Raw genomic sequence first — 72,089 nt, 5'->3', positions numbered from 1 at the left:
AAACATCATTGTGAAATTACAAGTGAATAATCCAAGTTCGTCCATTCTGTCACACCAGTTTAGTTTACTTTGTAGGACTGCTTTTTGGAGAAAAGTTTAGACTCGTGTATGCAGCGTACACCATCTTGAACTTCTGGAAGAAGCTTTTTTATATTCCTTTATTGTAGATAGATCTAGTAGATTTACATCAATCTATAATAAAAGGAAAGAAAAGCCTTTTATATCATGATACCTTGAATATTTTGATGCACTGTATGTTTTATATTTCTTCATGTACTAATATTAGATAGAACTGAGGCCAGCTGAATTAAGGTAGTCCTCAACTTAAAATGATTTGTTAGTGATCGTTTGAAATTATAATGGCACTGAAGAAAGCGACTTTTGACTGATTTTCCCACTTATGACCATTGCAACATCCCCATGATTATGTGAACAAAAGTCAGATATTTAGCAACTGGCTTGTATGTATGATGGTTGCAGCATCCAGGGGTCACCTTTTGCAACCTTCTGAGAAGCAAAGTCAGTGGGGAAGTCAGATTCTCTTAACAACCATATTACTCACTTAACAACTATGGCAAGAAAGGTAGTAAAACTCACTTAACAATTGTCTCGCTTAGTCACAGAAATTTTGGGGTCAATTGTGTTCTTAAGTCGAGGAATACCTGTATATCAAAAATGTGTGCCTTATCCAGTCCAGTGGCTGTGTAGATCTCAGTCAAGTATCAGGAATAATTTATTTTATTTTATTTTTTTTAATGCTGCCCATCTTCCCTGTAAGATGACTCTGGGCAGGGAATAGAATGCTAGTGCATTATATATATATATATATATATATATATATATATATATATATATATATATATATATATATATATATATATTTGTAACTGAACTGTATCCAGATGCATTGAACTTCATTTTCTATTTGAATTCAGATTCAAAAATAAGAAAAAGTCCAGACACCTTTTGAAATTTTAAACTACAGTATGTCTGAGAGCCAGTATGTTTTTGTGGTTAGGGCACTGGACTATGCCTAGGAGATTAACCAGGGAAAAATCACTGAATGATTTTGGTCCAGGTAATAAATCTACCTGCCCCACATCATTCTCATTGAGAATAAAATTGGAGCAGAATATAAATTTAACAACCTCTGCCATCTTGAAGACTTAATATGGATCGTTCATTTTCATCAAATTATCAAGTCCTTCTTAAGTGATTCATTGTCGGTTCCAGTTCAGGTTTGGGAAGCAGAGAGGGAGAATGTACTATTTTTGCATTAAAAACTGAAAAAATACTGTATCCAGGCATCACAAATCAGAAGATTTCTATTTTGTTATAACACCTGGGATCTAAGTAGGTGACAAAGCATGAGGTATTTTTTTTCTTTTGCTAGCTTCTAATCATATGGTAAAATTTATAATTCTTATCCAGGCAGAAAAACTCAACCTGCTGTGCTTCTTTTATGCTTCATCACTCTTTAAGTTTTAGCTTTAAATGACATAGTCTATTTTATTCTGTTCTCTACACTTGCTATAAACAGAATAAGAACTGATGATGACGACAATAGGTAAAGATGACAGTCAGAGGAAATAAGAAATAGCTTTTTTTAAAAAACCAAATAAATAAAAAAAAAGTCACACTTACAGGAAACTAGACAGACGTGTTAATGAGCTATTTCCAAGGATCATCAATGGCATCAAGGAAGGAATAATTTTATCCAGGCACAATCATACTAAGATTTAAAACCAATTGGAACCTCTTGCTTAAAACAGTAAGGCAACTCTTTCATACTGAGTAAGTAATAAAAGCCATTTTGAAAATCCTTTGCTTACTCTTTATTTCTTGCCATGTATTATAATGAAGCATTTCTAACTTTACTCAATGGAGTTCAAGAGTTTTGTCTGAGGTAAATCATGGATAAGTAGCAAATTCATACTTTGAGGGCTTCTTGTACAAGACTGTGCTGGAAAGTGGAACAGGAAGGAGCAACCAGAGTTTGTAGAAGTATTAAGAAGGTTAGAAGGTAACCGCTAAATGAAATCTCAAGGACTATTGAGGACTAATATAGTAAGTTTATGAAAAACATAGGAATGCATTTAGTGGTGGGATTCAGCCAGTTTGCATCAGTTCAGCAGAACCGGTAGCTAATTTTTTGTTGCCCAGGCCCAGAATGGACTTCTGGAACTGGCATCCACACAGAGAACTGGTTGTTCACATATTTGAATTCCACCACTGAATGCATTTCTAGAAAACTGGGTGGTGGAAAAACTAATGGGAGACAAGTCCCTTACACTACAACACTTCCTTATGGGTCCTGTGTTTAATTCCTTTGCAGCACATCAACTCTGAAGGAATATGGAGCACAGATCTCTTTGGGATGAATTTTCCTTCTGAGATTTATGAAACCAAAGTCTTGTGAAAATGACACTGAAGCTGTATTGAAACTTGGTAGAGTTTTAGAATGCACGTTTTATTGCAACCTGTCTTAAGTTCTTTTGATGGGAAAGGCAGGGTACCAGTCCAATGTGTTTGTTTGCTTGTTTGTTTGTCTTACAAAGTTGCCATTGTGGTAATCACAATTCTACTTGGCACGCAAAACAATAAAAGCAATTATAACAAAAACTCATAATGTCCCTCAACAACACTCTCCCAAACATCAAGATATCATCTTGTTGGGTTCCAGTTTCTTCTTATCTCAACACCTGTGGAAAGAGTCATATCTTTAAAGCTTTCCAGAGGTGAGGAGGGTGGGGGCCTGGCAGATTTTTGGAAGAAGGGTGTTCCACAGGGCAGGGGCAGCTACATAGAAGAATGTTTCATATGTCCCTCTAGATGACAATATATTAATTATTAATTACTAATAATTATAATTATTAGTTGTTTGAACTTACCTTTATTTTCTGTTGTCATAGAGCAAATGCTTTTATATGCTGCTTCCTACTTCACTTCTTCTCCTCCCAATTTTAGGTATGACAAGAGGTTTTCAAAGTCTTTTGTCCATTTATGTGCACAGACATACACTTATATACAATTACCTTGCCCCTTCTGAGATTCTCAGATAATTTTCTTGCATGAAGAATTAAACTGGGAGATGCTAAGTGGTGTTTTGAGAGTCTGCAGTAGTCCAAGTGTTGTCCACTTTAATGTATCCTCTAAGTATGCCGCTGATGTTGCTATTTGAGATCAGTCAAGAACTTCCCATCGTTCGGTGAATCCTGTGTACTGGTGAATTAAGGCTGAACTATCAGTAGATCAATAAATTAAAAATGCAAAAGTGGTGTAAAATAGATAAAAGCTTAGCCACATATTTAAACAAAATATTTAACAATATGTATGCATTCAAAAACTCAAATAGTTTGAGAAGGAAGGACTCACTGAAGAAGAGCCTAGTGCTGGGAAAGATTGAGACAATAGAAGAAGGGGACGACAGAGAATGAGGTGGCTAGATGGAGTCACTGAAGCAATAGGTGTGAGCTTAAAGAGACTCCAGAAGATAGCAGAGGACAGGAAGGCCTGGAGGAATGTTGTCCATGGGGTCACGATGGATCGGATATGACTTCGCAATTAACAAGAACAACAACAACATGCATTCAAAGTTATATGTACTTTCAAAAGATTTAAATATTAATATTCTATACTAGAATACCTATACTGTAAGCATATACTTTGTTTCAGGAAGTTGGTGAAGGAAGAAATCTGTTGAAAAGTAAATAAAGGAGTCAATAAAGGAGTAAACTTCATAGGTCTGCTATTCAGTCTGCATATTTATTTATTTAGTTATTTATTGCTTGCTTGCTTGCTTTTATATTCCAGCCTGCATGTTAGTTACCCTGTTTTTCTAATCTAAATTTATAAGCTTTCTAGACTTTCCAATGAAGAAGATGTTTCACTCCCTCGATTGGTCACTGGGACCAGAGGTTTAGTTTTCCAAGCTTTTGGATTCGTGCTGGAGCCCATCCTCGGGGAACTTCTCTCTCACTAGAATGTGAGATTAGGGTGAGAGAGAAGTTGTGGTGAGAGACGTTCTGATGAGAGACAAGTTCCCTGAGCATGGGCTCCAGCACAAATCTGAAAGCTTGGAAGATTAAACTTCTGGTTCGGATGACTGACTCAGATTGGATCCTGCAACATTATCCTGCAAACACATATATTTGCCTTCATTAATTCAGCTACATACTGTGATACCAACTGTTTTTTCAGGTTAGTTAACAGACTGGTGAGAATCTATTCATGCATATGTGAAGTTAGGATGTCTTACTCTAATGTATATGACTTTACACTTATTTAAACCTAAGCTCATTTACCATTTGGTTGACCATTCACCTGGGTGTTTTAAAAAAAATCCTTCTGGATCTACTCAAAATCCCACTTTGTTTTTTACCACCTTGAATATTATTGTATCATCCACAAACTCAATCAGCTCACTGCTTACCCTGTGTCAAGATCATTTATGAACTAGTTAAAAAGTACTACAACCAACATAAATCCTTGAGGGATTTTTTTTTTCATACTTCCATTCACTGAGGAAATTATCCATTCATTCCTTCTCTTTGCTTTCTGTTTTTAACGAGTTAGCAATCTATAAAAGGACAGATCCTCTTATCCCATGATTGCTAAGTTTACTAAAAAGCCTTTGATCCTATGTAAGTACATCATTGTCACAATTTTTTTTTAAAAAAAAATTCTCATCTCCACCTCAACAACAAAAAAATCCTTTTAGCAAGCTTTGCTTGTAATAATTACAATGAAACCATATGGATGGAATAAACAAGGTTTTTTTTACTGAGTTCCCCAGTGGGCTATTCACATCAGTTCTGTTTCTAAATGGAACAAAATAAAATTCAGATGCTTGGAACATATAGGGAAAGGAAGACAAATAAGGAAAGAGGCACTTGTAAAGTACACATAAATGAAAATGCATATAACTTGATATGCTGTCCATTGTTCATACTTTATTACAACTCTGTGGGAAATAGTAACTTGAATTTGCTTATTAGGCTAATAACATTAAAATAATTTAATGTCCATGTATAAATCTAAAAAAAAATAAAAATAAAATAGTTATCCTGTAAGAGGGCAGAATTTAACTAGCATGCATAGATTGTTCTACCTGCCTGGCTGCCTATCTATCTATCTATCTATCTATCTATCTATCTATCTATCTATCTATCTATCTATCTATCTATCTATCTATCTATCCTTATTCAATGTAAAATGTGATTCTATGCAAGAAGTTATGAAAAACTTAGCATTTGCTTTTAAGTCTATAAATAATTTATTATCATTTCTCAGTATAAAATATCTCCTCTAAAACAGCTATCAATAGTTCAGAATAGTTCAGAAATTGAAGTTACAATGATTAAACCTAGTTTCTTGCACCTCCACATAAAGTTTATACATATTTTTTTCTTGCGTAGAGCCAGCCACAATCATCCTGTACAAGGTATCAAAACTTTCAGAGATATGTCTGAAGACTTCACATAGCTGAATCTTCTTAATTTTAGTTGCATCTCAATCCATACCCAAAAAAAAAAAAATCATTACTGTACAAAATTAAATCCAATGGCCTGGATCCACCACAATATAAGATATTAGATTGAAACGTGAATAATTCATATTACTCTTTGGAATATAATACACATTGCATTTACCTAATCTGGATCTATCTCAATGGCAGGTTTCATATACCCTACTAAATATTTATGTGGTTTGCCTAGTTTTGCTTTAAGAATTGTATAAATCCAGCTAATTATAGTTTATTAAATAAATTATGACATAATTAGGTATTATAGGATCGTAAAAAGGAAAGTGTGAGTTTCAACCCAATTGATTTCATATTTTGAACAGATGGAAGTAATGCCAAGAACTAAAGTTTTTTGTTGTTCAGTCACTAAGTCATGTCTGACTCTTTGCAATCCCTTTACTATAGCATGCCAAGCTTTCCTGTCCTCCACTGTTTGCCCAAATTATGTTCATTGCATTGGAATAAAGTTATATCTAAACAAGAATTTTATTCCTTATCCAATGATGCACAAGCAGATATAATTTAAATAGTATTTGAGAAGTTGGGAAGAATCTATAAGTAATAAACAGCAATTTATTTACATTTTTATGGCATCTCTAATGCTAATTCCTATTCTGCTAATAAAACATCAAAGGAAAAAATAACAAATGAAAGAAAAATATACATGTGGAGGCAGTGCAAAGGTCATTATTAAATAGCTTATGACCTTTTGTATTGCCTTTCTGACTTCTTGAACTCTGATGAGGTACTTGGACTTCCTTTATTTAAAAACATTTTTATTGATAAAACAATAGAATACTAAAAAAATAAAATAAATAAATCTCCTGACTGAAGATAGGATTTAGTTTGCCGATAAGGAGCAGTTAAGAATCTTTTAACCTATGTTAAGTTAATTAACATGAAAAGCACACAGACACAACACATTACAAATATTGTTAAGATTAGTCAGAATGTAGTAGTCAGCCTTTATTAGATTCCATAGCATAATTAAGTCATAGTTTTGGGGTTTAAATAGTACTAAACTTTGTTACAATATTCAAGAACTTATTATCTCATAGACCTTGTCTTTAAATATAAGACTCAAACATATGATTACTTCCCATTTAACAATGTATAGATATTATGCTGCAGCAGTTAATATCTTACTAATAATAGGGAATAATGTATTAATAACCAAAAGAGTTTAACATTTATGTATTGCCATGATTGCACTATGATTGATAGATGCCAACAGCTTAATCAAATATTGACACAGCTGCTCTTTGCCATTTTTCTTTCTCCCTAGCAGTTTTGTGAGATGGCTGTTTCTAATCTATCCATGTAGTTGCCGACATTTGGCTAAGCTATGACCTGCTTTGACCTCAGTGGCCATTATTTTTTCTTTTTATGGGATTCAAAAATATATTAGAAATCACTGTTTAAAGCAAGAGAGCAAGGAATGAGTCACATAGGTAAGGCTGAAATATTATGTTAAACCTAGCAAGAAGTAAAAGTAAGAATTAATTATTTGAGAAAAGAACTATGACTGTGAATTTTGTATAATCTCTGATCAAGTTTGTAAAATGTATGGGTGGGGAGAGATTAAAAAAAAAATTATAGATCACTTAAAACAAATATGCATTGTAATTATATATGGCATTTGGCTGGGGATAACGGCTTTTCCCCATTAACAAATTAAAGTGCTTTTTACCTATTCTCAAGAGATCAAAAACCAGATTGGCAAAATAGTTGCTTAATCCTATCAGTGAATCCCTACTGTGATTGGCTTTCTGTTTTGAGATAAACCAAGAAATTTAAGAAAGAAACATTGGTGGGAAAACTAAAGGACTTTGGTATGCTAACAGGTTTTAAGGTTAATAATCAGAAGACAGTGTTAATAAAATAGAAGATCAAATAGAATTGATGGAGAAAACTGGTTTTAAGACAGAGAAAAAAGTAAAATACTTGGGTATTATTATGGCAATTATGAATTATATATTATTTCAACATAATTGTATTAAGACCTGGAACAAAAATAAGATGGACATCTTAAGATGGAAGAAATTAAAATTAACTACTTTTGGGGAGAATCTCTGTGATAAAAATGAATGTTTTGCCAAGAATGATGTTTTTGTTGCAGACAGTACCAGTTTTGGCAACTCAAGTCCCATCCAAGCAATGGCAAAAAGATATACCTAATTTTGTATAGCAAGAAAAATAACCTATAAAATAGGTTATATAGTGTTAAAGTGTTACACGATGCAAAGGAAAAAGGGAGGATTGGGTTTACCAGAATTGAAACTGTATTTTGTGGCTTGTTGTTTGTTTTGAATGAAAAAGTGGATATTGCTAAGCAACAAAAGAGTGTGGGTATAGGTGTGTATTTAGATCTATATTGTACAGTTTCTGTCTTGAAGTACAAACTCTTACTATATGAATATCATCTTTAACAGTACCAAAAAGATTTTGTGACAGTATTCACACTGTCTTGAAAATAAATATTTGAACTATCTGATTTACATATACTATACATAAAACCCAAGTGGGAAATAGTTCTTATCCACTTATAAAAATGTAATTCATTGGCATTCAGGCCAAGATATCCTGTTGGATCTCATTCTTTTTATGCATATGTGTGTGTGTGTGTGTGTGTGTGTGTGTGTGTGTGTGTGTGTGTGTGTATGTATATCTTCAGTCTATTCATTCAATGTAATTAGCACAATTTAAGCTTTTGTTGCCACACAAATTCTGATTGTAGCAATCTGCTTCAGTACAATAAGAAAACACAGTGTGAACTGATTTAATGCAAGATATACTTTTTTAGTACTAAAACAGTAGGACAGTTTAATTTTTTTTTTTTCTCATTTAGCTGCAGACAATGTTTGCACAGGAGCTAGTTTATCTATGTTGATAAAACTGGTAATTGGTACTGGATTTGGGACAGATTATTGTCTTATCACTGCTGGTCTAATATTAGCAGAAGAATAGATATATTCATCACCCAATGAGTGATAAATAAAATTCTTCATTCTTCTTGGGGTAGAGGCATCAGTTAAAGAACAAAAATTTCCCTTCAAACTTCCAGCTGAGACTTACATCATAAAATAATGTGATGACAACGATCTCTTATTTCACTCATCTTTCTTATATGAGTATGGAGATCAATTCTCATTAAACATAGCACTAGGAGCAACATTTTCAAATATTCTACAGTGTTGGACATCTCATTAAAGCAGCCCAGTGCCATTAGTTTCCTATGCACAGCATATATGCAAAAAGAGCAAAACTTCTTGCAGGAAAAAAAAAACTCCCAAGTTTCTAAAAACAAAGAGCATTATGGTTTCGCATTCCCCCACACAGCTTCCTATGCTGTAGATTATTAAATAGCACCAGAATCATCTGAACAAGGTGTTCGTTCTTAATGACAATAATGCCAATACATCAGTGCATGAGTCACAAAATTGCACACAAAAATGTAAGCGTTGGAGTTTGTGTCGTGACACACAACTCATCAGTTATCACCACTCATTCAGATGAGACTATTTATCTAAAATTCTAAAGATCAAAATACTGAGTTCCCTTCTTTTTCTCTTCTATCCTAAAAGTGAGCAGAAATGTTGTTTAATTTCAGTTTTTTAATCAGATCTTAAAAAGTAAAAAACTTTTTTTTAAAAAAATGATCTCACCATTTTTGTATTAATGATGATCGCAATTACATTGGTTCTCCATCTGAGCCTGAAGCACTTAGAAGAAAGAAATACTCATGTGCGTTTGCTGTTTATCAACTTCAGTTCGGCGGTTAACACAATCATTCCCCAGCATCTAGTAGACAAACTGGGCCTTTTAGGCTTAAACACTCCTTTGTGCAACTGGATTCTTGATTTTCTTACCAACAGGCCCCAATATGTGTGAGTTGGAACAAATACTTCTAATACCATTTTCTTGAGCACAGGTTCTCCTCAGGGCTGCGTCTTAAGTCCGTTGTTGTTCACCCTGTTGACCCATGACTGTTGTGCTAGGTTTGCCACCAACCATATTGTGAAGTTTGCAGATGATACAACAGTAGTGGGCCTTATTCAGGATGACAAGGTGGAAGCTTACCGCAAGGAGATTGAGGGGTTGGTGAACTGGTGTAAGGAAAACAGCCTAGTTTTAAATGCCGGAAAAACCAAAGAGATCATTGTTGATTTCAGAAAAGGCAGCCACAGCCACACTTCTCTGTGCATAAATGATTCACCTGTGGAAATGGTTACCAGCATCAAATTCTTGGGTGTGCAGCTAACAGGTAGGCTGACTTGGTTGCTCAACAGTGAAAAACTGGTGAAGTGGGCACAGCAGCGCCTGCATTTTCTGTGTCGCATGAGAAAAGCACATCTTCCTTCCCCTGTCCTGACCACTTTCTACAGGGGGTCAGTCGAGAGCATCTTGTCATACAGCATCACAGTCTGGTTTGGAGGCATCACTGCTTCGGACAGGAAGGTGGTGCAGAGAGTGGTGAGAATGGCTGAAAAGATCATTGGCAGTTCCCTCCCTCCCATCCAGGACATAGCACAGAAGCGTTGTTTGAGCAGGGTCCATAAGATTATCTGGGACACTACATAATCTTCTTCACGACCTGTTTTCCTTGTTACCTTCTGGGAGGAGGCTTCATGGTATCCATAGCAGAACATCCAGATTCAGCCATAGTTTCATTCCATACAGCATTAACTTTGTGAATTCTCAAGCTTCCTCTTTCCGTTATATATTCAAGATGGACAGTATTTAATATTTATTTGCTACGTATATGTAGGGATGTGGGTCTATACATATGTTGTTCATAGTATGTTTAGGTGTGTGTCATGTATATGTTTCACTTTGAGAGCAGGCAACTAAATTTCATTTTTGATGTGTGGTTTTGTGCCCACAGTAAAAAAATGACAATAAAGGTTATCTTATCTTACAGTTCCATGTACATATTGTTATTATTATTGCTAATCCCATCAAACTAAAGTGGATCTTTGGTAGTACTAGAAGTAAGTGCAAGTATGTATAGTATAAATGTGCCAATATGTCTACTCTATATAGCAGTACATATAGAAATTCCTAATGGAAATCAACCCTGGCTGTTCTTTGGAAAGACAGATATTGAAAATCAAATGTTTTGGCCACCTAATGAGAACAGATGACTCATTGGGAAAGACCCTGATGTTGGGAAAGATTGAAGGCAAAAGGAGAAGGAGATGGCTGAGGATGAGTTGGTTAGATAGTGTCATTGATGCAATGAACACGAATCTGTCCAAATTCTGGGAGACAGTGGAAGACAGGGGAGCTTGGCATGCTATGGTCTATGGGATTGTGGAGTATTATACATGACTTAGTAACTGAAAAACAACAACAAAATATAGTGATAGGGAATGCTCTATTTCAGGGAATATTAGTGACATTTCTAAGCATCCAAACATACTTTTACAAAAAGCAGAATCCAGTGATCCTTTGACCTACAGCCTTGGATTCAGAGCAGGAAAATCAAATGTAGCCTGAATCACATGTACACTTAATTTTGGAACTCAAGGCTCAGGATGCAGATCTGTGTTTAAAATATGATAAGGAACTGGAGGGGGGGCTGTTATTTATTCCATGGCTGTCGTGTCAGCTTAAATTTACCCTTACAATGTGCTATTGAGACCACCCTTTTTTCAACCTTCTATATGCCATCTCTTAGTAAGCAGATTCTAAAACTGAAGCAATTGAAGGAAGCTGAGTCACATGGCTACTTTCTTAACATCAAGCAGAATGTCAAGTGTGTCTCAGTCAGAATCACAACAAAGTTTGAAAAGTTAAAACTGTCAAATCACCGGCCTCTTTGCTTGAAGCCTGGGAAAAGTAAAGGAGCATTTTGTCCAGAAAGATCATTTGATCCTAGAATTTGACAGCAAGCAGTGGATTTAGAGATAAACTGAAAAGCACATATACAAAGTTATGAATATTTGCAGAGAAAAGATAGAATATATTGATTTTTTTAGGATGCTTAGTATTTCTGTGACAGATTATTGAAGGTTTTCTGTACAATTACTTTTTCATACTTATCCTGAATGACAGAAAAAGAAGCTATATACTGTCACAGACACTAATTCATGAAAGCTTTTCCTCTTTCTTTAGAAATTTACTACCATACAGTCTCCCATTCTCCTTTCTTTTCCAGTTGCACTAAAAACAGATTCAGGCAAAATATGAATTTCAAAACCCCACAAATATAGGCAGAAGCTAAGAAGGAATTAATGAATAAATGTGTTTAAAGCAGCAAGTTATACTAAATAACAAGAAAAAAATGGACCCATACAGCATTCTTATGAAGAGGGCTAGTACCAAAGTAGGGGAAACATAGGAATCTACCCTGGGAATTAGCCATGTTTAAGAAGAAGAAAAAGGTGAGATGACACATTATGTAGATTGGTAATGTTTTTTCTTCACTGGAGTGGGTTAGAGATAGATTATGATCCCAATTATTATATGTTTAACACTACTCAACAGATAAGACAGTCAACGTGCTGAGAAGCAAAGGCAAGTTAAAGTGGAAAAAACAATCAAGAAAGATTACACTTTCAAAATCCAAGAAGGAATTATATATCTTGTTTAATGTGAGTGGGAAAAAAATATGAGGAAAGAAGAAAAAGACCTGAAGCAGGAGTAATGCAGACTAGAAGCCAACTGGCATTCTGGTTAGAGAAAAAGGTTAGGAGATGCGGAGGAGATCAAACGCTGGAGGAAGGAAGAACTGGATAATGAGGGAGGAGTAACTTCTGACATGAAGTTTAAATTCTTGTTCAATTATTCAAGCCTAACTCGCATGGAAACCTCAGAAAATACATCAGAAGATTTCTCTCTTGCCATCTTCCAAGTTGAATGAACAGATGTTACAGTGAAGTCAGTATGAAGAAGGTTAACAGTGATGTTTCCTCCTCAAGGCTGCCATTTTTATAGCTTCTGAATAGGGATCCAGTTCTGTATTAATAACAATGGTAGACAAATGCACATTAGATATGCAGCTGGAAAAGGCCCTCATCATTTCTCAAGTTATGTTCAGTTGCACATATTTTTTCTTAACATAACAAGCTTTAAAATGCCTCTTAAAGCAAAAGTTTATTTGGGACTGAGGTGGGGAAAGGAGGGAAAGTGTGAAATCCAAATTCTTACAAATAAGATCTTGAATCACATTTGTGTTTCATTATTTGCAATGAGTGTAGGGTATTAAAACCTACTGTCAGGATAAAACTTCTTTTGTAAGTCTAATAAAAAAAATCTTTAACCAGGTCAGTTCTTTTCTTTGATTTATAGCGCATAATTTTCATTTATTTTCCTATACTTACAAATTTTTTATGTTCTGATGTTTCTGTATCAGGAAAAACTTGTTCCACCTCTTGTAAATTTTCCAAAATGTTCTTTCACATCAGTAATTTCTTCTTTAATGTTTTAAAGGATGCATCATTGATGAGACTGAAACTGTTATTTTTGTCCCATTTTTCAAAAATCTCCTGAAGTAGAATATTCAGATGTCAAAATGTTTTCTGTCATTTTGCAGGTTCCAATGCTGACTAACAAGATAATTTTTTTCCCATTTTACTTTTCTGCTTTGAGTCCATAGTCCCCACTAGTGTTCAGTTTAGTCTAAAACAATTAGGTTCTCATGAACGAGCTGTTCATTTATATAATTATTTTCAAAATATTGCAGCAAAACCCATACTGTTGCACTGTTCTAACTTTGTCTGGTCTTTAATTCATTTGTAACTTTCTTAAATCAGATACTTAGTTTTTTGCAATTTATTTCTAATTTTTAAATTTCTAAGCTTGTAGTGTCTTTTACTCAAGAATGAAAATAAATTTACCAGATAGATTTTTCAACCTTGTCATTTTGAGGTTTTCTAATGCCCTTAAGGTAGTTGAATAGCAATTTCCAAAAGAGATTAGGGAATGAGTTAGCAACACAATTTTATTTTTTATTCATTTATATGTATCCTGCCTTTATTATTTTTACAAATAACTCAAGGCTGTGAACATATCCAGCAAACTTTCCTCCTTCTATTTTCCTGAAAACAACAACCTAACAACAAGAAACTTGTCTGAGAGAGAGTGACTGGCCCAAAGTCACTCAGCTGGCTTTCATGGCTAAGGTTGGACTTGAACTCACAGTCTCCTGCTTTCTAGCCTGGTGTCTTAACCACTAAACCAACAAAAGCTCCTCCATAGCTGACAGCATCATGGTTCCCTTTGTCTCCTGGTATTTAAATCTGTGGCAAACTGTGGGACTTGTAATTTCCATTTGAAGTAGCCACCTGGAGCGTAAATTGCAGATCTCCTCTCCTTATCTGGACAGGTTTTGTGGGACCAGTCTACTCACCAATGCTTTGGCTTTAACCACAGTGATCATCTCTGTCTTGGCTCACTATTTGCCACCAGCAAACTTATAAAGGAAGGCATTTTAAGTGTTCTTAAGAATAATTGTTTTTACACTATTTCAGAATTTACATATCAGTTTTATCACAGATTTGCAATTAAAAAAGAAAACTCCAATAGCTAGTTCATCTACCATCAGCCCTCCCAGGTAAATCAGACAGGAAATACAAGAAAATGAACCAATTCTATATTTTTTTAATAATAATAATAATAATAAGGCTACATTAAGGGAATCTTGCAAGTCTGAAGGCACAAACTTTCTACTTCCACTTTTAACCACTTGATTCATTAAGGTGCTTCTTTCCTAAGTCTTTTTTTTTTTCTCTGACAATTAAGGACCTAGGAGTTCCCGCTTCTCTCATCTGATTGTTTCCTAGGTAGCATCTCTTTTTCTCTTCCCCCAAGGTCATTCATATATTTCATTACATCTGCTAATGCATTCACAGTGACTATTGGTACTTAATAACATCAAGTTTCTAACTATTGGCAAAACTCCCTTATTTTAAAATGAAGAAAACTACTATTTTTTTCTACCCTGTGTGAACATGTCTTCAGAGTGGAAAGAAATACCTCACAGTTGAGCAGCTTCTTTTCTTATTTTATAAATGAAAACTATTCATAATTCTATATTTCTAGGAACACACACACAAAAAAAACCATGGATACAAATTTACTAATGGAAGAAGGGGCCCATGGATGGGATCAGATTTTCTCTCCTCACTGCCTGAGTGATTGTGTTCACATCCCAGACTGATATCTCTTCTGACATAGATTATATATGTTCTTCATTGGCATTTCTGTTTTTGAGTCCGTATTTACAATTTACATTTACAAACCTTTCTTCTATAGATATGCTTTTTCCAAAAAAAAAAAAAAAAAGCAGGGGAGGGAGGAGGGAAACAAACAACTTTCTGGCTAATTTGTTACAGACTACTCTATCAGGACCTAATTACGATTGTAGAGCCAGGAAATAGATTCCATTCCCTCTACATTACTAATGCTCCTCAAATCCTCATTTATCATGTTGAAGGTTATGTAGAAATGATGTACAAGAATCCCAAAGACTTTTATTGCAATCATTCCCATAGTACATATCTGTAAGAGGCAAACTTCTTAAATCCCTGGGTAATGTCAAAATTAAAATACCATTCAGATGGGATTACATGGAAAATACAAAGTCTGAAAGGAAAAAAAAACCCTAAAGATAAAAACAGAGTCCCAAATCATAAATTATAATTTCATGAAATTTTGTTTAAGCAGATACAAACTGAAATACTGGACCACGAACTGTCATGTATCCAACATTGACCTTTCTACAAAATTTATATAGTGCTATAATAGCACTTGGGATAGACAGTGTATTCAGGCTCCATAGCGAGCGATCTCAGCCTTACCCTCTCCTGCAGCTCAGAGAGATGCCTTCAGATCTCTTCCATGAGCTTGGCTTCAAAGTGGTCTATTTTATTCTGTTTTATGATAAAGTGACTGAAACAAAACTGCTTTAGGACAGACTGTAACCCAGCAGTGGGTTTTGGTCTGCTATACTTTTTTCTTCAGAGTGAACTCCTGTGTTCCCTGCTAACACCGTTCACTGAATAAGTTCAGCTTGCTCCTACTCTTCCTTCAATCTGTTTCTCCCTCACTCATATACACATACACACTCCAGAAAGGGCTTACAAAAGAAATGAAACTGTAAAAATAAAGCACAGTATCTAAGCTTCTTCACAAAGAGAATTTAGTCCCAACCTCATATCTTCAGCCCAACACATGAGAAGTAATAAGCAGTTTCTCTCTCCTTCCTTAATCATACTGATGATATAATAAAGAGACACAGTCACAATTGCCTCTATAACTAAAGTGTCACCTCTACAAATGAGCATGGCTGCAGCCATTTTTCTTCTCATTTTCAGTTGCAACATAGAACAGAGGGAGGCAGTTGGACAGGTGCTTCTTTAGTCAAAATAATATTTTCTCCCATGGGAACCAAGGCTGCTCCCGAGACTAGGGACTGGATGTTGCATAAAAAGCCCTCCAAATAATCATATTGGGGAATGTAGTTGCTTGCATAGTTTTATGGGTGGAACATTTAACTTTGTATTGGGAAATTGTTACTTGTGTATTCAGATTTGGTTCCACTCTTGACTGTGCCGATACTTTGTAACTAATACACATGTTCTTTGAGGAATTTTCAAGCCTCGGACTTCTGCTTTATTCATCTCTGTCTTTCAGAACCATGACATAGAGATTCTAAAGGCTTCTTAGCACTCCTCACGTTGAATGGAGCACCTGAAGTAGCATTTGATTCTCACATCAGAGCAAGCCAAACTGAAAGACTCTTTGCAAGTATTTAAAATGGTCATCTTTTCTCATGAAAGTATTGAAGAAATTGCTTGTAGCTGCTTTTCTTCTTCCTGTATCCTTTCTCCTTTTGGGGCAAAAAGAATTCCCCTTTCTCTTCCTGGATATTGACTCGCTCTGCATGATGAAGAACTAAATGAAGGAAAAATAATGATGTGAAGATGTAAATTGGGATGTGTAATTCATGAGTACAGGAAAGACAATTCCCATTGGAAATTGCTAGATTTTTGGTGTTTATTACAAAGAACAACAAGGGAATTAATACATTTTCCATTCTGTGATGACAAAATCTATGCTACCTTCATTACTGCTTGTAGCATTTGCCTAAGCTTATGAAATTATTTTCTCATGAACCTAAAGATTCCTTGGCTTTTTCATCGCTAGCAAAAATTCTATGTTCATGATCTATTGAAGAAGTTGAAGCAATTAGGTGGATACTCACAGTAGTAAGTTAAATGAATTGAATTATTTTATATATATAGAAAGATCCAAAAAGATAATTAGCTACAAAAGGGCAGCAAATCAATACTGAAGACACATGGGTTGGGAAACAATGAAGAAAATGTTGTATGTTCACTTGTAGATAATGAATTTCAATTTAGCTTTTAGCATTACCTCATTGTAAAATAATAGTTTAGAAACTGGCTTGATACATACTGTACATAGAAGTTCTCATGCTTCCAGGTTGATGACATAAAATACAGATAATTAGTTTAACTATGGGCTACAATTTGATTTCTTTAATATCTGTTTTCCATTATAAATTAAAGATACCATTTCTCATTGTAGCATGGGCATACCGGTCACCAAAGTGAGGATAATAAAAACACATTTCCCATAACTACATTCCAGCATCCAGCAAATGAAAAATTGTATATTTAGTCATTGTTCTTTTCTGGCTTTTCTTTTATTCCATGGAGAAAACTTATTTTTATTGGATGAATTCCAAAAAATAGCTCACAATTTAGCTCAGAATAATAGTACACAAGATGGAAATAGTAAAACCATCACTATTTAACTGAAAATACTGCAAAGTATTAAAGCAACTTCTATGGTTTTTCTGCAGGCTAAATGCTGAGTAACAACTGATGTGAACATTTACTGAAATAAAGTGAAATTGCTATTGTAACAAATGCCCATGAACCTCATACAGTAGTACTCTTTTCCAAATATGGGCAATCCATAGGCTACATGCAATTACCATCTCCTACTTTGGGGTCCACAAAGCACCCCAAGATCATAAAATTGAAATTAGGCAGCAAAGCTATTGATTTGAGGCAGCATTATTTTTTTCTTTTTAATTGGTTCAAGCTAAGAATAGCCATAATGTTTGTTCAATCACCTAAACAGGGCACAAAGCCCCATATCATTTTGGAACTTTCCTGGAAAAAAAAACGTATTGATTTTCAAGAAACTAAATTAAAAAGATAAACAGACAAGAAAAAAGGGTTTGTGAAAGAAAAAAGATCAAGAAAGAAAGATCAAAGTGGGAAAAGAAAATAAAAAGTAGAGAAAATAGAGAAAGGAGGACAACCGGTTTCCATTGGTAGAGATATGAATTTTAAAAAAAAATCAAAATGTTGCCCTAAGATTAACATTTATCCACATTATTTCTATAATCACCTATAATTCTAATCATCAGATCCCAAAATCAACATTTAAATTCTTCCATTTTATCTCAAAAAAATGGTTTCCAATTAGAAACAGAATTAGTCAGTCTTTTATTCAATCAAAGATGTCAATTTCACCATCTTCACTGATCAACTTCACCATCCAGCCTTCAATTGTAGGTATTTATAGATCCTTCCATCTTTGTGTATATAAAAGGCCAACTGCTGGTAGGTAAAAACAAAACTCTGTAAGATAAATAAAACCCAAAGGAAAGTTTCTGATTTTCAATTGAACATTCACTTTTAAAATCTTCTGTACTTTTGGACCTTTCCCAGAGATTTTCATATGTCATTGCACAATATTTCTGTGACTCTCTGAGTCCATAATAATGCCAACTGTTATGGCTTCAAAGATAGGCACATGATGGCTCATATGGTTAAAATGCTGGGTTGGAGGTTAGCAACCCTGCGTTCAAGCCCGTGTTGCCATGGGGCAGAGTGAGCTCCTGTCCTCCACTCAAGCTTCTACTGGAGACATGAAAGGACCCTCCAATCGGGCATCCACCAGGAAGTGGTAATGTCACTGGCTAATCCTTTTAACCCAGAAGCTTTTGACACAAGTGCAATGCAGTGGCTTCAAAGGAGAACATTCCTCAACCTGAAAAATCACCCACTTCTGTTTTACGAGCTATTTTCACATTAATACAATTGCAGGAGGGTTGCTAATGGAACTCTGCCTCTTTCACTGTGTTCCCCAGTTCCAATTTCTATTTCCACACTTGGAAGATTCAGAAAGACAATCTTGCTTTATGGCACATAATCCTCCATTTTTGGAAACTTGTTCAATCAACATTGTTAAAACACCACTTGCATAAAATTTACTTATCTCTTCATATAGTGCTCACTGTATGAGGTGAGGTGATAAGATTGTGATGATGGCATTAAAGAAACCAGAAAGTGAATATGGTCCTATTGTCACCTTGCATGTAATAATTATCAAATAACAGAATGTTTCTCAAGTTGGGTGTTGAGATCTGAATTACTGCTGGCTCAAGGGTTTTAAAGACATTTCTTCCAGCAGCTCTTGATGGCACTTTAAATCAGTTTTCTATCAAGTTTCTCATAACCCAATTAACAGACCAATCTTATTTATGTTTAGTTTGAGGTAAATTTAATAGGATCTAATCCCATATAAATGTGAACAGCACTGAATAATATTTCCCCATCTATCTCTAATAACAATTCCAAAATGTATCTTTTTCTTAATGTATTAAAATCTTCTATTTCCCCTCCCTTATTTGTTTGAAGCTATACATGTATCTGAAGAAAAGTTCTGGAAAATCCAAAAGCTTGTGTGATTTAGGACATTTTTATCCATATAAAAGTATTGTGATTCTTTTATGTCAGTTCAAGAATAAATTGTCCTAAGGGTAAATAGCTGAATAAAGATCCCATTACAGATAATCCTTGACAGTTCAGTCAAGTGACCATTCGAAGGTACGATATGATCCTGTTGTGATTCAGTGCCATCCTGTGATCCTAGTAGTTGAGTCTGGGGAATCAGAGGAGGAGGAGGAGGAGGGGCCTGGAGAGCCATCAGAGGAGGAGGGAGGCTCGGAGGAGCTGCAGGACTTACAAACTAATGAAGAGGCTGGTCCTTCCACTCATGATCAAGCTGAGAGCCGGCTGTGCTGGGAAGCTGAGTCAGACTCGGAGGAAGCACAGCTGGAAGATCTCAGAGATGCTTGTAAAAGTAGGCAGATCACACAAGTAGGACAGAGGGAGGCAATGGGGCTATTCCAGGGGAAGAAGAGAAAGCAGTGAGAAGCCACGCCTTGGGGGCTGTGTAACAAAAAAGGGAATGTATGGGCACATTGGGGCTGGTTGCTGGACGCAACCATTTGCAAAAAACTTCAGAGTCAAGAGATCATGGTCTGTTTATTTTGCTTGTGAGTTATTTACTATTTGCTTTTGGACAAGGTCTCCATTGGAAAAGTGTTTTGTTGCTTTTGTTTTCTGGAACAATCAGTGCTTTTTTTCTTTAAAAAAAAAAGGTGCCAGAACTCACACACAGCATACAACCCGCCTTGCCTACCCTATAAGTTTCTATCCAAAAAAGATGCCGGAACTCCGTTCTGGGCGTTCTATGAGGAAAAAAAGCCATGGGAACAATTATCAGGTCTGTAACTCAAATAAAAAGGGTTTATTTTCCAGTCTGCTGTTAAAAGAGAGGTTGTCTTTGTGAAGTAACAAGCACGTAAGTAGGCTGGGACAGAACAGATCTACCCCCACAAAGTATATAAGACACAGTCCTGAACTTAAGACTGTTGCAGCACAATGGCAGTTATTCACCCTATTCACCCTCACGAATGACCGCAGAAGCATTGCAACATTTGCCCTGCCCAAGGTCTCCACAGGCACTGGGCATGTGGATATTGTGAAGATCTAGTGAGACTTCAGTTATTTGGCCTGCTTCTTTGCTTCAGGCCTTTGGTGTGTTTGCAGAGAATGGAGGCCTAAAGTACTGCAAGAGCATGTAAGATCAGTAGCATGCATCATTTCAGAGATATTTGTTCAGAGAAACAGAAGGACCAAGGGTAGGAAAAAAAGCAGTAGGAGCAGAAGTGACTTCCACCTTCCTACCAGTTTCCCCATTAAGTTTTCTTGTGATAATCTGGCAGGGAACATAGGAAATCTTCATTTCCCTTTCCAGTAAGCAAGTAAGCAGCTGCTACTGTGTGGTGGAGGGAGTGAAGGATTAGGAAACTGGCTCGGAAATTGTTACAGAACAATCAAAGAAAGATCTCTTGGCCACATTAACGAACAGTAGCACTGAAGTAGCCACCACTTTCATTCCCAAATTTTGGAAACATTCTCTAAGTTGTATATGTTAGCTTATTTGAGGTACCTTGGTTCAAAAATGATTTCCCAGTTTCAGCAAATAACAGATCATGGCAACATGAGTTTTAGTAGTACATAGATGTTCACAGGTTTGTTTGTTTTTTGTATTTTGGCTGTATACTATTTTTGTCAAGAACTGCCCTTATTCCAAATTGTCTTATATATTATTGCTCTGCTTCTCTTAAAGACAAACAGAAAGATACAGAGATTACTTATTGAAAAAGTGTATGTTTTGAAACAGCCAAGGTAAGCTTTTATAAATCACTCTTAAAAGTAACAACAAAGATATTAAAAAAATAAATGTTACCCAAACTGTCTGGAATTAGCAAAACATTTCTGCTTTATGGGCAATAGGTCTGTTTGCTGCAGAAAAAATTAATTGCAAAGAAAAGTATAGAGCAATTGAGCTTCTGACTCATCCTTTGGTGGTCCCTTACAATAGTTAAATTGACACTATTCCTTTTCACATTTATTTTTTATCACACTGAGCCATTATAAAGCCATTTTCAATATATCCTTGAAGCTGTAAGTTAATCAGTTTTGAAGAGGGGTTGTTTTTCTCAGAATGGATAACAATCTTCTGGACTAAATTCATTCTTAAAATAATTTGGCTGAATGAATCAAATTATACCAGAGATATATTCAAAGCCAGGACCTTAGAAGCATATTTCTAAGGAATCAAATATGTGAATGAGGAATAAAATGTGCGGTTTAATTTGGTACTTCAGTTTTTTGCAGTTATTATCACTACTTGATGCAAACTAAGATCTGTTGCCCCTTCAAGATGTCCTCATTTTTCTGTTATTCCAAACTAAATTGTTTGTCTTGTTGCAGAATAAATTGGCTATAAATAAAAGCACTAGTAAAGACTTATATACTGCTTCATAGTGCTTTACAGCCCTCTTTGAGTGGTTTACAGAGTCAGCATATTGCCCCCAACAATCTGGATCCTCATTTTACTGACCTCAGAAGGATGGAAGACTGAGTCAACCTTGAGCCAGTCTAGATCAAACTCCTGGCAGTGAGCAGAGTCAGCTTGCAATACCACATTCTAACCACTGTGCCACCATTGCTCTTACAGACTCTTACAAAAATGAATGCTGTCATTTCAATAAAGATATATTTAGAATTATTTAATATTAGGATAATAATAATAATAATAACAACAACAACAACAACAACAACAACAACAACAACAATAATAATAATAATAATAATAATAATAATAATAAAGTTGGAAGGGACCTTGGAGGTCACCTAGTCCAACCCCCTGCTCAGGCAGGAAACTCTATACCATTTCAGACAAATGGCTGTCCAGTTTCTTCTTAAAAACGTCCAGTGTTGGAGCATTCACCGCTTCTGGAGGCAGGTTGTTCCACTGGTTAATTGTTCTAACAGTCAGGAAGTTTCTCCTTAGTTCTAGATTGCGTCTCTCCTTGGTTAGTTTCCACCCGTTGCTTCTTGTCCTGCCTTCAGGCACTTTGGAAAATAGCTTGACTCCCTCTTCTTTGTGGCAGCCCCTGAGATATTGGAACACTGCTATCATATCCCCCCTCATCTTTCTCTTCATTAAACTAGACATACCCAATTCCAGCAACCATTCCTTATATGTTTTAGCCTCCAGTTCCCTAATCATCTGTGTTGCTCTTCTCTGTACTCTTTCTAGAGTCTCAACATCTTTTTTACATCGTGGTGACCAAAACTGGATGCAGTATTCCAAGTGTGGCCTTACCAAGGCATTGCTAGGTTTGTCAGGAATCTGTTTGATCTTCCACTTGGTGCAGAGTTTGTCTCCCAGTTGATGTCAGGGTAGTTAAAGTCCCCCATTACTATTGTGATGTGCTTCCTACACACCTTAGTTAGCTGACTAGCAAAAAGTTCATCTATTTCCTGGGTTTGGTTGGGTAGCCTATAGTATACACCTATGGCAATGTCATTTCACCCCCCCTTTTATATTGTTCCATATGTATTCAGGATAGTTTTCATCATTGTTCTGCTTTATTTCTGTAGAGATGTAATTATTTCTTATATAGAGAGCAACTCCACCTCCACTTTTATTTGGTCTGTTTCTTTTAAATAATTTAAATCCCTCTAGCTGTGTGTTTCATTTGTGGGTTTCATCCCACTATGTTTCCGTAATGGCAACAATATCATATCTGCCATCATTAACCTGAATTTCTAGTTCACCCTGTTTGCTGTTCGTACTCTGTGCATTTGTGTATAGACATTTGAGTTCTTTAAGACCGACCCTTTGTTTATTTCCTACATAACCTGTGTGGTGCCTAAGTTCCCCTAATGTCTTACCACCTATTTGGTTAGTGGACTTTGTATGGCACTCGCTATTAAGAGCTTGATTTTGCTTGACAGCAAGGTTGATGTTCTTGTCCACACACACATTTATGTTACATGCACTGATAGCCCTATAATTTTTAGATTGCTGGGGACAGGGATGTTTTGTATCAGTTAGCTCACTGTCCTCCAGAAAATCTGTGAATTTATACCTAAGTAACTCAGTCCCTTTCTTTAATGGATGCAAACCATCTCTTTTATACATTTTTTCATTGGACCAACTGCTGACGTTGTGACTAATATATCCAAAGCCTTCCCCTTTACTCCACTCCTTTAGCCACATATTGAATTGTGATGTATGCTGGCCTTTTCTATTTTTGTCCTTATACACTGGTAAGACCTCTGAAAAAATAACCCTACAGCCTATTCTGCTAAGTTCCTGCCCCAGGCTCTGGAAGTCATTCTGCACAGTGAGTACATCTTTTTGGGACAGATTGTTGGTGCCAAGATGTACAATAGCCTCCACATCACAGTCCTTGCTGGCATTCTTGATTAGTTTACAAATACTTGTAAAATAATAATTGAAAAGAGTTAAGTGTTTGGGGGAATGGCACCAAAAAAGGATAATTGAAAAGGGTTGAGGTTTGGGGGAATGGCACCAAAGATTTCCAGGGAAGCTTGAATACTATCTATCTCAATAAGCTTTTGTTAGATGCCTTAAAGTATCTTAGAAAATTATATTTTTAAAATAGATATATAACTAACTCTGCATTGTGTTAAAGATGAAAACCCTCTTCTTTCACCACATCTGATCGGGATACTTAACGAAAACAGAAGCAACTGTTTCCATACTGTAACTAAGATATGCTAGCAAAGAATTAAGGGAGAACTGGGATAGCTATTTCGAACTTTTTAGTTCTTTTCAACCAGACATACCCTTCTGAGATTCGAACCTGGGCTGTCTGCATGTTACGCAGCTGTGTTAACCTCTGGGCCACAGGCTCTTTCTCACTTTTGCCAGCTGTGTTAGGGAGAGAAGAAACAGGGGAGGAGAATTATCTAGAGTGCTGTGTGCTACACCCTGTTACCCAAATATGGGAGAGAGGAATATTTTGCCTTGTATCAGCTCAAACTAGAGCCATCCACATATATATGTGTTTTCTGAGGTTTTCGCGGGTGTTTGTATGTAGGTTTTTGGTTATTCGGGTTTTCTCCCATGTCAAATTGGAAGTGTCTTGGTGACGTTTTGATGAAGTCTCATTTGTCATCTTCAGGCTGGTGTTTTCGGCTTCATACTTTTAGGAGCAATGTAATGTGGTGACCAAAACTGGATGCAGTATTCCAGATATGATCTTACTAAGGATTTAAGCAGTACTAATACTTCCTGTGATTTTGATTCTAGACCTCTGTTTATACAGCCAAGGATTGTATTAGCTTTTTTGGCTGCTACCATGTACTATTGGCTCATGTTTAAGTGATCATCCATTAGCACTCCAAGGTCCCTCTCACTGTTACTGTTTTTGAGCCAGGTTTTCACTTAATTTGTACTTCCACCTTTGTTTTTTTTTTTGCCTAGGTGTAAAACCTTGCTTTTGTCCACATTAAATTTAATATTGTTGGATAGGCCCCATTGTTCAAGTCTGTCAAGATCTTTTGGGAACCTGAGCTTGTCTTCTGAGGTGTTGGCTATTCTTGCCAGCTTAGTGTCATCTGCAAATTTGATGAGTCCCCCTTCTATTTCCTCATCTAAGTCACTTATGAAGATATTGAAGACTACCGGACTTAAGATGGAACCTTATGGTACTCCATGTAGATGTAGTACTATTATGGAGTATTCATGGAGTACAGTGTTAACCAGTTATAAATCCATCTGGTGGTGATGCTGTCTATCCCACATTTTTCTAGTTCACCAAGAAGTAGTCTGTGGACTACTTTGTCAAATGCCTTGCTGAAATCTAAGTATACTATGTCCACAGCATTTCACTGGTCTACTAATTTAGTCACTTTGTCAAAGAATGAAATAAGATTGGGTTGGCATGATCTGTTTTTAACAAATCCATGCTAGCTTCTAGTTATACATTTATTTGTTTCTAGATGTTCACAGATTATTTTTGTTTCTAGTTTTTTTTTATTTATTTTTTTCAGTATTTTCCCAGGTATTGATGTTAGGATGATTAGTCTGTAGTTTCCTGGGTAGTTGGTCTGTAGTGTTTTTTTTTCCTTTGTTTTTCTACCATGGTAAACATTCTTTAGCAAATGGAATCTATGAAACCAAGGATAAATAGTTTGTTGGATGATAAAATGCATACCAAGTGCCTTTACATTTTTATTTAATTTAAAAGTACACGGGAAAAGGATCGGCAATAATATGTTGAATAAATTTAGAGGCATACCTATCCCTTCTAAATTTCAGATCATGCCTTAACTTTTTTCTAATTTGTTTGATTCAGTGATCTTCAGAAAAAGGATTTACTTATTTGCCTGGTATTGTAGAAAGCTATGTCTTTGAAAATGTCTTAGAAATAAATTTAGGAAGAAACATGACATATTTCACAATAACAGTTCAGAAGGAGATGCTAAATATCTTTAAAGTTAATTTGGAGAGACCAAAAAAAAGGTAAGATCAGGAACTATGAACTTTTTCTAAACTTAAACAGAAGTGTGACAAGACAGAGAATCTCTCTTGTTTTGAGCCATGCGGGGACACGTTACAGACTTAATATGGTTGCTAAAGCCAAAGAATTTTATAATACGGTCCTGGGAGCAGGCTCATCTCCATCTATGATTCAGAAAGCTCTGGGTGGCAAAGAGGTCGAACAGCAGTCTGAAGGACTAGGTTTGATGGCTGCTGGAAAACCACAGGTGGAATGGCTACACCAAACAGAGGTTAAAGAGCAGAGAATGACCCGCGCAGCACATAAACGTAAGGAAAAGGAACAACAGAAGAAAGAAGCTAAAGAATCTTCTCATGAGAGTGTTTCAATGCCGGTGGGAGGAGCAAGACCCAAGAGTTCTGCAACACATTCTTCATATCATTTAGCTTTTTTATAACTTGTATATAATTTTTGATATTTTATGGATTGTTTTCTCTTTTTTTCTTTTTTTTCTTTTTCCTATTTTTTCCTCTTTCTTTCTTTCTTCTTTTCTTTTTTCCTTTTTAAGTATTTTTTCTTTTTAATGTTTATGTCACTTATATTTTATTATTAACTATTTTATAAGTTGTTAAAACTTGTTTAGGTTTCTTAAAATTTTAATTAAGCCTATATTCAGCTCTGGGAAGCTTGGGGGGGGCATGGAGGGGGTGGTTTGGGAGGGGTTGGGTGAGGGTTGTTTTGTTTTTTTTTTGTTTTTTATTGTTCTTTTTTTGTTATTTGTAAAAACTTTTAAAAATTCTCAATAAAAAAAAAAAGACAGAGAATCTCTTAGCAGCATTTTTAAGCCCTCAACTGATCCTGTTTAATTATGAGTCACCTCTTTATAATTTTTAAGAGTATACTCTTCTGATGGTGTTATGTACTATTCTGATGTTGCTTTGTTCTGGTAAAGTACAGATAATATGGTGTTGCTTCCATTGTCAGTAAGTACTAATCTTTAGCTACTATCATTGGCATTCCAACTAACAATTAATACAACATAAAAGGATTGCTAAAAGATATGTATTTCTTAACACACCAAATAATCAACTGCTGCATATTTAATCCATGAACCTTCAACATATGAATGTTTAACCAACTATTTCAAATCTAGTTAGATATTTGAAATCAGATACATTGTAGGACCCAAATTTTAACTTATTGCACTGAGGGTTCGGGAGCTTGACCCTAGAACAGCTATGATTTTTTTTTCCCTGATAGAAAAGTTGTTAGTAAAGAAAGAATATAAAATAAGCCATCAGACAGTTTTCAAGTGATGTTTACAATTCAGTGACAAATGAGAAATTAGTTAAACATTATCTTTAGACCCAAATAGTATGAGGAAGAAAAAGTAAAATTTAGAAGGTTACTTGAAGATGTTGCAATAATTTTCCCTCATTCTTTTGATCTATTTATTTTGCAATTTCATCTTAATACATCATTTAAAAAATATTGGCTAGCACCATGCAAGTGTGCATAAAACATTATTTTTATATTACCAGCATTAGTTGGTACCAGCCTTAACCATATTTCAATCTTAATATTAAATCTTCATACTTCCTTGTTAATAGTTAATGTACTATGGAATATTTTTTAATTAATTGTGGTTTGTTTTGAAAATATTCTATTTCTTGTCACATACGAATACACGCTCTTTATGATGAATGCTCACAATAGGAATCAAATTTAATACTTTAAACTCCAAGATTGATTACTACACTTTTTATATCTCAGTGGAATGCAAAATTGTAATAATGATCTGAAGGACGGTGTAAACAGTGCATTAATTACCTTTACAGATGATACTAAATTAAGAGCTGCTTGACTCATCAGTGAGAAATAAAAAAAGAAAGGGATCTATGAAAGTGAGAAATAAAGTAAGAGCATGAAATAATGCAAATCAGTTTGGAAAGCTGAAAGGAAAAAATTGCATTGAAGAAATAGTAATCCAAAGCACAAATATGTTCAATAACTATAACATTTATTCAACGTAGGAACATAACATCTGAAAATGCATGGAAACTTGATATGCATTTATTCTTTTAAAATGATCTTCAATGCCAATCAGGTGATTCTGAATATATTTCGCATGTTTCTTGCTTAATGAAAGCTTTTTCTTCATATGGTAGTAAAAGACTATTCAGGCAGTTGTGGGTATGTCATTATCAAGAGGCCATCAAAAGTTGGAAAGGATTCAAAGAAGGTCAGTATAAGTGATTAAGCAGCTGGGAGAAATGATTTATGAGGGAGATTAAAAGGACATAAATGTTCCACATATACCATGTAGCAAAATTATGATTAAATTATGATCTGCAATGCAGGTACTCCTGAGACCCACCTAAAGATTATAGATTATACATTCCAGGTTTTATGGCAAAATACTCTGGCTTCTTATGATTTTCCCACATTCAATCAAAACAAACTGCATGATCACACATATCTCCTGTCAGTGGTATACAATGAGGCAAAAAATCAGCCTATAGCCATTCAGGAAAATATTTGTATAATATTCCATCATTTGCAAATTTACCATTATTTAGAGTCAGAAGTAAAGAGTATATATAGCAGACATGTCAAACTCGCAACGTCACGTGACATCGTGCAACGTATCAGGCTGGTTTTGCCATTGCCGGCAATGGGGTGGGCATGGCTTCTGGATGATGTATCCAGCCCTATGGGTCAGCAGTTTGACACCCCTGATATATAGCATGGATCACCCTCTCTAATACTCCAAGATAAACACATATATACTTTCTTTGTATTTCAAGAAATGCCTCAAATAGTTCTTCATAGCATATGTGAAGAAATAATCAACATGCATAAAACAACACATATTAATGCTACATTATGTAAAAGTCTCCCTTGTGTTGTACTTGATTTCAGGTGATTATATGAATATGTCCATGTTACTTCCTAGGCAACAATATGGAAGTAGTCTCCTATTCCTCAGTCTGTTCTACAGCTCTGGGATCTCTTGGTTGTCTCCCATACAATGACTAAATAGTCTGACTCTGCTTAGCTTTTTGTTTTGTTTATTAGATCTATATGACTTTTCCTTTAGCAGTTCAAAGTCTTATTTAGATCATTCAAGGTGAGATATTTTTATCTGCTGTGGGAAATATCACCATCTTACATGTTTAAATACAAAATACATATAGAATCAATTTGTAGTATTATTGGGACATATCAGTCATGTACAGTTGGTCTACTCCTGCCTCATTCTTTATGATATGCTACTTTCTAGAGAGTTATAAAAATACTATCTTAAATTTATCAAAAATGTTGTCCAAGGAATCAGGAAGGATGAAATGGGAAAAGCTGTCTTAATCTGTTTCCCATTAAAAAACTGTGCCTTTAGAAAATCCAGATAAAGTGGGCTTGCATGGGGGACACAAACAACTATGCAGTTGTGGGGCTAGTTGGTGCCACGAGAACTCTCTCTCTACTTCCATTGAAAAATTTTAATAGGGTTAAATTGCCTTCTTAGAAATTTTCTTATCTCTTTGTTTTATATTATATTATGTTTCATATTATTATAGTTATTATTATATGTCATATTGTTACGTTATGTTATGTTATGTTATGTTATATATTTATTATATTATATTTGTTATATTATATTTATTGTATTTATTATTGTTGTTTTATGATTTTTAAAATTTTAATTAAATTAATTGTAACATTTTAATTTTATATATTGTATATTTATATAATGTTATACTATTTATATAAATAAACATATATATAATTCTAAACCTCAGATTTGTGGAAAAGATATACATAAGATATACAAAAGATATACATAAGATATACATATAGTATCCTTCTCCTGTTTAAGCCCTGACTGTATTTTAATGCACAATTAAACAGATTCATATTATATAATTATACCAATTTATCCCATTTTAATGTGAGATAATAATTTCACCATACACATCTTTTTAGAATTAGCTTATATTTTTATAGGTTTTCGATTCTAGCATCAATAGAATGTTAGATCAACATCCCATCTTGTTTAATGTTTACTATTTAGCACTGATAGCTAAAACAGAATTACCTTTAAAAAAGATCTTCAACTATTTGGAAAAATGTAGGATTTTCTTAATGCTAGGAATATTGAACACTAAAGAAAAAAAATAGCATGGACAGAGCTAAATCAGAGACCATACCAGTATAGGTGCGGAGTCCATTCATTCAATAATCAGAATATTGACAGCTTGGGAGAAAGATATTTATAATTTCAGTCCCTGGCTTAGCTTTGTAATTAATATTCACCATCCAAGGTATTCACCAAATCATGTCTTATTTATCATTGTTCCATAATACACTTTATATACAAAACCCTGCTGATTTTATTGCATGAACTATAAATTTTGCTCCATTTCTTTTATGCATCTGCTTTAGTGTTTTTATTTTTGTTGCTATCTACATTTATGGGTTTTTATATGGTTTATGAGAAAACCTGATTTTTCTCCAATAACTAGAAAGACAGACAATAGATAGATATTCTGCATCTAAGAAAAAGTATGCTCCTTTTTCTAAGTCTTCACTCATGCTGTAACTTGTACTCTATTTAGGAAAATAAGTCAATGTCCATTTTGGTGCAAAGAAAGCTGCCTTCTTCACAATTTGGTGCAAAATATCACTGTCAACAAATTATACTCCAAAACATCATTCCAGACAAGCGGCTGTCCAGTCTGTTCTTAAAAGCTTCCTGTGATAGAGCACACACAATTTCTGGAGGCAAGCTGTTCCACTGGTTAATTGTTCTCACTGTTAGGAGATTTCTCCTTAGTTCTAGGTTGCTTCTTTCCTTGATTAGTTTCCATTCATTGTTTCTTGTCTTGCCTTCTGGTGCTTTGGTAAATAGGTTGACATCCTCTTCTTTATGGCATATATATATATATAATTGGAAAATTTAAACTTAGCAATGTTTCCAGAATTCCCAACATTGTTGACTATTAGTGACTGCCTAGAGAAGTCCCTGAAGTTTGCTTGGCAATGTTTTTCAGAAGTGGTTTTCCATTGTCTCCTTCCTAGAGGTGAGAGAAAGGACTGGTCAAAAGTCAAGTGGCTCACTTTGTGTCTAAGGACTAGAACTTCTAGCTTCTCCATTTCTAGCCTGATGCCTTAATCACAACACCAAACTAGCTGTCAACATCAGCTACAGAGAGGTATTTTATTTTGCTAATCTGTTGGAACTAAGTGATTGTTTGTGATTGTTTTAGTGATTGTTTGATTATTTTAGAAGATGTTAGAATGTTCTTAAAACCATTAAATGTGATAACAATATGTCATGAAAGATACTGGCATGACAAAATTGCTTTCTATCTATTAATTGGAACTGAATCAATACTACTTTGTTTGAGTTGTGATTCTTCTCTGATGTCCTCTACTTATGGCATAATCATAAGCAATATCCTATTGTCTTCAGGCAGCACAGGAGAAAAAGAGGGATTGACAGCAATATAATAAGTGGCTAAAATGAAATACATCAGATTTTATATCATACCCAAAGTATTCATCAATTGTTATTGATTTGCAATATTGATTTGCAATATGCCACACAATAAACAAGATAAGAAAAATCCATGTAACTCATAGGGCTTTTATATCAAAGCTGCTTTCTAGATAGATGCGTGTTATGACCAATGCCTGTTTCAGTACCTTATAAATATTCAAGACAATTAATTAATACAGCTTGCTTTCCTTAAAAAAAAAATCAACATTTCTCCCAGACAAACAATTTTAATTGACTGGCTATGAAAAACAACAAGCAAATCACTGCTGTTGAAACACATTGCTGCTTAAATTAACTAGGCTTTAAGTATATTGTATTTGAAGTCATTTGTGAAGGAAGCCTTAAGAATATACAATGCTTTTTTTGTAAAAAAAAAAAAAAAAAAAAAAGGTGCCAGAACTCATACACGTCATACAACCCGCCTTGCTTATCCTTCAAGGTTACATCCAAAAAAGGTGCCGGAACTCCGTTCTGGGTGTTCTATGACAAAACAAGCCCTGAGAATATACATATATTGTTATTTGGAAATTGACTAGTAATGTCACATTAGAAAGTGTATTTCTTGCTTACCAAGCAAAAGATGGAGGTAAAGAAAATTTCATGCATTTTTCTCTCTCTTGACTTATTATTCTCAATATTCAGAGAACATTCTTAAGATTCTATCTTATTCTCTTAGCTCAAAACAGCAACCACTGTGATTTTTTTATATATATAAAGTAATCCAATTTAGGCCTAGATTTAGACTACACAGAATAAGAGTAATATGGATAACTTAAATGTATCATACCATTGTAAAGTTGCTACACTTGCAATGTTTAGTAAATATCAGTTTGTACTAATAGTAATATCATCATTGCCTCCTTCTACTATTCACACAAATAAACATTATCATTTGGAATTTACTATCTACATGAATGACCATTGGATGAATGTAATGCAGTTTCTGGTTAAGCATACTCAATTATACCCCCTTTCCTTAATGTAAGATAAACATTACAGTTTTTATTTGCATGTTTTGAATGGGGGTATCATTTTTCTGCTTTTAACTTTGCCTCTGGGCATCAATGAATAACAATGCATATTGGTACAGAGAGATGGAGGTAAGAATTTTAATTCTTGCTCTAGGGATTGTCTAGATACTAGCACTACAAGTTAGTGACAACCTACTATTTCCATAAACTTAGGTAACTGCATTCCGATTATTGGCTATATATGCAAAATAGTCATAGTCTTTCTCTTAACTGTCTACAGTTTTGTGCCTATTGCTTCAATTCTTTCCCTGTGCCAGGAATTACTTATAACTTTTGCCTCAGACTCCAAGAAAAATATAACAAATTGTAGTGTTCTGTTTGACAATTTCTTAATATACTTTATCTTAATCTACAATAAATGTAAGGTTGTTTAATGAATCAAATTTTTATTACGGCCATAGGCAAACAACAGTCTAAAAAACTTAGTTAAGCACCTGTTTCTGTTCCATTAGTAAACAGTGTAACATTAAAGACATGGAAACCAACCTCAACCTTTTTTATTGCATTTATTTTCAATGAAATGCAGATAACTCCAAATCTTATTTTCTTTCATGAACTCTCTAGAAGACCTTAGGCAAAGTACTAACTTCAGCTTCAACTCATCTGACATCAGCAGTATGATAATAATGACCTACTTTACAGAAATGTACCTTTGCTGATCAGAAAAAGCTAAGCAAGGCAGGGCCAGGTTTAGTACTTAGATCTAAGACCTATTAAGGTTATAGATTAGAAAGTGAAGTTGAAAAACAATTCATTAAAAATGCTGTGGCAGTCCATTTGTCAAGAAAATGGCATGAAGACAATAATGAAATTACCAGAAGTTAAACCTAAAAAGAGATTTAATTAAATTTAAATGATTTAACATTACATTTGTTGGGACTCCTGCCTAGAGAATTGCTGTTGGACATCTCCCTAGTAAGGATTTTAGTCTTTCTTACAACTGGCAGAAATGGTTCCCAAATGTAATAGTATGACCTATGCTACTATGAATGGGAGTTCTCATAAATAGGGTTTTTTAGGAAATAACCTCTAACATTATAAGTTGATCCTTTTAATGTCTATTGAGATTCTCAGTCATTCAGATCATAGTTATCCCAAAGATGCTTTTTGACGAGGCAAGTGGACTTGTTTTTCTTTGAAGAAAAACTTCAAAGAAAAACAAGAGGGTCCAGGTGCCCTCATGAAAAAGCATCTTTGGGATCCTTTTAATGGCTCTAATATATAATTCTTTTTAAAGCATAGTTTTCCAGTCCTCAACCAGAGCCAAAGGATAATTGATTACAAATGTATTGACATTGACAAGGCAATTTTTAAATGTTTAAGATCTTTTTTTAAAAAAAAAAATCACATGAACTGATCTGAACTGATATTTCAACTTTTTGTTTTTACACCTGTCTTGAAAAGCCAGAATTCTCCTGGAAAAGAACTTGACACATTGGACTTCTCTGTAAGATTTCTTATGGTTCCTATATTCTACACCCACAAAGAATTGGTCAACTCTTGTAATAAAATCAATGAAATTATAAGCCTGGGACCATACTATAAAATATGACCATGATATATGAAATATAGAAGTATGTTTGATGAAGAAATGGTGGTGATGGTGATAGTAAGCCTTAAACTGTTTGCGGTCTAATCTGAAGTACAGATGTTCAATCTAAAACCCCTGTTAAGGTTTTCTTCTCCAGAAGTCTGCCATTTGCAAGAGATGGTATGTATTATTAAGGTAAAGAAAATAAGAGAAAGAAAATAGGGTATCAGATTGAATGGGGATGTGTCAGAGAGAGAAATTGGAAGCTTTTTTCACTGCTGGATACAGTCCTGCTTCAGCAGTATACAAAACATTCTAACCTTGAAGCAGGCCATTCTGATGTTGGATGCTTTGTTCCACATAATAATAGATTGTTCTGAAGGTTCTAAAAAAATTGCCTGACTTGAAAAAGGCTTATTTTGAATGTTCCACTGACGGAATATTTTGTGTAACCCTGCACTCCTAGCCTGCAGATCCTCTCTGAAAAAAAAAAAAATAATTTTCCACAATAACAACAGCAATAGCAAGAAATGTCCCTGACCCTCAATATAAGAAAAGGTATTGAGGATCACAGATTCCTCTCTGCCTTTCACTACACAGTAAAAGTCATAATTGGGTTGCATTAATGAATGAACAAAAAATTGGATTCTTGTTTTTCTGTTCAAAATTTTGAATTTTGTATAAACAAGGTTGGCAAAAATTTTAATTGAAGACAATGAAAATGAGAGAATACAAATAGCTCCCCCCATCCAAGAGAGCCTGGAATTTTTATAAATCAGCATCTGAATCTTTGAATTACCTAATCATATGTTGGTACTAAATTAGAATTGCCATCTGTGCTTCTGCATAACAGACAGGTAGATCTGCCTCTCCAAATTTTGAATAACTATGGTTACCAAATTTGGCCACTACAGATGAACGAGAACATTATTATTATATATATTTTTTTAAAAAAAGAATTATCAAAAGCTGCATCTATTTTTGAAACAAGATGTAAATAATTTGAGATTTTTAAAATGTAGAATGTAGGAAGAGGTGAACCGTACACCCAAACTTAATGCTAACACGCCATTGCAAATTTCTCATTGCCCAGTCCTATGTAATTTTATCAGAGGATGTGATAATTATATCATTTTCCATATTTGTGTCTCTTTGTGCATGCCTTTGAATTAGTATTGATTTCTGAGGACTGCCTGGACTGGATATTCTCTTTTCTTGGCAGGATTTCAGAAATGGTTTGCCCTTGTTAGCTTCCTAGGTTTGAGAAAATAGTGACTGGTCAAAGATGACCCACAGTTTCCCAGTTTCTAGCCTGATACCTTAACCATTACACCAAAATGGATCGCTGTTATTTGACTAGATAACACAAAAGGCCTTTTTTCTGTACCAGAATAATCATGAAAATAGCAATTTTGTTGTAGTTTCTATAATTTGGGCTACCAGATGTGGATTATAAAAATCTAGATAATCTCTAATCGGAGCAAAGGGTTGAGTATTTTCTGCATCTAATGGTCATCGAGACTTTTGCAACCCAGATCTGGCAGTGCGGTCCTAATTATACATAGAACATTGAAATAATGCTAATTAATCCAAAAGTACTTGAAGGACTTCTCTTCGTGGATATTTGTGAAAGCTTCAGATTATTAGTTTGCTTTTCTCACTTGCCATGTTAAACTTTCTCAGAGGTAAACAAATAACTATTGCATTGCATCTCCTCAACACTCACTGCTTGCTCTGCTCTATTGCAGCTTTGTTCTATGTACTATATTTAAAATATTGTAACATCTTCAGTCAGAATAGAGCTGGAAGGGACCTTGGAGGTATTCTAGTCTAACTCCCTGCTCAAGCAGGAGACCCTATACAATTTCAGACAGGTGGCTGTCCAATCTTTTCTTAAAACCTCCAGTGATGAAGCACCCACAACTTCTAAAGGCAAGCTGTTCTATTGGTTAATTGTCCTCACTTTTAGAAAGTTTCTCCTTAATTTCAGGTTGCTTCTCTCCTTGATTAGTTTCCACCCATTGTTTTTTGCCTTGCCTTTGGTGCTTTGGAAAATAAGTTGACCCCTGTTCTTTTTGGCAGCCCCTCTAATAGTGGAATACCACTGTCATGTCACCTCTAGTCCTTCTTTTCTCTAAACTAGACATATCCAATTCCTGGTACCGTTCTTCATATGTTTTTGTCTCCTGGCCTTTAATTATCCTAGTTGATTTTCTTTGCACTTTTTCCAAAGTCTCAACATCATTTTTGTAATGTGGTGACCAAAACTGGATGCGATATTCCAGGTGTGGCCTTACTAAGGATTGATAAAGTGGCATTAATACTTCATGAGATTTTGATTCTATGCCTCTGTTTATATAACCAAGGACTGTATTAGCTTTTTTGGCAGTGGCTGCTCATGTTTAAGTGATCATCAATAATAATAATAATAATAGTACCATAAAGGCAATCTACACCTGGGCAATTCCAGTCATTAGGTACACAGCTGGAATAGTGGACTGGACTCAAGCAGAACTAAAAGCAATGGATAGGAAGACCAGAAAAATAATGACAATGAATCATGCCCTTCATCCACGCATTGACATTGACAGACTTTATCTACCAAGGCAAATAGGTGGGCGTGGAATGCTACAAGTACATCAGATGGTTGAAGAAGAAAAAATGGCGTTGGAAGAATATCTGAAGAACAATGATGAAGATGCACTGAAATTAGTATATCAGGAAGGCTTACTGACTACTGGAGAGACCAAACTGGCCTACAAGAAAGACCAAATGAAGAACAGAATAGAGGCATGGGAAGACAAAGCACTACATGGCCAATACATTAAAAAAATAGCTGGGAAAGCAGATAATAACAAGACCTGCAATGGCTAAGAGCAGGAAAATTGAAGAAAGAGACCGAGGGACTAATTCTGGCTGCACAAGACCAAGCCTTAAGGACAAATGCATACAAAGTCAAAATTGAGAAGACAGCAACAGACAGTAAGTGCCGCATATGCAAAGAAGCTGAAGAAACAGTGGACCACTTGGTAAGCTGTTGCAAGAAGATTGCACAGACTGATTACAAGCAGCGGCATGACAAAGTAGCAACAATGGTGCATTGGAAGATCTGCAAAAAATATCATTTGCCTGTAAGCAAAAACTGGTGGGATCATAAAATAGAGAAAGTCATAGAAAATGATAAAATTAAACTGCTCTGTGACTTCAGAATTCAATCAGACAAGCACCTGCAACATAACACCCCAGACTTAACAATTGTCGATAAGAAAGACAAAAAAGTCTGGATAGTGGACGTGGCAGTGCCTGGAGACAGAAGAATAGACGAGAAAGAACTGGAGAAGATAACAAAATACAAAGACCTACAAATAGAAATAGAAAGACTGTGGCAAAAGCAAGCAAGGGTAGTACCAATAGTCATAGGCTCCTTGGGTGCAATCCCAAAACAACTGGAGCACCACTTGAACACCATTGGCATTGACAAATTCGCTATAGTCAATTGCAAAAGGCAGCCTTATTAGGAACTGCTTCCATCCTGCGACGATATCTGTAATACCATCAAACATCCACATCTGCCTATCCCAGGTCCTGGGTAAGGACTCGATAGGTAGACAAAATGCCAAATCCAGTCTGAACATCTGGCTGACTGTGTGATGATCTATAATAATAATAAAGTTGGAAGGTAGCTTGGAGGTCATCTAGTCCAATCCCCTGCTTAGGCAGGAAACCCTATATCATTTCAGACAAATGGCTGTCCAGTCTCTACTAGGACTCTAAGGTCCTTCTCACTGTTACTATTTTTGAGCCAGGTTTTGACTAACTTGTACTTGTACCTTTCGTTTTTCGTGTCTAGGTATAAAACCTTGCCTTTCTCCACATTACATTTCATGTTGTTGGATATGGCCCATTGTTCAAGTCAGTCAAGATCTTTTTGGATCCTGAGCTTGTATTCTGGGGTGTTGGCTATTCCTGCCAGCTTAATGTCATCTGCAAATTTGATGAGTTCCCCTTCTATTCCCTCATCATGCTAGAGACAAGTTCCTGAAGATGGGGTCCAGCAGGAGTCCTAAAGCTCAAATTATAAAACCTCTTGTCCCAGTGATCAACCCAGATTAGATGTCTCATCTAAGTCATTTATGAAAATATTGATGTATACTGGTACTCTTGTGGTATCAGTATTGTGGTACCCTACTGCTTACTTCCCTCCATATAGAAGTAGTACCATTAAGAACTGCTTGTTGAGTACAGTTTGTCAGATGATAATTGTCTGGTGATAATTGTCTGATGATAATGCTGTCTATTCCACATTTTTCTAGCTTACAAGAAATAAGTTGTGGTCTACTTTGTCAAATGTCTTACTGAAATCTAAGAATACTATGTATACAGCATATCACTGGTCACTAATTTAGTCACTTTGTCAAAGAATGAAATGAAATTGGTTTGATCTGTTTTTTAACAAATCTTGGACAGGAATAGGAAGAGAGATACAGAGAATTGGAAGGATGGACTTATTTGGTGGCTTCATTTGAATATTGGTGTTGCTATGCAAGGAAGTATATTCTAGAAGATTTGGTGTCTACAAAGGTTTTGGTGTAGCCAGGCCTCTGACTCTAACAGAAAAAGTTGCATGCTCTGCAGATAATTGAACAGACTGAAGAAGAGAGTGAATTGGAGATGAAATGAGTTAGAGTAAACTTGCTGTAGGACTGAGAAGGATATTTGTACTTTCAATGAATAGCTGGTTGGAACATCCAGATATGCCAACTGTTATTGCCATCATTATAAATTACAGGTATACAGACTGTAATGATGGGTATGGTTTGTAGTGGAATCAGCAGAACAGCAGAATGACCACCCACTGCATCCCAGAACTGGTTGTTGAAACTCAAATTTAATCAGAGAGTAGGTGATCATCTGTTGGGGATGCTGTTACAGTGATTTCCTGTACTGGATGAGGATTAACTAGATGTTTCTCAAGGTCCTCCAGCCTTTAATTCTATGATTCTAAGCTTGACCTTAAAGTCCATTTCGTCTGAGAGGCCAGCATAAATGTATAAAGAAGTGGATTCAATGTGTAGTACTATATTAATACAATTTATCTCTATTTCTAAGCTTGAAAAATTAAATTGTACACAGACAAATGCATTTTTTCATTTTTTCCCCATTTTTTGTGATTGTGATTGTGATTACTATAGTAAATAGTATAGCTGTACCTATTGAAGCAGCAAACGCTAGGTTTCCATAATGATATGGTGCCATTCTAAATTCAGAGCTTATTTTAATTTCTCTTCCCTTACTGAAATTTCAATTAAACCACACCTTTTAGAACTTCAAAATTGCTTTAAGTCAGTAACAGATAGAATTCATTTATTCCCAAATACCATCTCAACCTTTATTTAGCTTGGTGAATCATTACATAGAGATGGTGAAGTGTCTCCTACTGAAAAAAATCTAACTATTGATTTTGTATATCTTTGTCTTTACTTATCTAAGCATTCTCTACCAGCACTAGGAGAATGTGCTACATGTCTGTTGATTTGCTTTATTTATATCTTTTCTTTTTACATGTGATACATGTGTTATTTGGAATAATTATTTTTTATTCCATTATTTCAGACAACTGAAGATACATCCACCCTATACATTAATAAAGAAAATAATATTATATAGCAATAATGCTTCAGAGCAGCTAGTGGCAGACATTATCTTTAATGTCCAAACAGATTTATTCACTGGCTAGTGAAGAGTTACAGTCATTAAGCTTGTTGTCTTTGGAATCAAGAGCTAATCTTGTTAGCGATTATATCTTCAGAATGAATTGCACTAACATAAATACTCAATAGGATGGACAGGTTTCTAGATTACACTGACTTTGAAGAATGGAAGTACAATTCCTTGTTAATATTCTTTGGAAACAAAGCCTCACCTTTGCTATGGCAATAAAAATCAAACCAGGTCAGTTTGAAAGGAAAAATGAGGATGGAAATACAAGTTTCCCAAAATAAACTTTAAAAAAGGCAAGAGACAATTTAACATTGTTGAATTCAAACTGGCATAAATACTACCAAGGTTGCATTGAACAGAGATCACATTGATTTTCTTTCTTAACTACTAAACATATTTAGTCTCATCAAATATTGTCTGGATTATTCCCTTATGGTTTGAACATTGAGTTTCATGCAAAATAGATGGATTTAACCAATCCATGTGATTTTTTTTTATAAAAGTCCATTTCTCCTCAATCTATTTCAACTTATTGTTTTTAAAAGGCATAAAATAGGATCTTAAATCTCTCTCTGTGTGTGTGTGTGTATGTGTGTGTTTGTGTGTATGATTTTTTTTCACACTGTATGCACTTATAAATGTGTTTTATTTAAAAATATGTATCTAAAACATGTTTATATCATTTTTAAAAAATCAAAAAGAGCATAGTACATTTTGGAGAACTCTTAAAAACAGATCTTGGTTGCTAACTATTTCTTCGGCTGTTGTCCTTAGGCATTGTCTGCAGAGGAGAAGTATTAAGAAAATTCACCAGAAGGATATTTACAGAAGCTTTTGGGAAGAATTTAAGGAAATCTTGTGTACATTTTAGTAATCTTGAGGTTTCTCTTTTGCCTCTGGCAAACTAAAATGGAACCCTTCCTTTCAACAACAGGGACCTCCTTCAATGGAATAGCCTCCTTTAACAAAATGGGTATGGCTTTCCTAGGAATTTGCCCTGTTGGAAGAGTTGGAAAGTAGGCTTCTCTCAATAATAATAATAATTCCCCAAAGGAGCAGTTTCACCTCCTCCTATAATCTTTTGCATGGTTAGTATTAGCACAATAGAATTAAATACAATACAGAAAAATCAAGGGGCTTCAACCAAGAAATGTTTTTATCAAAAGAGTTCAGCTGCTATTCTCCCTGGCTAAAATATGATTGATTCTAGCTGGATTAAAAAAAAAAGGCAAAGAGAAAAAACAGAGATATCAGATATGTTATATGGAAAGGATAAGGAAAGACTGTCCTATGCTGTGTTGGCCAAAAAATGTAATTGTACCCTAAATTAAAACCAAATTTACGGGAAGAGAAGGACCAGGAGGAAAAAAATGAGAGCCAGTTTGATGTGGTGATTAAGGTGCTGGCATAGAAACTGGTTGAGCGATGTGGAAAAATAGGAGGAGGGAGATTATATACATCACCTTGGAGTGTAAAAATATAAAGATAAGATATAAATCAAATCTATCTACCATAATTAAAATGTGTATATCCTCTATGGATATACTGGAGTCGGGCAGCTAGTAAATTCAAATAAATAAGTCTGTGTAGGGTCTGACTTGATTAATGGCTTTCCTCCATGTATGAAAAAAAGGATTATAACCTGTTGGAGGTGTCCTGGTTTACTTTAAAAAGACCAACCAGATATTTTTCTCTCCAACTTCTAGAAAATAGCAATTAAACTGGATAGAAGACATTTGCACATTTTGCAATCTTCTTTTAGAAGATCAGCACTGGGTCATTTTAATCTGCTTTTATTCCTTATTGCTTCCAAAATGTGTTTTTAAACAGTTAAAACTTTATTTAACAATAACATAGCAAATGTATATGTATAAGTATTTTCGTCTTTTAAAAAGAACATCATCAATTCTCTATGCTTGTTTTATTTTTATGCTTTTAGTCTTATTATATCTTTTTATTTTATTTAAACACAAAGTTGTATGTGTGTGTGTGTGTGTGTGTGTGTGTATGTAAAATCTATAAATGAACCAATAATTATTAATAGTATACATGTTCAGTCAATATAACATTAGTAAAAGGTATCGAGCAAAGTGATTACATTATTCTTATGATATAAAAAAGAAATGTAAATTCCTGAGCTGAATGCCAAAATCTCCACCACATTCTTTTTTGTAAATATCAAAAAAGAAGAACAAAGAAAAAGAAGAAACATCTCTAAAAATAAAATAAGTAAATAGTTCTGATTCCCCCTTCTTCCTATTGCAACCAATTTTCTGTATCTCTGGCATAAGTTTTCAAAGCCATACTTCTAATGTTTTAAGCTCTATAATATATAGGGAAGTCATTCTTGCCTAAATTTGGTTAAATTTAGTTTTGTTATGACAGGGGTGTCAAACTGCCGGCTTATGAGCCAGATGCATCATGCCGAAACCACGCCCACCCCATTGCTGGCAATGGAAAAAAAGTTGTCATACTTCGCAACACATCACGTGATGTTGCAAGTTTGACACCCCTGTATTATGAACAGTAAGTATCTTTTATTTTAGCCTTGCTATATATTCTCCAAATTGAAGTTCCCAATCTGATAACAGCAGCACCGTGTCTTTTTTCCAGTATTGTGCAATACCATTTAGACATATACTACTCATAGCTCTAAGCATGAGTGTTAACAAATTATGGTACTTTTTATATGTATGTGTCCTGGTATTGTATTTAATTTTCAAATTTATGGTTTAATTTCAAATTTGACATCTAAAATTTTCTGACTGGAGGGTATGTGTGTGTGTGTGTGCATGCTTATTTTTATTGCATCTTTATTATTTTTATAAATAAGGTGGTTAACATACCTAATTCTTCTCCCTGAAGCTGTGATGCCAGCTGGACTGAGAGAGAGTGACTGGCCTCAAATTACCCAGGCAGGATTAGAATTCCCAGTTTCCCAGTTTCTAGACTGGTGCTTTAATCCCTAGACAAAACTGCTCTGTAATGCAATAAAAACAGATTTAAACCCATCAGTTTATAGGCTAAAAAACTGAGGGGATAGACTAGGACTCTTATTAGAAGAAGCAGAGGGTGGGGGGAGTAGTAGGTTTAGAGATGTTACTTGGTATATTGTAAGTATAATGACAAGTTAGACAGTAACTTACCCCCATTTCTTCTCCTCTTCATTCTCCTTCCTTCCTTCCTTCCTTCCTTCCTTCCTTCCTTCCTTCCTTCCTTCCTTCCTTCCTTCCTTCCTTCCTTCCTTCCTTCCTCCCTCCCTCCCTCCCTCCCTCCCTTCTTTCCTTCCTTATCTTATTTTGGCACAGTCCATCAAGAATTCTATTCTTCTCCACTTATCATTCCTGTTCTTTTTTGTATTTCTTGTCTTTCCTAATAGTTTTTAAACTGGATGAAAAACATTGTCAAAAAGCTGTAGCAGAACCACCCAGCATGAGCAGCCGTCTGTGGGAAGTGATGGGAACTATCAGCAGCGTAGGAGAATATGACCCACCTTCTCATGATTTCAGTTAGCAGGATTAAGAAAGCTGAGCATGTTTCTTTCACTGGAAAGGAAAAGTTCATCAAAATGAGAAAAAGTGGTGCGAGTTTATAATTAAAGTCAATGATGAATTTTGGAAAGTGGCAGGAAATTAGGCAGCATGGACTGAATACCAATTTGAAACAGAACACTTTTGCAGTGGTCTTGCAGCAACTAAAAGATTAGAGAATTGATTCCACCAGGACCGTAACCATGCATTTAGCTCTAAATATGTAAGTCTATCTCTATTTAGCAAAGCACTTAGCCATGTGTAACAGATATTTAGGGGTTTTATACTAATTGTGAGCTTAAATATGCTGCTAAAGAATGAACTGGGGAGCTAAGAACTTACAGAATTGATCTCATTGCCCAGGTCTTAGGAAGACTTTGGACACTACATTTAAGAGATTTCTGTTAACTGTGCAGCATTTATCAAACAAACAAACAAACAAAGAAACAAACAAACAAACAAATCAGGTCTCAGTTTTTACTAAGTCTGACATATCTGGCTGCACAAATCCAGACAACCAGAAAATGGAGCAGAATTAGATTTCAATAGAAGAAATATCTATAGGTCAGAGCTGAACTGTGGAATTCTTGGTGCTCTCTGAGCTTGGTTGTTTGCTTGCAGACATTTCATTACCAGACTAGGTAACATCTTCAGTTCAGCATCCTTCACAGAATTAGATTCCTTTATATCTTTTTGCTGCCATCTAGTGCCTGTCAAAAGGTATGGTTCCAAAATATGGCAGCCCTAATTTCGGTGACATTTATGCATCTGACAAAGAATTTTGATGATGAAATAAATGAAAATGGAGAGAAGTAACATAAAGAAAGGATGTCAGTAGGTAAAGTTGCATTTTTTAATATTTTGTTATGGAAGAATTTGGATTTGATTATTTTTTTCAAGGGGTAGAGGTAAATTCTTTCTTACCATAATCCTATTACGTAGTGTTTGTACTTAATCTATTTATTTTATTGGGGAAAAAATCAGGTCTGGTTCCAAGCTGGGGGAAAGGCACTGAAAATAAAATGGAGGCTGCTAGGAAAGAAGGTCTCTGTTTATTAATGAACAGACCCAACAACAGCATGCAGTTCTGGGACAGCAGACAAAATGGAGTTGAGAATAGGTGGGATTTTATACTTTTTTGGGGGATTTGTGTTTGAGAAGCCTGTTTGTTGTGAAATGTTCTTTGACCTGTGCTTGAATATGCCCTTTCAGTATTCTAATTATTGTTGCCTGACTCCTATTGTGGCTGGAAGATCATGTCTTGTCCTTGGAGCTGGGTAAGAAAAGTAGATTTTAGGAGTCTTTGTTTTTCTAATCCCATCAGCTCCAGCCTTCTGTGGGAGCTGTGGCTGAAGGCATTTTGCTTCTGAATAGGGTGACCCAGTCTTTCTGAATGGATTACAAAATCTCCATTCCTTTCAGGTTTCTGCTTGAGGCAGGAAGACTGGGGCTGTTTTCTGCTTTTAAGAAACTGTGTCTCATCTTTTCCTTTAGGGGAAATATAATATTCTGCCTCTTTTAATATTCCCCCAAATATTTCATTCTCTGGGGAGGGGGGCTTTCCACAGTTTATTAAATATATATGCTGCTCATCTCTCCATGAAGCAATTCTAGGCAGTTTACAACAAAGTAAAAAAAAACATAAAACATTAAAATATTAAAAATATATTGACATTAAAATTAACATAGGTTAATTTGAAAGAAGGAGGTAGAATCTTCTCAATCCACTAACCACTTCCAGAAAGTTGAAATATCCATCCAGATCAGGATCATTGGAGTAGAGGTGTAAGACACGGATAAAAATTCTGCCAAATGATTTTCTCTGCAAACAATTAGGGGGAGAAGAGAGTTTGAAGTCTCTTCTTTCATTTTTGACTGAGGTTAATTTACATGTGTACTAATAACTCTTGATAAAGAAAATCAGAAATCACTTTATTTTCCTTCTCTTTTTGGCTAGGGGTATGTTGATGTCAATGGTGAGTATTGTTATCTTTCAGAAAGTAGGTGGGTTATCCTTACATTGGTGCAAGCAGGACATGCAGGTGAATTTTGAGTTATCTTTTTGCTTCTAGAAAATACTGCTTTCATTTTGCTTTATGTTTTTCTAAAGGAACAATGTTTTTAATAACATCTCAATCATTCTTGATTAGTCTTCTAAGCTTCTATGATTTGGAGAACTAGATCTCTGCTTTCAAATGCAAAAATCTTTGGCACTCTTTCTTCAAATATGCCTTAATAGCACATATTTGCAAGCCTATTAAAATGTTTACAGACCTTAAGCATAAAAACAGTTTCTGACAGATTATCCAACTGAATAAAAATCAGGCATTATAAGAGGGTCTCGTTCCTGATTTCTATGCCACTCACATGCATGTCTAATACTCTCTTTTCTCTGAATTGATCAGACTGACTTATAACCCTGAATCAACATTGCTCCCTTTGGCACTTCACTCTCATACTTCAGCCTTCCTCTTGATTAAAAAACTGAAATGGAATTGTATTCAGTCTACTTTCCTCATTAACTTTGTTTCCTTACCTTCCAACTTTACAATGACTTATACCCTTGCTATCATCAAGATTGTGGTTATTTCATTTTTCTCATGATATAGATAACTGGTTCTCCTTAAAAGAATGCATTTTATTCTCAAGAACAAGGAGTTAGATATTTTACTCCCAAATTTATAACCAATGTGGAATGGTTCACTTTCTTTTAGACCACTGGCTGGTTGAATGGAACTTTGGTTCTTCGTGAAGGATCACATGAAGAACTAACTGGAGTCCTCGGAATGACATGAATCTCCTCTAATTATAATTAAATCTTTTCTTTTACTCATATGAGTAGGGACTTTAAGCTTATTTTTAAATACACCCACTTCCAACCAGAGAGTTCTCTGCTTCTCTTCAGATTTGACAAAGAAATATTTATCTGAAACTAACTTAATTTGGAAAGTTCCGGAAGGATAAATACATCTGGCTTGTTATGAGAACTGAAGATCATGCCCCAGAGCTTAGAAAGAAGAAATAGAAAATAGTTTTACAGAAATAGGATATAAACAGTATTAGTAAAAACTATTCATAAAACTAATACTTAATTTCAAAAGTTGAAGAGACACATTTGTACCTTGAAACAGCTCGAAGCCAACATTTAAACAACTAGCTAACAAATTTAGACTGAATACTGTATTCTTTAACTTAGGAGAATTCAGTAATTCTGGAATGCAACTTGTGAATTTTGGCTTTCCTTCTCTTTGAACCTACATGTCCTCAGACATGCACTAAAATAAGCATCAGAGGCTTTGCAGAAGGATGAGAAATAGTGGTTAATAGTGATATCCCTACCTTGAAGAATAGATCTTTCCCCCCTTTAGTCAGGCAATAGCTGCAATATTGTTTCAGTGCTTTTTTAGATGGTTTAGATGTGTTTAATTATTACCCATATTTTTACTTTTGTACATATTAGTGACTGGTTTGGAATACATATACTGCCCGGTTTGGAATACATATACAGCCTGGAGACTTTCTAAATGTAAGAGACTTTATATTATAGTCGTATTTGTTGGAGCTTGTAATCCATTGTAGGATACTCTTGAGTTCTAAGATGCACATAAAGTTATCAAATATCTTCTTTGACATCACACATTTTTACAAGCAGTTTATTTTGCATTTATAGTTATCAAAAAGGATGGGTGTATCTGCCAATTTCTTTTTTTAAAAAAAAATCCTAATTTTCCTATCCTGGTTTAGGCTTTTATATTCTTGTTTTTAGTTGCTTTGTTCTTTTTTTCCTGTTTTGCATAGTTTTACATTGTTCACTTACATTTCCAGCACTTTTTTTTTTTTTTGCATGTATTCTTGGCTTAGACCACATGATAAATATTTGTTTGGATTGGATTTGAAACCATGCAGAAAAAGAATGGTACAAACATTCAGGTGTGCATCCTTTTTCTAATTGCACATTTCCTCAGTACATGTATTTTCATGGATCATTTCCAACTGGTAAATCCCCCAAATCTAAAAAGTGCTTATTTTTCAGATCCTTCTATGTATTCAAGACTCAAGTGGATATTTCGATAGAAAAGTTTTAATGCGAGCTACATCTGCAGAATCGGAGGACATAGTGCAAGCTTCCATCTCTTGGGAACTCATGACAGGATGGGCAGCACTGCGATGCCATAGAAAAGGTTGAGGGCTTGCATGGCAATGCCCTGAGGCGGCTTTATTAGTCTGACACCCCATTGTCCCCTTATAGAAGTCACTGCCTAATAAGCCAATCCTTCATCCCTTCCTAACAATTACTTATACATTATGAAACATGCATAATTGGAGTCTGCCAGACCTTTCAGCTAGCTACTTCATCAAATTAATATATTATTATTTCATGGTTTGGCATTTTGGAGGCAACATGGCTATTAACATGTTTCTTTCTAAATACATTCAGGTCTCAAGAAGTGAGCACATACCGAGACACTTCAGGAATATCCATCTAATTTGTCACTTACATTTTAGCTCTGTGATTTAATGCTGCCTTTGACTCCTTTTCCTGGTTGTTGCTTGATTATTGATTTCCCCTCTCTCCTTTATTTGTTCAGAGCAATAATTTGTGCTCAGTACTTTGGACAAGGAAAGAAGCTATATTTGCCCCTGGAATCATCTGCCATCATTTTAGAACTTCTCTGATTTAATCACTTTATAGCATAAACTCGGGAAGTGAGAGTTAATGATTTATCATCACCTGTTACTGTCAGCTAATAGTGTACTGGGCCTTTCATCTTTTTTTCTGTGATGACATTTAAGCTCCTGCTTTAGGCTGCCTGCAAGGGTTCTGTTGCTGTCCTGTATAGATATAGTAAACATTTCAGATGTGCGTATCCACTGTTTTAATTATCTACATTATACAATCCTACCTTGCACTTTTGGGAAATATGCTTAGAAACGTCTTCCTTTTCCTTCTGATCTACACTACAAGTTGTTTTAAATATATCCTAAGGGTTATAAACTGCATGACAATAGAACTAAAAAGCAATCTAGTTCTGATTTTTTTTTTTTTTGTATACTATTTTAATTATTTTCCTTAGTTTTCTTTTGGGGGGGGAGAGGATTTCATCATATCAGGAATTCTACCAAAATAATATATTATCAAATAATATCAATTATTAATTCTTGCCCTGACACATTTGTTTTCCTTGCAGAATTGTAAAGAAATTGCAATTTAAAACTCCAGAAGGTAATTTATTTCTGTGAAGTGATCTCCTTGTTTGCTAGATGCCAAGGTAGGATGGATGAGGAGAGACACGTAACTGAAAGGAACAAGAAAGAACAGACCAGCCTTGTGCAATTGAATCAATCCGGCCCGGTGACGAGGTCGAGGAGTCGCGCGCAGGCTCTGATATACCTATAAAAAGACTCTCACACTTCCTGACGCTCTAGCCCTGAGGATGCCGGCAGGTGACGGCGAAAGCTTGGCGCTTTTTAATTAAACTTTTATGGTTTTATCTTTACCCTGGTGTTCATTTTATTTGTTACTATATATATATATATATATATATATATATATATATATATATATATATATATATATATATATATATATATATATAAGATATGACCACCAGGAGAATTTAAGTATAAAAATACTTTACTAAAACCACCAAGCTTTTGTTGGGAACTCCCAACATCGTCAGGGCTAAAAGCCAGATAACAACGATGACTCAAATAGGTTTGGCTAACATTTGCACCAGGCTCCTGGACCGCGTCACCGGCCCAGGCTGGTCAATTTGTATTCCAGATGTTTCTTTGTTACTCTCATTGTGTTTCCTTCTGTCATTCTTCCAGATTACCCCTCCTACTATTTCATTGCTAACATTCAAATTTGTTAACACCCCTTCGTCCTCCTTCCTTCTAATGATATTAACTCCCACCTCATTCCTCTTTCTGCTATCTACTTCGGGGGTATCTGGTTCTCTTTTAACACTGCCATCAGTCTCATTGGGGTTCTGGTTGTTTCTTCGCACCCCCTTTGACTGTGGATCAATGTTTTCCCTCTGTTCTATGCTCCCTTTTCTCTCCTCCTTACTCCTATGGGTAGTGTTTTTACAGACGTTGTGTGCTCAGGCACCCATACTCCCATTCCCCACCCTGGCGTTCCCCATGTCCACCATCTTCCGCTGTTCTATCTGTTGGTAACCACTGTCTCTACCCAAGACGGTTTTTAAACACTCGTTATGGGGGGGGGGGTTGGCTGCTGATGGAAATGCCCTTCGTCTGTGATTGTTTGTCCATTCACAGGACAGGGTGGAAGAGTACTTCCCCCCTTCCTGCTGTGCGAGCGACACACATATATATGTGTCAATAATAATATTAAAAATAAAACCGTGATTCCTGGGTAAATTCATCTTCTAAATAGCCAATAAAATCATGAACACCAGGAATATAATAAACTAAAAAAGTTTAATATCATCACCAATCAGCCAAAAAAGGGGAGAAGAGAATTTCCCCAATCCAGGACTGTGCGAGGCAGAAGTGAACAGTGGCAGGGGAGGTAGGAAAAGAGGAATCATTGACCCAAAAGCCATAATTAAAATGCAGCCAAACCAATGAGGACCTGTCACGAGGTCCAGGAGCCGTGTGCAGACGATGACTTGCCTATAAAGGAACTCTCCCATAGACCAGCATTAACCCTGACAATGTCAGAAGTCTCTGACGAAAGCTTGGTGATTGGTGATGATATTAAACTTTTTTAGTTTATTATATTCCTGGTGTTCGCGATTTTATTGGCTATTTAGAAGATTTTTGTAATATTTAAAAAGGAATATTGTATCTAGAAGAAAGTTATTCATTGCTGTCAGGCTAAATTAATGACTTTCTTCTAAATAAATAAGGGCTCTAAATTCTGGAAATTGTAGTTTTAATACACCCGAAGATACCAAGCAGAAGAAAGCTAAGAGAACCTACTGAAGTTCAGGCTAAAGTTTCCTTTCTTGATAATCTCAAGTTTTAACAACTAAGGTGACTCTTATTGACATTGGCATGCGCTTACCTCATTTCCGTCTTTAAATGTTATTTAAAATCAATGGATAAGAAGTATGTTTCCTTTTTTTTCAGATAATTTTACTAAGACTTATAAATAAAAAATAAAAGCTACTACTGAAATACAAAAAGAAAAATATAGAAAAAGAAAAGAAGCCTAGAAAAAAAGGAAAAGATGTAATTTCCCCCTCATCACAGCAAGTAAAAACTATTTTAGTAGCTTATCACTAGTAGTTTTCTAATATAACATAGTTCCCTTCACCCCATAATTCATCTCTTAATTAAAAAACAAAATCCCAAAGCCTCATCATTCATTCTTTATCAGCAAAAGTCCAGTAAGGGAAGACAGATATAGCTAATTCTCTATTTTAATCCTGATAGAGATATGCAACCCTGTATTCCTTCCCTGGAGGTTTAACTATCTTAATTTTTATCCCCTTCAATTACAGTCCCAGAGTTTGATTTCTATTCTTATGTCTCAAGAATATTTCAGAACTTTGACAGACATCTAGATAAAACTCAGATTATTGTTTATGCATCCAATAATAATTTTTTAAAGACTTTGAAACTTTAGCAGACCTCATTTGTACATCCAGTCAGAGAAAGCTATTCAAATCAGTTTACAAGTAATTGTACATTTTCTTTAAGCAAAGACTCACCCACCAGTTTCATTAATATATCCAATACAGCCTTCTCAATAGTTTTCTCATTGCCTGACCCACTTAAATCCACATACACATCAATTTCAAACTTCAAATCTATCTGTAGTATCAAATAATTTCAATGGCCTATATTCAAAAATATTTATCAAAGCTTTTTTTTCTCCAGTCTTTATTAATGAAACAAGTTTATTATCCTCTAGGTCTCTCTAGGATCAAACTCAAAGTCTCATTACAATGTTTCCTCTTAAAAAAAAAAAACAATTGCCATATCCCAAGGGAAGAATTCTTTTAATTAATTTAAATTTATAATTCCAAATTCATCTAGACCCTTAACCAGTTGTTAACTTCCCAAAATCCATATCCTAAGCACCTTTTGTTGTCTGATCAAAAAAATAATATTTTTCCAAAACTTTTAAAATCATATTTTAAAAATTTCTTTCTCCAAGAAAAGGAATTACCCAGTGAATACAATAAAAACTTGCCAATCCAAACAATATTAATCTTTCCAAAACAATGAAAAATAAAACAATACAAACATTAAAAAATTACGCTTGGTCAAGATTTTTGTCCTTAAATAGCTTCATTATAAGTATGAGCTTAGATGATATCCCTCTTCTCCCAGCCACTCAACTCATAAAACCACGATTTCTGTGGTTGACTCATGAGAAGTTGCAATCTGGTGTGCACATGGGTTATCTCAACAATCCTGGAGAGATTTTGCTGGACCAGATCCAGCATCCAATCTTGATTTTTCTCATAAATGCAGTCCCACTATCAGCAGAATGTCAGCTTATTGGAGCACTCAGTGGAACTTCCAAAGACAGTATATTTCCTACAGGCTTCTAGTGAAACAGGAACAGAAATGTGTCCCTAGAGTTGATACTATGGGGGTCATATAATGCTTTAATATAACCTTGCAGGCTAAAAATAATCGTAAGCACTCCCACATACTTCATAATACTGTACATTTAATATAGCAGTTAAGATGTCAAAAATCTGGACCCTCAGTTGAATATAATTTCCCACACACCCAATTTTAGAATGGGTTAGATACACCAAATGTTTAGTTCTGAGAAAAAAATGTGTAGCAAAAAAAATTAAGAACTGGGCTAATTCCAGTGATTACTACATAGCATCTCCCTGACCCATACTTTTAAAAAGATGCAAAAGCTCCAGAAGAGTTTCTTGAGAAATATGTCAGCCATGAATCAGCTCTAGCTATCATAATAATCATAAAAGGAAAACAGTCTGTCAAAGAACTTGGTGGCTGGAGATCATCAAATACGACACCAGCCAGAACATAGAAAAAAGTCAAAGAAATAGTGCAAGATTGGAAGATATGGAGAGATTCGACCCATGGAATTACCAAGAGTCAGAGTTGACTGAATGGATAACATCATCAACATCATCATGATGAACACCTTTATCTTTTCAGAAAAATACTGAAGACACCAGCAACCTCTTGGCCAGATAGTCAAGGTGAACAAAGCTAGGTAAACAGTGTGTATCCCTCAAAGTTCCAATGAAACTCTTGCACCAACAACTGCAGCTATGGTCTGAAATGTCAGTACCATTTAAATACAATTTAAATATAACTGGTAAATAGAAGTAACTTTACTCCTATAAAATGATTCTACTGAATACAGTTGTGGTACAGGCCTATCTCTCTTCAGAGTAAGTTAAAATAAGTTACCTTTTAGATATACAAGGATCTGCAAGCCATTACAAGTCCCTAACAGATTCAAACTTCATGCATCTTTGCCATGTTCCATAATTCAGGTTTATGTCTACCATAAATGCCAGCGTATAAGGCGACTTCCGTGAGCGCTGAAATCGGGGCCAAAGACGGGGGTCGTCTTATACGCCGAGTCGTCTTATATGCCGGAAATACTGCTAGTTTCCGGCATATAAGACGACGTTCTAGGAATGCGGCCCGGCTATAAAGACGGGGGTCGTCTTATACGCCGAGTCGCCTTGTACGCCAGCATTTACAGTACTATCTAGCACACTCAGATATGTTAAAACCATCAGTCCCAGGAATCTCAGCTCAAGAATCTGTAAGAGAAAGTGTCATACCCCTTTACATCTGTATAGTCTACTACTACTATTTTTTGATTCTTATGTTGATCAAAAATCTCTGAAGGTAACCTGATTTGAGCTTTAGAATCTATAATATCATCCAAAAAGAAGACATGCAGTTTTTGCTTTTGTGTGAGCTGTTTACCAGATTCTTGAACTGGATGAAGAACATTATTTGAATTCATATGAACACAGATAACTTATTTTCAGATTTGGCAGTCAGATTGGATAGAAGAAGTAATGTGGTGTAGAGGTGTATATAAAGAGGGAAGGACTAGCAAGCACACATTCATTAAAAATTACTTAAATATAACTCATTGGGATTCTATGAGGATAATATGGGGCAATAGAAATAATATATATATATTGTATTGTTGTGTATTTCTTGGAGGAGAGACAGGCTATCGGAATATATAAAATAATATTTCAACCATCTACTTTCTAAGCCATCAAACAGTACATTTTTTCAGTCATCCTACCTACCTTAGAACACTTTTACTTACCCATAACCTGGGATTAAGATTTGAATTTCTGACATTCAAAGCATGCGCAATGACCTTTCAGATTAATGGTAGCTGTAACAGATGTTTGGAAACGTTGAAGGCTATGCTTGTCAGACAGCACAGATACTGGTGCTTTTCTTAGATTTAAATTCAGATGGGACAGCTAACTCATGGACAATAAGATGCAAGAGTAGAATTACCCTTATCCACAATATTTATGGATCCACCTTGGCTTGTCTTAATTACCTGAATTATTCAACACCGTATAAATATATTTCACCCACCAAGTAAAGTTGCACTGATTACCGTAGTAAACAATCTTGTTCATCAGGTGAAAGGGAGGAAAAAAAGGAAAAAACACAAAGAACAACCTATCCAGCCAGCCAGCAACAACTATATTTAGCATTCTATGGGCCAGAATGTCAAAACCTCTGACAAGCAACTTCTTCTTCTTTTTCTGAGCAGCTGAATACAATTATCTTAAAGGAGTGCTCTGGATCTACAAGGCTCTGGGCAGACTTAGCTTGTGTCACAGGAAATTAAAAAGTTAACAACATGTATAGAATGTAAAATGAAAGCCCTTACACAATCTGAGCAGCTGATATGAATCTTTCTGAGCAGGGCAAGGATTCATTTCTCCTTGCCCCTGCCCTGCACTTGCATTAATTATGTATTTAGAGCTTATTTATTATGCATGAAGAATCATGAAGGTAGATAAAGAGGGAACCTGACTGTTTGCCATAGGCATGTACCTTCAAGTACAGAGGATCTGTGGTCATTAATATTGGGAAGGATAACCGGAGGAATTTAATTTCCTAGTCCCGAGAATTGATATCTCACTACCTAATATTTGGAATGGACAAAAGTAGGTTGTCTTTGGCCATTTTAATATTACCAGGTATGCTTTTAACTTGTTAAGAGCTATCATATCTGGATTATAAAAATTCTTAGGTGGCAGCAGAATGTTCAGGTTTTCTGTATCTCTAGTACCGTCTACTATATTTGCAACTGAAATATAGTAACTCTGATTGGGTGCCATCTGAATATCTCTGGTTGACTTCACTCACATCAGATCCCAACAGTATTTCATATTCAGAAATAAAAGGAATTTCCATGGTTCCTTTTCTTACTTCTTGAACAAAAATATACATCACTGTGTTTATTCTACCATGTTTCCTTGAAAGTAAGGCCTACTCCGAAAATAAGCCCTAGCTTTATTTTTGGGGGGTGAGCCTAATATAAGCCCTATTTCAAAAATAAGCCCTAGTTTTGGGGCGATGCACACACCTAAAAATCAAATTAGGGTGGGGGTGGGGGGTGGAGCTGCCCCACATGCCCCTCACTCACTTACCTTGCAGCCAGGCCTCTCCTCACTGGCCCACTTCTTCTGCAGCATCTTTTGCAGCTAGGCCTGCATTTCTCAGTCACAGGCCTTTCCGGAAGGCCACTACAGCCGAGAACCGATTGAATCCATAACTTGGTACTCGGCTGCATAGGCCTTCTAGAAAAGCCTGACTGCAAAGTGCAGGCTGGAATATAGCTGCAGAATGAAGCTGCTTCTTTGGTCCCAGAAGAAGTGGACCTGCTGGGTGGGGCTATCAGTGCTGGACGTGAGTAAAACATCTCCCAAAAATAAAACCTAGTGCTTTTTTTGGAGGAAATAAATAATTAAGATGACCAATCATCCTCATTTAGGGAGGACACTCCTTCTTTTGTAAGTTCTGTCTTCTCTCGAAAAGTGTCCTCCTACATGTCCTCCTTTTCAATATTTGAAGACTAATCTGTAAATCTCCGTATTCGATTCATGCCGATCCGTTGTGTGTGATGTGACGTATTTGTATTTGACATGACGATTTGTACAGTGCGATGAGACGTGATTATGAGACGCATGCGCTCCACACAGAATTGTTTTGAGAGAATGTGCCGCACGCAAGAGTGCACCATGCACAAATAGTTTTGTTTACTTCTTACCGAACATGACACGGCACACACGCACGCATTAGACTCACTTCTTTCTCAGTGAATATTCAATCATACACAGGTGAGCACAATAATTCATGTTTTATTAATTCATGATTTCCAAATATGTATAATTTTATTTACAAGTTTATTCGCTTATGTTATTGTTTCAGTTTTAATAATTAATTTTATTTATTCATAATGAATGTGCTTGCATCGTTCATGTAGCTCTATATTTATTTTTATTTTTTAATTTCATTTAGGGATGGAAAAATAAAAAAATGCCATTTCAACAATAAATTGAATAAGGAATTTCCATTCCTCATATCAAAGAAGGATCACATTGTTTTCTGCAATATTTGCAGTGGAGAATTTTGTATTGCAGTTGGGGGGAGAGTAGCTATTACAAAACACTCGACCACCAAGAAACATAAGCAATCATCAGATGCATCTGCTTCCAGTTGTAAAGTAACAAGTTTTTTTAAAACTTCAAATTATTCTGAAGATGAAAAACAGTTAGCTGCAATGGAGGGAACATTTGCATTTCATACCATAATTCACAATCAAAGTTTTCGTAGTATGGATTGTACAACTAAATTATTGAAAAAGTTTCAAGATGCTAAATTTCCATGCACCAGGACAAAATGTGAGGCTATTATTAAATCAGTATTTAAAAATTACTGTGGCAAAATACTTACAGAAGACTTGGAAACTGTAGCATTTGTAACAGTTTTATCTGATGCATCCAATCATAATGAAACTAAATTGTATCCAATACTAGTAAGATGTTTTAATGTTACCAAAGGCATTCAAGTAAAAATTTTAAATTTAGAATCCATTGAGGGCGAAACTGCTGAAATTTTGTCAAACCATCTATACAGAGTAATAAATGAAAAAATTTTGAAATCCAAAGTTGTTGCACTAACAGCTGATAATATAAACACAAATTTTGGTGAGCAAAGACGCAAAGGGGTGAATAATGTGTATGTAAAGTTACATTTACTCCAAAAGAAAATACTAGGAATAGGTTGTAATCCACATATTTTGTCAAATGCAATCAACACGGCATCATGTGCCATGCCAATTCATGTAGAAATAATAAAAACTACAATTTATTTGTATTTTTACATTTTACCATTTGTGTGGCTACTTTAAAACAATTTTGTGAAGAAGCGAATGTTCAATACAAAAAACATTTAGGATATTCAAAAGTTAGATGGCTTGCTCTAACACAATGGTTCTCAACCTGTGGGTAGGGACCCCATTTGGGGTCGAACGACCATTTCATGGGGGTCACCAAACAATGCAGTCCTCCATTTTTTCCCTTTTCCTTAGCTGTGCCACTCCCTTTTATTCTATTGGCTTTTGAAAGCCAATAGAATAGACTGTCTTGAACAGAGTCTAATTCTATTGGCTTTCAAAAGCCAATAGGAATTGTCCAGGCTGTCTCTGCCCTGCTGAACCCACCAAAAGTCCCATTCTGCAAACGGTGCTGCACCAGTTGAGTAGTCCTTGACTTATGACTGGTTGAGTAGTCCTCGACTTATGACCGGTTGGGGGTCGCGGCATTAAAAAGGTTGAGAACTACTGCTCTAACACCTGCTACGTATAGAGCATGTTCTACAATTATTTGAGCCTCTCCATTCATATTTTTTAAGTTTAGACAAATGTCCTAAAATCCTGGAATCATTTTTCAATAATGAAATATCTGAGATATTAATGTATTTTGTGCATAATCAAGCATCTATTTTTCACAAAACAATTCAAAAGATTGAAGGTGAACATATTTCAGCTACAGAAGTTAGTCTTATTTTGAATGACTTTATCCTTCAATATAAATGTCTACTTAAAGGTGCTTAAACTCTGTGGGCCTTTGGCTGCTTTGTGGTAAGTAAATCAGGATGCTATCATAAAAAAAGAAATCAGCCAACTGCTGTTAAATCAAGTGTTTCTCTTTCTCCTTATATTAAAAAATGTAAAATGTAAAATTTGTTGTTGCGGGACATGTCATATTTGTAGTAAGTGGTTATCTTTTGCCTTCATGAAGTAAGATGGTCTTCATGAAGTAAGATGGATTTTAAAATGACTCTATATCTTGGTTATTGCAACCATCTCTGTTTTTTTCTTTGTAACACCAGCATTTTATTTTCCAGAAGTTCTCTTAAATTACCTTGACATGCCTTTTAATTCCATTGAAATACAAATTTGTTATACTGTCAAACTATTTCTTTAATTAGTGTACAATCAAGCCTCTAAATAAAAGCAAACGCCAAAAATTTCCAAAACTTAAGTTTGTCAAGTAATATTTATTTATAACTTTTTCTTCCAGTCACAGGATTTGCTGATTGAAGTCAATGGCCATGAAGCAAATGTACCCTTTCTGAGGTAGAAAAAAAGTTCAGCTAGCAAGAGGACACATCAAGGGATTCTAGCTCAATTCACTAATATATGCGGTATTTTATTGTCAATTTTGAGGTTGAGTAGAATCCATAGGTAATCAGTTCTCCAGATTTCCTAAGAAGTGTACTTATTGTCCACATTACTCTAGTATCAAAGAGGGCATTTTGCTCTCCGTTGAAGCAAAGGAGGGAAATTGAAATGCTGCAGAAATTTTCACCAAAACCTGATTTCCCAACTTCCTGCTTCTAGGAATTTGGAACTGATCTATTATCTAATACCTCATTTCCCTTGCCTTTTATTTATAAAGCAACATTTATAGATAGTCCTTGACTTAGAACCATTTGTAACCATTCAAAGTTAAAATAGTACTGAAAAAAGTGACTTCTCACCATTTTTCACAATTACGACCCCTTGGTCACATGATCAAAATTTGGATGCTTGGCTACTGGTTTTTTGATGATTGCCCTGTCTTGGGATCATGTGATCACCTTTTGTGGCCTTCTGACAAAAAAGTCAATGGGGAGGTCACTTAACAACTGTGTTATTAAACAACTGCAGTGATTCACTTAAAACTATGGCAAGAGAGATCGTAAACTGGGGCAGAACTCACTTAACATCTGTCTCACTTATCAACATAAATTTTGGCCTCAATTGTGATTGTAAGTCCAAACTACCAGTAGGACACTGGAACAATTTTATCTATTTTAATCATAATCATGCCTTTGGATTGTATTCTTATGAATATTCAATCCTTATTTTAGTAGATTGCACTGGACATTAAATTGTGATATTAAGTAACAGTACTAAAATAGTATTTGTGTTTAACTACAGAGTACCATTTTATTAAAGAAGCGTATTATTCAAACTCTTGATACAGAGATAATTTTACTTCTGAGCTTCATTGAGACATATTCTAAAGGAGGGAGGAAAGGGAAGAGCAAAAGCATTTCATTCAAATCTAAAGGTCTTTTATTTTGGATGTAACATATTTGATGTAACAAGTTATCCTTTTGCTTTGAACAAATAAGGCCTAGACTGGAGAAACTGAAGCATCATTATAAGTTTCTTTTTACGTGGTCTCCATTTTTATTGCTCTAAAGATGCTCTAGTCATAAACTAATTAGAACAGGGGTGTCCAACCTTGGCAACTTTAAGACTTGTGGACTTCAACTCCCAGTATCCCTAGCTGAGGAATTCTGGATCTTCCAAGATTAGACAACCCCGAATTAGAGTATGGAATAACACATGCAAATCTTTGAAAAAAAGAATAACCAAAAGAGATGGGGATATTGTAAGCTAATTCCTGTAATTAATTCTTTTTAATTACATGGCATGGATCAAATGTGAATTCTTCTCTGAAAAAAAATATTTATTAATTTGTGGTACTATATTTTGGGAAAATTAAGATGGCAGCTACAGCCATCACCTTTAGGACCAAGGTACCTCAATGCTGGAGCTGACATTATAAGATAAGGATAGAGTCGGGCTAACTTTGCTTCTTTAGACATCAGGCAGGATAGTGTGTTTCTATCTAGTAAAGGTGGAGCAACGTTTCTACCCAACTAACTTTTTCAAATTCTAAATGTTAGGAGGAGCGAGAAAAATGTAGTAAAACTTTCACTTGATGCAAAACAATTGAATAATTCAAACTGTGATTAATTCGAGAGGATTATACTCTTAGAAATATGAAGGGTGACACCATTCTGTGTAGGTATTATATTTATGAAAAACTTCATAAATTGCACCAATCTATTTTCATATTTCCTCATACTCACTCCAGTATGAACAGGGAAAGGAGAAAGAGGAAAGGAAGTGAAGTGAAATGAAGTGAAAGGGAAGGGAAGATTTCATTTTCCCATTTAGGAAGCCTAATCATAGGGGTGAATGATGTATTTCAATGAACCAATTACCAGATAGACACAGTTCTCCCTTCTCATAATGGTCTGGTCACTAGTTAAGCTAGTTAAGAATTGTAAGAGACTGCACAGAGGGGTATTTTGAACATCACATTAATAAAGATAATTCAACTTGAAAAGAACACACTGTGACCTTATAACCAAGAACTTGGTTCTGTTCTCATTACAAAAACAACCTTGGAACTAATCGTGTCAAAGCTTGTAAAGACTCCCTGCTATGGTAGGTTATTTACATAAAATAACAACAATGTTGAATATCAACTACTATCCAGGCAAAATAATATGAAATTCTAATTTTCTATTTTTGTTGTATAAATAGTTCCAGATAAAGGCCATCCACAAGATTCTCAATTTATTTTCTATTTCAGTGCAGTAATGATATCAGCAGTCTGTTGACATCAGCCATGCCGGACAATTATTGGCTATTTATTTAACCGAGCTATAACCTGGCCAAATACAATAAAACAACTATGAAATGAAACAATAAGAACAATTCATACTGAGGAGTCCTATGTAGTCCTAGCTCATTTATAGGCTAAAATAAACCAATTAGGATTCAATATCTACTTGACAACTTATTTGTTGGGCCTGGTGCATGTCAATTATAAGTAACCGAAGCAGAGGACCCCTATTGAGAAGTTCATATCTTTTAAGTTACCAGCATTATTACTTGAACAGATAGAGATTCAGTGTTAATTCCATTATTCTGGTGCTACCTATGTGTAACCAGGTAATTAGCTCCCCAATTGTTAAAGGCTTTAAACTGGACCCAGAAAAGTGTTAAGACTCAGTTAAGCTGTCAGAAGAGGTAGTCAGATCAATATATTCCAGCAGTTCTTTTATACAAACTGTTAAGTGATGTGACCCACTATGCCATAAAGCAGTGGTTCTCAACCTTTTTAATGCTGTGACCCCCAACCGGTCGTAAGTCGAGGACTACTCAACCGGTCATAAGTCAAGGACTACTCAACTGGTGCAGCACCGTTTGCAGAATGGGACTTTTGGCGGGCTCAGCAGGGCAGAGACAGCCCGGACAATTCATATTGGCTTTTGAAAGCCAATAGAATTAGACTCTATTCAAGAGAGTCTATTCTATTGGCTTTCAAAAGCCAATAGAATAAAAGGGAGTAGCACAGCTAAGGAAAAGGGGGAAAAATGGCGGACTGCATTGTTTAGCGACCCCCGTGAAATGGTTGTTCGACCCCAAATGGGGTCCCGACCCACAGGTTGAGAACCACTGCCATAAAGGTTCAAGAAACCTCTAAACATAGTACAGGTGGGCCTTGACTTACAGCCATTCATTTATTCAGGGGTCTTCAAACTTGGCTCTTTTATGACTTGTGGACTTCAACTCCCAAAATTCCTCAGCCAGCAAGTTGAAGTCCACAAGTCATAAAAGGGCCAAGTTTGAAGACCCCTGCTTTAGTGGCTGTTTGAAGTTACAGCAGCACTGAAAAAAAAAGTGTCTTACATCAAGGGTTTTAATGATCTGCTACTTGACGAGCATTGCAGCATCCTTACAGTCCTGTGATCAAAATGTTGGCACTTGGCAACAGGCATGCATTTGTGATGGTTGCAGTGTCCTGGGGTCAAGGGATCACTATTTGCCACCTTCGCAGCTGATTTCCAACAAGCAAAGTCAATGGGGGAAGTTGGCTTTACTCAAGGACTATGAATTGCCTTGACAACTGTGGGGATTCGCTTAGCAACCGTGGCAGAAAAGGTCGTAAAGTTAGGCATGGCTCACTTAACTATTACCTTGCTTATCAATAGAAAGTCTGTTCCTAATTGTAATCATAATTTGAGGACTACCTGTAGGTACTCTGTTGTCTGCACATTGTAAATAGATTACATACAGGTAACTCTCGACTTACAACAGCTTGTTTAGTGACCGTTCAAAGTTACAAAGGCACTAGGAAAAGTGACTTATGACCGTTTTTCACACTTATGACTGTTGCAGCATCCCTGTGGTCATGTGATTAAAATTTGGACGATTGGCAACTGGCTCATATTTATGACTGCAGTGCCCTGAGATCTTGCAATCACCTTTTGCGAACTTCTGAATAAGCAAACTCAATGAGGAAGCCAGATTCGTTCAACAAACATGTTATTAACTTAACAACTTACAGTGATTCACTTAACAATCATAGATGGGACAAAACTCACTTAACGATTGTCTCACTTAGCGACAGAAATGTTGGTTGTAGGTTGAAGTCTCCCTACGTACAATATATCAATTATCTACTTACAGTTCTTGTTTCAAGCACCAAATTCTTCTTGCAAATTATTTCCCCGTTCATTTTATTGCCACCATATTTGAGAAGCAATACATCTGCAGCTGTGAACAAGGAGAAAAGAGCACTTTCTATTCCAAAGACTGAATACAAAGTCCTTGCAATTTACCAGTTCTGAAAACAGTGCAAAATATATTTATCATGAATATTTTCTTTTTGGCAGTCTCTGCATTAAGATCAGTCTGTGTTCAGAGGTCTTACAGAGAATTTGCAATCAGGTTTGAAAACATAATGAACAAAACAACATTATCTTCCTCTAAAGGCCATATCTGTTCAATTCTAAACATCATAATTAATGGTCAGTGTTGATAGGAGCTGGAATCCAACAATATTGCAGTAGTAAAAGGCTAAAGATGTACAGAAATTATGCCTCGTAAATTATGCCTGTAAAATGTCATGATATGCCAGTGTGGGCTCTATGGTTAAGAAGAATTACGGCAACAAATGGATTCTTCTGCCTTGTATCATTCACCTTAAAGAACATCTGAAGAAGCTTTTATTTCTTTTACAAGCTAAGTAAAAAGAACAAACATTATTTAGGCTACTTTGTATTTAAATGAAGCAAATTTAAAGGAAATTACAAGGGAAAGAAAGCACATTGGTCAGAAGCTATGTCAAGAATTATTAAGGAAATTGTAGAGAAAATTAGAGAGAAATTTTTTTAAAGGTATCGTAAGTGTACTGAAGTTGAGAAAGCCCAGTTTCGAATTTCTGCAGATTTCAGTTTTAAAGATTGCAGTATTCTCAATCACATCACTGTGTTGGATCAGTGTGCTATTCCTTATGGTAAGGCTGATTTTGATAATGATGAACACCACAGCCTGGGACATATCTGACTAGGCATATTGGATATGAAACACCAATCAGTTTTTAATAATTATGATGCTGTCTCCATCTGCAGAAATCTTTGATCAAGAGGGAGCATATCCATGGAAGGAAAAGAAAGGACATTCGTTCAGAATCTCCCTTTTGCAGTTTCCTCCTTCCCAAGCAGATCATTTCCCAAGAGATCTACAGCTTTGTGAAGAAGGAAGCAGGAATCAGTGAAGATAATTCTTCCTTTGTGCATGGAAAAATCTGCTTGATTAAATAACATTGGGTGACAGGAAGACAGCACCAAGCTCCAGTCAATGTTCCTGTGTGCTCCATGAAGGCATTTAATTTGATTTCACATTAAGTATGCATTTCTTGTATACAGATTTCACTTAATGATGTAATTAGACTCTGTAACAGAGCTAGAAGTGCAATCAGTCCAACAAGATCTTCCTTGTCAGCACAGTAAGATGGAAAATCAACCATCCCTCCCTCCCTCTGTTTGTTTTTAAGAATAGTAATAATAATTACTGCCATGAAGAGTGATAACGATTTGTCCTTCACCATGAATTGGAAAAAATCATTTCAAGGCACCTGTGATGATCTCATCACAGCCACACCAGAAGCAGTTAGATGATTAGCTTCCTTAGCTATCAAATTATGACATCTATTCCATTGCAAATGGAGACTGCTTTAGAAAGAAGGTTGCAGTTTATTGAAGAGGGGAGCTAGACAGAAAGATGGCTCTGGGGAAGCTGATCACATGTAACTGGGAGTGGTGGGTTTTTATACCTTCTGGGGCTGAGGTTGTTTCCTGTTCCTGTTTGAGGCTTTGTATTTCCTGTGTCATGTACTTTGACCTGAGTCTGAGTGTGCCCTTTTGGTATTGGTGGGTTAATCCTATTATGTTTCCTGTCCTTGGAGTTTTGGTGGGGATATGTAGATTTTAGGGGTCTTTGTCTTCCTAGTTTCATCGACTTCTAGCTTCCTGGCTCCAACCTAGAAAAATGCATTATTACGTCTGCATTTCTAAAAGCTGGTTTCTGCTGAGTTTCTGCTTGGGGCTATTAAGAAAAACTGGGCCTACTTTTCTGCCCTTAAGATCCTTTGGGAAAATATATTCTGCCTTTTTAATATTTCCCAAAATATTTCTTTCTCTGGATTCTTCCCATACATACATACATATATACATATATTATTTAAACATACATTGTATTTTATGTATAATGTGCTTTATTAGTGCTGTATATCAGTGATTGCATGATTTCTGTAGATGCCATACCAGTAGTGGGATTTAGCCAGTTCGTACCACTTCAGCAGAACCGGTAGCTAATTTTTTGTTGCCTAGGCCCAGAATGGATTTCTGGAAGCGGCATCCACACAGAGAACTGGTTGTTCACATATTTGAATCCCACCACGGTGCTGAATGCTTCATAAATGGGAAAAAATGTATTCCATTCATGTTATGCATTATTCCAGGGAAGCCAGAGAATATGCTTGAAAGCCTGTGCATGTATGAAGCCTAGAGTCTTTTTATATCTACAACCAAGTACTGCATCAAGTATCCTTGATCTTTGGTGATATGAAAACCACCAGGAAACTATGTGATGATTGGAATTTCTGCATAAGTAGATTTCTCATGAATCTGGTCAATTGCTGTTAGCATAACTAATATTTCTAAACTGATGTAAATTATTCATATTAATCATAAAAAAGCAAAGAAAAAACTGTAGACCATAAAACAATCTAAATTACAAATTCAGCAATAATGTGTAATAAAACTACCTATTTACTTGATGTTTAGAATAGGTAACACCGACAGGAAATATTGAGGGAGAGATTCTTAAGTATTGAAATCTCTACAGAACAGAACTAGAGCTGTGTTTGTGCAATACACAGGACTGTAAAGTTGCCAAACATATTTCAGCTCAGCATGTTGCACAAAGCCAGCCTAGGTAGTTAGTTCACACTCAGTGTGTCATCAAACTCAGAAAATTAGAATAAATCATGTTTCTGTTTATTTTATTTATTTACTGTTTATTACATAACTAAATTCATTTGACCATGTGTTATAATGAGAACACAGTCAATAAAGAAATGATTTATTGATGCATTATTAAACATATACACCATATTTCTCCTTTTACAGTTTAAAAGTATAAAAGATGCAGAGGTTGGATGGTTCTGGATCTGTTATAAGGTCAGGCTGACAATTTGTAAGAGCTCCTACTGAACCTAGAAGGAGAGTCAGTTTGGTCAAGTGGTTAAGGCACTAGGCTAGAAACCAGGAGACCATGAGTTCAACTCCTATCTTAGCCACAAAAGTGACCTTGAGCCGGTCACTCTGTCTCAGCCCAGTTCTCATCTCACAGATGGTTGTTGTGGGGAAAATAGGAGGAAGAAGGTATGTTGGATATGTTTGCCACCTAGAATTGTTTGTAAAAATAATAAAGGCGGGATACTATAAATGAATAAATAAATAAATCTGTGATTCCAGATAAAACCTCTTCTCATAGGTCAGGGGACAGGATTTTAATTCTCTGGCCTTAAGAACCAGTACATTGCTACATAACTTACTATTCTTTTTTATTTTTCAGAGTGGGAAAGAGCACAAATGTATTTGTACAAGACCATCCTTTTCCAGCTTCTGTTTAAGACTGTTCATCACTGCTTATTTGTATATATCTATGGCTATGGCTATGGCTATCTATATCTATATCTATGTCTATGTCTATGTCTATGTCTATCTATATCTATATCTATATCTATATTTATATCTATCTATCTATCTATCTATCTATCTATCTATCTATCTATCTATCTATCTACACACCTTTTTACAATCCTGTAATCCCTTAATTTGTATATGTTTGTGTCCATATAATATAAACATACATACCACCCTCCCCCCACACACTTAAATATGTTGAGATAATTCAGACAGATAGTAAAGAGCTTGAGAATAGTATGCCCTTAATACATGGAAGAACTGTTCCTAGTTCCACACTTTTATGCACTTTATTCTTAAAATAGCTGCTCACTGATTCACCTTTCCACAGGCAAATTTGAAACTTTTTAAATAACTTCAAAGGCAGGTTGCTATAGCACAAGAGGGATGGATATTTCCTATCAGCTGTATTCATTTGGCCTCAAGCAATTATTCTGATTTCCTGGCTATCGAGAGAAGATTTTAATACTGCATTAATAGTCTTGTGATGTGCATAAACTTTTTTTCAGCATATAAAAAGTAGGGATTTTAAAACACTGACCCTCAGAAAACCTCCTTATTTGAATAGATTTAAAATAATTATTTTTTGTATCTACACTGCATTAGTCCTGATTACGATGAGTGCCAGCTATAGAATATAAGGAGCTTTATAAAACAAACAAACAAACAAAAAAAAAACAGTTAAATGGATGTGATTTGATTTTGTTGTAAAAATAGCATAGGGATTCTTCCTATTTATTTGTTTTTAAGAAATAAATTATTTCCAGAATAATATTTCTGCTTCTCAAAGTATGGCATATTTAATATCTTACATTTGGTGGGATTTATTTCCAGGGGCGTGGGATGGCAACATAAATACATTTACAACTATTTTGAGTAGCAATTTGCATAATAGGAACTCGGGGATTTTGAAGTGGGTGGGGAGAAGCAATGGGGACAACTATCTTCTGTTTCACATATGGACGAGAACCCACCACAGAAATGCTGTTTTTAAATACTCACACAAAGAGATACTTTTCAGTTAAGGGCATTACACTAACCCTCTGTCCAGAGTCACCGTATTGATGAGAGAGGTGGCATAAAAAAATAATAAATAAAATAAAACTCTGGGAGTTGCAATGTTTTTCACACGGTCAGAGTTTCTTTACCACTGATAGCAAGGAGCCAAAAGGAGTGTATCTCTGTGTGTTTATATGTATACAAATAAATAAACTAGCATAAGATACAATGAAGAAAAAAAGAAGGGGTTCAAATTAAGGTGTCTGGAACTTTTCAAAAGCCCTGGAGGACATTTATGTAAATCTCCTTAATTTGATCATCTCCTTTCTTTCTTGTTCCCCAGTGATATTTGATATCTATTTATCATTATTCATGCAATATAACGAACAGTCAAATTAGACATGACTTTTTCTTCTTCTTAATAACTCCACCCATTAATATAATTTTCCAAACATGTTCACTGTAATACTGTCATGTATTTTAACTGCTACAGATGTCTCCTGATTTCTTACAATGTTAAATTGACTTGCTTAAAAATAAATGCCATGTCAGAGCCGGAAAATGCACCCCACCACCCAGAAAATATTTTTTTGTCTTTTACCCAGATCAAGACACTTGTGTTGCAGATTATTGGCTGAAAAGCCTCTCCTGCTGGTTCTACATAATTTCTCAAAAGCAAATTTGTGTTTTCAGTCAAATACAAATGATGTGTTTCTCAAATCACCTCTTCTTATTAGGTGGGTTTGACAGGACACTGTTCACCTTTAATTCGCTGACTGTAAAATGAAACCCATAATTACTTTTCTAACTGGAGTTGTGAGAATGAATTAGATTTAAATTGCAAAGCACTTTATATGCAAATAGCTGCATGATAAGCCATCTTGTATCGCTGCATAAGCACTTTGGATGGGATATAACAATTGTTATACCACTGGTCTTGCGCCAATTATGAAGAGTTGACAACCAGTGTGGGATGAACTTGGGTCACAATTTTATTAACTTTTTACATAAGGATCTGCAATTAGATGTTCTACCAACTTAGAAATCAATTGTAACACAGGTATCTCTTTGCCTAATTATACTGGGAACCACTACTGCCCCAGGTGCAAAGACTAACATTTGGGTTTATTGTTCACCTGTACTAAATTACACATGGTTAGTGGTAGATACAAAGCTGCAAAGAGGGCTAATTATCAATAAAAGAGAATATTTGTAGTTCCAAATTGAAACGAGGGTTTCTTTGTGTTCTCTGAGCTTGGTTGTTTTCTTGCAGATATTTCATTACCCAAACTAGGTAACATCAGTAGCACTGATGATGTTACATAGCCTGGGTAATGAAATGTCTGCAAGAAAAACAATCAAGGCAGAGAGTATCAAGGACCCCTCAGGACTAATTATGGATGAATAAGACTTTTATAACTGCGTAGGAATGGTCCTTATAGTATAGAATCTGAATCCATTTCAGGTTTCCTCCTGATTACTTACTTGTTAAGTCATCAAGGGTCATTACCTCTCCCCTCTGAAGCATGCACATACACTGAATTATCCAAAATGGACTTCACTACAGCATAACCCATTAAAACAAATCATGACAAATAAGCATTTAGAAATCATTTCATAGTGAAATGAGAACCAAAGGCAAATGTCTTGAGATCACTGTGGCTTTTCAATCTTTTCTTAAAGTTATTGATATTCATATTGATTCTTTCATATACACTGAATTTTTATTTATGCATATCGTATCTAAAGTGATATGCAATCACCAGATCTGAAGTATTTGATAAATGATGTGAAATTTCACTTAACCCAGGCTATGTAATATGAAGAGTTCCAGATGGGGACTTAGGTCTGTTCACTGAGCAAACTGACCCCCACACACAGACACACTCCATTCATTGGGGCGCTAATGGCTTCTACTTGTAGTAGTAATGGGAATTTGGCAAATAGGAACTCCCATCTGTAAGCAGCAGTGGTCATGAAGAAACAGCTGGAGTTTGTTTTGAACTCAGCTACTGACCAGGAGTTAAGCATTAACCAGCTCAGATACCTCTGCTTACCTTTTAGTCAGAAAAGGGACTTTCTCATTGGTTGTCAGCACATTGCAGAAATGTCTTTGTAGTATCTTCTTAAATAGTCATAACAATCCCCACAATCTCAATTTCAAATATGAAATTTAAAAGACCAGGATGATATAAAATCTCATTGAGATGTAGTCCTAGGATTAACTTAGAAGTATCCTGAATTCAGTGGTTTTCATTTCCTGCTACAGTATTTCTCAGCTGGCATGGAATTTCATATTTTTATTCTCTAAGAAAATTAAAAATGTTATTGAGGTAAAACTTCTGAATGTCACTTTTTGAGAGAGCAAATTTAAAATTTAAATGGCACCTTTCTAACTTTGAATTATGATGCTGTGGATTTAGACAAAAGCAACAATTTAAGAAGCCAGCCTTTGAACTGAAGGGATATTTAATAAGCTATAATGCACCAGAAAAATATAAATACCTTACCAAGTTATATTTTGAAGCTTAATGAAATAGTTAGATTTTTAGTATTACATTTCCTATTAAGTCTTCTAGGAAAATCACATACAATGAGTATAGATCTACATCAACTTTGGAATTTTCTATTGAATTAATTTGAATGTGGATTTGACTATTTAATAAAAATGTTTGTTGTTTCCTCCTGATAATAAAACAATCTGCAATTCAGTCACTAGGTGGTGCTATCCCTTGCTACTGGAGTTTAGCTAAAACACTTGATTTTCTTGCTCAGTAATTGATGCCTTACTGGCATTCTTCTGTGGTCATATAGTTCAGACATAGGTCCCACATACAGTATATACACAAAAGGAACATGGAGAAGTAAAGTCAAGTGTAGATTAGATGTATTCCAGCCATGGCTATGTGTATTTCATGGATTATCCAAATAAAAACTTTTTTCTCCCAATTTATCTTTCGGTCTCTTTTGAGATGATTACATAGGTTTTAACATTGATATCTTTAAAAAAAAACTCTACCAAATATCTTAAATAACTAATGAAAAAGCTAACTGACAATTTTATGATATAAATTAACTAGGGATCATATTTATCTTCTTAGCTTTAGTCATTTATGCTACAGCTTGGACTTAAGCCATTAAAACAGCAGGAGAAAAGTAATAGTTCTGCATCAAGCAAACATGGATTCCATACATGATATTTTGAAGAATGACAAAAATAATGAATATAATTAAAGCAGCATGAAGCCAAGGCATAGATAATTAATATATAATCTAAAATGTTCTATAACAAAACTTTTGCTTAAAAAGTTTAGTATACTCTGGGGTAATTATTTTCATTTCCATCAATGCAAACATAGCTTTGAGAGTACAATTTTCAATATAATCTAAACTTAAAGGCCTAAATTAAAAGCTAGGAATGTTTCTAACAATTTTTTACTCCTATTAGATAAGGGCAATGTGGTTTCCTTATATGATTGTTGGAATTTCAAAAGAATAAAATTAGATTTGAAATTAAATAAAATTAAGAAGAGACTCCAGTTATGATAAATTTGATCATCACCAGGTGCTATGATATTGCAAAAATGGAAGTCTTTGTCCACAAATTGAAGTAGTATCTGGTTTTTTGCTTTAATTAATTTATAATGCTATTCAGTTATTTTTCTTCTCATTCAATTTTCACAATTTAAACTCTGATTACACTCCTGACTAGTGTTTTTCTATGGATACATTTTATTATGAAGATTATTTCTATTCAGGGTGCCTGAAAGCTCTTGAAGTACAATTTAATTCCCATGAAATTCTAAATATAGAGATCCACAGTGTCCATTATGAAAAATGTCTTCAACTTAATCCCCATAAGTTAACTTGTGTTCTTTCTTTTAAAAACTTATTTAGTGTTAATGGATTTTGAAACTCAGTCAAATTGCAGCAAGTCTCCTTGCTGACTAAATATTTTCACCAAAGAACGGACACTAAGCTAACTAAGCCAATGATCTAATCAATATATATTCATGTCTCTTTCCTGTAGATGTGTGGCTTTGATTGCTGTGAAAATACACAATAGGACATTCCAAAGAAAGATTATTGTTTACAGGGAAAAAATGCTGATTCTCCTTATATGTAATAATTATGATTTCCTGAACATGTGCATGTAGTAAAACAAAGACCATTTCATTTGATGTGAGCTATTTGAAGTAATTTCACATTTACAAATTTAATATCCTTTTATTTGTACTTAAGAAAAGTAAATATTTCATTTTCTTTTAAAGCATTTTCTTTTCTTTACATTGAAACATAAAGCATTTTGTAACATGTTATTTTCAAATATTACTTAACAGACCCTCTTAAAATATTATTTAACATGTAGAACATTTCTGATACTGATCAAGCAGCTTTAAATTGATCCAGTCTTATTGTTTTGTGAGAGGATCTATCTATTGTCAATCTAATTAAAAGTATTCATCTTATATAGAATTTATTTCAATATTCAATATTTCAATTTCCAGAAGATATAGTTGCAATGACAAATTGGAACCATTGAAGAAAGTGACTGGGAAAAATCTTATTTCAAATTCAGAAAGATTATCATACTCTATTCTCTACTCATTAACTGCACTTCCATTTACTCTTTTATAATGACCTTTAAAATTAGTTATTGAAATACAGATCTGAAGATTTGGTTGTATATTATTGTTACAGTTTCCCCTCCAGATATAAGGACCTGGTATCTCTGTTTCAAAGATTTCTCAACAACCTTTACAGTTCTCCAACGATAGTTTACAATATGATATGTGAATATTATAACTCAGATTTATGTATGATAAATCATTTTAAAAGATGTAAGGGAATACTTATGGAACTAAACCAAATCCAAAATTTGAAGAAAAGCAATACATATAATGTATAGATTACAGGTACAGATACTATATAGAGAGAGAAACAGAAGTTTAAATAGATAATGCATAGATTAGATATCAATAATTGAATAGCAAGGAAGAAAAGAGCAGTATGTTTTCAACAGGCATTATGTAAAAGAACACACTAATCTCTGAGATTCCTTTCAATTATCTTCAGGGCAGGCTGCCAGACAGAAAATTAATCTTAGCCCACACAATAAAATAAGATAAAATGAAATGTAAAATAAAATATCTGTTCACTCCTTTCTTGTAATCTAATTTTTATTTGTCCTGTAATAATAGGAAACAATGTGGACTGTCTAACTGAAATAGTTTACAAGTTCAATCAGCAAATTTAGACCTTGATGATGGTTATCTTGTCAGCCTTAGCAATGGCTGACTGTTTCCCCCATCCCCTACAAAAAAAAAAAAAAAAAAAAAAAAAACCCAACGGAACAAGGGTTATACTTTCTGCATGCTAGAATATCTTCCTCAACAAAAGACAGAACATAAATGCCTTTAAGCTTGATTGCTATCTATCCATCCTTGAGGTGGTAGAAAACTATACTAGAAAAAAAACAAAAAACAAATGCTGCCTCATAGCCAATCACGATCCTGCTTCTATTTCTGACTCACTGTTAAAAGGTGCTGCCCTGCTTTTGAAGAAGCAGAACAACTGGCTGATCCTTTGGCTTTTCTGCCCTCCCTCTTCCACTGTTGGGAACATATCTCCAATCACTGCAGTAAGAACAGG

This window comes from Crotalus tigris, unplaced genomic scaffold (genome assembly GCF_016545835.1).
Source record: "Crotalus tigris isolate CLP2741 ecotype Arizona unplaced genomic scaffold, ASM1654583v1 scf7180000019565.861182, whole genome shotgun sequence".
Taxonomy (NCBI): Eukaryota; Metazoa; Chordata; class Lepidosauria; order Squamata; family Viperidae; genus Crotalus; species Crotalus tigris.
This window is presented reverse-complemented; position numbering follows the sequence as displayed.